We start from the raw sequence: 72,089 nt of genomic DNA on the forward strand, positions 1-72,089 counted from the left end.
CTCAGTACCGGTACCTTCTGTATATAGCCTCCACATTGACTCAGTACCGGTACCCCCTGTATATAGCCTCCACATTGACTCAGTACCGGTACCTTCTGTATATAGCCTCCACATTGACTCAGTACCGGTACCCCCTGTATATAGTCTCCACATTGACTCAGTACCGGTACCTTCTGTATATAGCCTCCACATTGACTCAGTACCGGAACCCCCTGTATATAGCCTCCACATTGACTCAGTACCGGTACCTTCTGTATATAGCCTCCACATTGACTCTGTACCGGTACCCCCTGTATATAGCCTCCACATTGACTCAGTACCGGTACCCCCTGTATATAGCCTCCACATTGACTCAGTACCGGTACCTTCTGTATATAGCCTCCACGTTGACTCAGTACCAGTACCCCCTGTATATAGCCTCCACATTGACTCAGTACCGGTACCCCCTGTATATAGCCTCCACATTGACTCTGTACCGTAACACTCTGTATATAGCCTCCACATTGACTCTGTACCGGTACCCCCTGTATATAACCTCCACATTGACTCAGTACCGGTACCCCCTGTATATAGCCTCCACATTGACTCAGTACCGGTACCTTCTGTATATAGCCTCCACATTGACTCAGTACCGGTACCCCCTGTATATAGCCTCCACATTGACTCAGTACCGGTACCTTCTGTATATAGCCTCCACATTAACTCAGTACCGGTACCCCCTGTATATAGTCTCCACATTGACTCAGTACCGGTACCCCCTGTATATAGCCTCCACATTGACTCTGTACCGGTACCCCCTGTATATAGCCTCCACATTGACTCAGTACCGGTACCCCCTGTATATAGCCTCCACATAGACTCAGTACCGGTACCTTCTGTATATAGCCTCCACATTGACTCAGTACCGGTACCCCCTGTATATAGCCTCCACATTGACTCAGTACCGGTACCTTCTGTATATAGCCTCCACATTGACTCAGTACCGGTACCCCCTGTATATAGTCTCCACATTGACTCAGTACCGGTACCTTCTGTATATAGCCTCCACATTGACTCAGTACCGGTACCCCCTGTATATAGCCTCCACATTGACTCAGTACCGGTACCTTCTGTATATAGCCTCCACATTGACTCTGTACCGGTACCCCCTGTATATAGCCTCCACATTGACTCAGTACCGGTACCCCCTGTATATAGCCTCCACATTGACTCAGTACCGGTACCTTCTGTATATAGCCTCCACATTGACTCAGTACCGGTACCCCCTGTATATAGCCTCCACATTGACTCTGTACCAGTACCCCCTGTATATAGCCTCCACATTGACTCAGTACCGGTACCTTCTGTATATAGGCTCCACATTGACTCTGTACCAGTACCCCCTGTATATAGCCTCCACATTGACTCAGTACCGGTACCCCCTGTATATAGCCTCCACATTGACTCAGTACCGGTACCTTCTGTATATAGCCTCCACATTGACTCAGTACCGGTACCCCCTGTATATAGCCTCGTTACTGTTATTTTATTGTGTTACTTTTTATTTTATTTTTTACTTTAGTTTATTTAGAAAATATTTCCTTTAACTCTATTTTTTGAACTGCATTGTGGGTAAGGTCCTGTTGTATTCCGCGCATGTGACAAATAAACCGTTTTTTGTTTTGATATTAGTCTTAAAAGAATTAACATGTTTTTGTTTTTTCTAACTAAGAGGTCTATCACTTGATTCAGATGCTGTTTGACATACGAATGACTAGAGATCGTGTCAGTCGGCATGAGGTGTGATGAGGGTTTCTATGGATGATTCTCTGGTGAAGGGAGGAAGAGTCACAACCACACGCTAGCGCGGCAAGTAGCATGGAGAGAGAAGGCCTTCTACGCCATCAAAAGGAACATATAGTTTGACATACCAATTAGCATCTGGTTAAAAATACTTGAATCAGTCATAGAACCCATTGCCCTGTATGGTTGTGAGGTCTGGGATCCGCTCACCAACCAAGAGTTCACAAAATGGGACAAACACCAAATTGAGACTCATACATGCAGAATTCTGCAAAAACATCCTCTGTGTACAACGTAGAACACCAAATAATGGATGCAGAGCAGAATTAGGCCGATACCCACTAATTATCAAAATCCGGAAAAGAGACAGAAAATTATACAACCACCTAAAAGGAAACGATTCCCAAACCTTCCATAACAAAGCCTTCACCTACAGAATGATGAACCTGGAGAAGAGTCCCCTAAGCAAGCTGGTCCTGGGGCTCTGTTCACAAACACAAGGACAGCAACACAATTAGACCCAACCAAATCATGAGAAAACAAAAAGATAATTACTTGACACATTGGAAAGAATTGACAAAAAAACAGAGCAAACTAGAATGCTATTTGGCCCTAAACAGAAAGTACACAGTGGCAGAATACCTGACCACTGTCACTGACACAAAATTAAGCAAAGCTTTGACTATGTACAGACTCAGTGAGCATAGCCTTGCTATTGAGAAAGGCCGCCGTAGGCAGACCTGGCTCTCAAGAGAAGACAGGCTATGTGCACACTGCCCACAAAATGAGGTGGAAACTGAGCTGCACTTCCTAACCTCCTGCCCAATGTATGACAATAATAGAGACACAGATTTCCCTCAGATTACACAGACCCACAAAGAATTTAAAAACAAATCAAATTTTGATAAACTCCCATATCTATTAAATGAAATAGCGCAGTGTGCCATCACAGCAGCAAGATGTGTGACCTGTTGTATCATCCCCTGCTCTTCACCGAGCAGGAAGAAGAGATCAGCGTACCTTCTGCCCAGACGTTTGTCCGTCGCTGTCGTCGTACCTGGAGGACAGCCCGGTCGGCCCTCTTCAAGACCACCTCCAGATATCGACGACAAGCGGATCGCCATCGGACCCCCGGCTGTCCACCATGGGATCTGCCCCTCTGGGTGGAATCCCGCAACCCCCCCCCCCTGTTTATCCAAAATGATTACCCCCTCTGCTGTTCAACTTCTGTTGTCCTTCACATACATCCCCTTTCATGTTGTTCAACTTCTGTTGCACTTCACATACATCCCCTTTCATGTTGTTCAACTTCTGTTGTCCTTCACATACATCCCCTTTCATGTTGTTCAACTTCTGTTGTCCTTCACAGACATCCCCTTTCATGTTGTTCAACTTCTGTTGTCCTTCACATACATCCCCTTTCATGTTGTTCAACTTCTGTTGTCCTTCACATACATCCCCTTTCATGTTGTTCAACTTCTGTTGTCCTTCACATACATCCCCTTTCATGTTGTTCAACTTCTGTTGTCCTTCACATACATCCCCTTTCATGTTGTTCAACTTCTGTTGTCCTTCACATACATCCCCTTTCATGTTGTTCAACTTCTGTTGTCCTTCACATACATCCCCTTTCATGTTGTTCAACTTCTGTTGTCCTTCACAGACATCCCCTTTCATGTTGTTCAACTTCTGTTGTCCTTCACATACATCCCCTTTCATGTTGTTCAACTTCTGTTGTCCTTCACATACATCCCCTTTCATGTTGTTCAACTTCTGTTGTCCTTCACATACATCCCCTTTCATGTTGTTCAACTTCTGTTGTCCTTCACATACATCCCCTTTCATGTTGTTCAACTTCTGTTGTCCTTCACATACATCCCCTTTCATGTTGTTCAACTTCTGTTGTCCTTCACATACATCCCCTTTCATGTTGTTCAACTTCTGTTGTCCTTCACAGACATCTCCTTTCATGTTGTTCAACTTCTGTTGTCCTTCACAGACATCCCCTTTCATGTTGTTCAACTTCTGTTGTTCTTCACAGACATCCCCTTTCATGTTGTTCAACTTCTGTTGTCCTTCACAGACATCCCCTTTCATGTTGTTCAACTTCTGTTGTCCTTCACATACATCCCCTTTCATGCTGTTCAACTTCTGTTGTCCTTCACATACATCCCCTTTCATGCTGTTCAACTTCTGTTGTCCTTCACATACATCCCCTTTCATGTTGTTCAACTTCTGTTGTCCTTCACATACATCCCCTTTCATGTTGTTCAACTTCTGTTGTCCTTCACATACATCCCCTTTCATGTTGTTCAACTTCTGTTGTCCTTCACAGACATCCCCTTTCATGTTGTTCAACTTCTGTTGTCCTTCACATACATCCCCTTTCATGTTGTTCAACTTCTGTTGTCCTTCACATACATCCCCTTTCATGTTGTTCAACTTCTGTTGTCCTTCACATACATCCCCTTTCATGTTGTTCAACTTCTGTTGCCCTTCACAGACATCCCCTTTCATGTTGTTCAACTTCTGTTGTCCTTCACATACATCCCCTTTCATGTTGTTCAACTTCTGTTGTCCTTCACAGACATCCCCTTTCATGTTGTTCAACTTCTGTTGTCCTTCACAGACATCCCCTTTCATGTTGTTCAACTTCTGTTGTCCTTCACATACATCCCCTTTCATGTTGTTCAACTTCTGTTGCACTTCACATACATCCCCTTTCATGTTGTTCAACTTCTGTTGTCCTTCACATACATCCCCTTTCATGTTGTTCAACTTCTGTTGTCCTTCACATACATCCCCTTTCATGTTGTTCAACTTCTGTTTTCCTTCACATACATCCCCTTTCATGTTGTTCAACTTCTGTTGTCCTTCACATACATCCCCTTTCATGTTGTTCAACTTCTGTTGTCCTTCACATACATCCCCTTTAATGTTGTTCAACTTCTGTTGTCCTTCACATACATCCCCTTTCATGTTGTTCAACTTCTGTTGTCCTTCACATACATCCCCTTTCATGTTGTTCAACTTCTGTTGCACTTCGCATACATCCCCTTTCATGTTGTTCAACTTCTGTTGTCCTTCACATACATCCCCTTTCATGTTGTTCAACTTCTGTTGTCCTTCACATACATCCCCTTTCATGTTGTTCAACTTCTGTTGTCCTTCACATACATCCCCTTTCATGTTGTTCAACTTCTGTTGCACTTCACAGACATCCCCTTTCATGCTGTTCAACTTCTGTTGTCCTTCACATACATCCCCTTTCATGTTGTTCAACTTCTGTTGTCCTTCACATACATCCCCTTTCATGTTGTTCAACTTCTGTTGTCCTTCACAGACATCCCCTTTCATGTTGTTGAACTTCTGTTGCACTTCACATACATCCCCTTTCATGTTGTTCAACTTCTGTTGTCCTTCACATACATCCCCTTTCATGTTGTTCAACTTCTGTTGTCCTTCACATACATCCCCTTTCATGTTGTTCAACTTCTGTTGCACTTCACATACATCCCCTTTCATGTTGTTCAACTTCTGTTGTCCTTCACATACATCCCCTTTCATGTTGTTCAACTTCTGTTGCACTTCACATACATCCCCTTTCATGTTGTTCAACTTCTGTTGCACTTCACATACATCCCCTTTCATGTTGTTCAACTTCTGTTGCACTTCGCATACATCCCCTTTCATGCCCTTTGTCTCCTGTTTCCAGACCTGTCTTTTGCCTTTCCCTGTTGGATTAGTAAACTGTTGTTAATTTGATGTTGTCTGCATCTGGGTCTTACCTCAAAACGTGATATTTATATTTATTTTGTTTATTTCACTTTTGTTTATTATCTCTTTCACTTGCTTAGGCAATGTAAACATGTTTCCCTTGCCAATAAAGCCCTTTGAATTGAATTTAGAGAAAAGGATTCAGAGAGAAGGGGAACGGGGAGAGGGAGAGAGATGGGCAGAGAAAGCAAGAGAGAGAGAGAGAGAGAGAGAGAGATGGGCTGAGAAAGCAAGAGAGAGAGAGAGAGAGAGAGGGGGGAAAAAGAGAGAGAGGGCAAGAGGGGAGAGGGAGAGAGAGTGTAAGATTGAGAGAGAGGGGAAGGGGAGAGAGAGAGAGAGAGAGAGAGAGAGAGAGAGAGAGCAAGAGGGGGAGAGATGGGCAGAGAGAGAGCAAGAGAGTGAGAGAGAAAGAGAGAGCGAGACAGAGAGAGAGAGAGCGAGAGAGGTGGAAAGAGAGAGGTGGAGAGAGAGAGGTGGAGAGAGGGGGGAAAGGGAGAGAGAAAAAATAGAGGTAAGGAGAGAGAGGGGGAGAGAGAGAGGTGGAGAGAATGGGAGATGGGGAGAAAGAGATATGTGGGTGAAAAAGAGAGAGAGAGATCTGTTTTCCTGCAGGCTGAAAAGATGGAGCAGTAGAGCGAGGTGTCAGTGCGTATGTAATTAGTAATTAAACGACAGACAGGACTGGTAGTCAGGGCACGTTCTGCATGCCTGTCTGAGGGAAGCGGGGGAAGAGGGAGGGGCTGGGGGAGAGAGGAGGAGAGGGTTTCATTCAATGTTTTTTGGCATTGGTTGACGAGGAGAGAGAGAAAGCAGAGGGGAGGGAGCGTCACTGGAGAGAAAGAAGAGGTAGATGGACTGACATTGTTGAGAGAGAGTGAAGGGAAGAGAGAGGGAAAGGGAGAGGTAGAAAGAGAAATAAAGAGAAACAGAGGGGAGAGAGGGGGGAAAGATGGGCAGAGAGAGAGAAAGAAAGAAAGAGAGAGAGAGAGAGAGAGATGGAGAAAGAGAGAACACAAAGGAATGGGAGATAGAGAAACAGAGGGAGAGAGAAGGCCAGGAGAAAATAAAAATGTTTTCTTAATGTCGAAGCAGAAAGCGTGAGAACAGCCACAGCAGTCTGGAGGAACATTGTATCTGTCTGTCAGAAGAAAAGCTTGGCAGCAGAAGGAGAGAATGAGAGTCTATAAAAGAACCCTGTCTGAATGAGAGGAGGAGGGGACAGAGAGAAAGGAGAGAAAGAACCATTTCCTACTAAATCACATTACCATGAGTGTTGATTAGATGGACAACCGTACACCAGGGAACTGCAGAAACTTCCTCAGGGGAAGAGGTATGTCTGACAGCATGAAAATAAATCAAAGAGGTACATAACGGTTATTCTGAAAAGTTAACATTTTATATGAATAGTGAAAAATAAAAATAAATCATATTCATTTTCAGACTGGATGTTTACTTAAAAGCCATTTATTGAAAATACTGGGCCAATTACAAACAGTTAGTATAGAGTTTCCTATACTAACTGTTTGTAATTGGCCCAGTATTTTCAATAAATGGCTTTTAAGTAAGTGTTCCATCAAGGGGAAAATAATTGAATGGCAGGAGGTACCTATTTCTATATCTCTGTCTCTCTCACACAGTGATTATTCCACACCATCAAGAAATAGGAAGCTACTCACAAATCCATCTGTAATTTAGACAAACCAAGAACTGTTGGAACACCGGCCATTGACAACTATCTATCTCTAATTGTAGGTTGATTCGTGAGGGTCTCCTACCCAATGTTCTGAGAATCACACACTGAGACACAAACCCCTAGATATGTGAGTGAGTTAAAACCTTTGCAGAGAGAAACCTGCCTCCTCAATATCATCTCAGCATCCACCTGCCCAACAGATATGTTCTGTGATAGCAGAGAAATCCACAGAACACAGTTCCAACCGGCAGGAAGTCCAGCCAACACTTCCTGCCTACACCCGTGGTAAACTCTTCAGGACATTCCTATTAAACCCCTCTCTAAGCCTCCTAGCTTCAGAAGCAGATGCTGCAACAGGATAAGACCAACAGAATGAACACACACACACACACAGAGCGATAGAGAAGAATAAGTCATCACAGTGGGAGAGGAGGAAGCTAAGCTTCAGCTGAATGTTGAATCAACAGAAAATAAGAAATTGCTGCTGCCTGTCGGTTTGGCAGCTATAGTTGTTAGATTGAAACTTGGCCTCCACTCATCTCGCATTGGACCCACTCTCCCCAAGTAGACCCCCACTAGTCACTATATTTTAATTTAATTTACAAGGTAATACAAACTAACCACAATACTTAAAAGGAATACTCCACTCAAAAACAATATTTTGGTATTTGTTTCGTTAGCCCATTGTTCATGTAGTCCCAAAATTATTTGCATTTCATGAATAGTTAACGTTGTGTTATGCTAATGAGCTTGCTGATAGATTTACACAATCCTGGATACAGGGGTTTTTTCATAGCTAAACGTGACGCAGAAAACGGAGCGATTTGTCCTAAACAAATAATCTTTCAGGAAAAACTGAACATTTGCTATCTGAGAGTCTCCTCATTGAAAACATCTGAAGTTCTTCAAAGGTAAATTATTTTATTTGAATGCTTTTCTGTTTTTTTGTGTAAATGTTGCCAGCTGAATGCTAATGCTAAATGCTACGTTAGCCATCAATACTGTTACACAAATGCTTGTTTTGCAATGGTTGAGAAGCATATTTTGAAAATCTGAGATGACAGTGTTGTTAACAAAAGGCTAAGCTTGAGAGCTAGCATATTTATTTCATTTCATTTGCGATTTTCATGAATAGTTAACGTTGCGTTATGGTAATGAGCTTGAGTCTGTATTCACGATCCCGGATCCGGGATGGGGAGATCAGAAAGGTTAACAATGGACGAATGAAACAAATACCAAAAGATAGTTTTCATGTGCTCTTCCATGTGAGTACTTGCCAAGAAACTAAAGATCTCGTATAACGCTGTGTACTACTCCCTTCACAGAACAGCGCAAACTGGCTCTAACCAGACTAGAAAGAGGAGTGGGAGGCCCCGGTGCACAACTGAGCAAGAGGACAAGTACGTTAGAGTGTCTAGTTTGAGAAACAGTACCCTCACAAATCCTCAACTGGCAGCTTCATTAAATAGTACCCACAAAACACCAGTCTCAACGTCAACAGTGAAGAGGCGACTCGGGGATGCTGGCCTTCTAGGCAGAGTTGCAGACTGGCCAATAAAAAGAAAAGATTAAGACAGGAAAAAGAACACAGACACTGGATAGAAGAACTAGACAGATATCAATAATGGACTAATTAAACAAATACCAAAAGATACGTTTTGGGTGGAGTTTTCCTTTAAGTGGCAGTCTTTCTCCAATGTATGCACAATGACATAATCCACAGACTGTTGGTTCATTAGGGGAGTAGTTGGAGCTTTAAAATCCCTAAAAAGGCATTGCGCCACAAAGTACAAAGCAGTACTTTACTTTATAATTTTTCTGTTAAATGTCTGCTCAGCCCACATGCTCTATGTAATAACTATTTCTGTCCCATTCCATGGAATGAAGGAAGATACCTAGCCATGTTTTACAACTGAATGCATTCAACTGTAATGAGTCTTCCACATTTAATCCAACCCTTCTGAACCAGAGAGGTGAGGGTGGCTTCCAGCCTTGCTCAGAAGAACAGATTCTTACCTTTTTGGCTCTGGGATTCAATCCAGCAACCTTTCAGTTACTGACCCAACACTTATACCTGTCAGGCTACTGCCTTCATATCAGTAGAGGCTCCTCAGAGGAAGGGTAGGAAGTGAATAAAAAAAAAAACATGAAATGGTAAAACATTTTTAAAAAGTTATAATTTTTAGATAAAACTATACTAGGTTTTATCATTTATAATCACGTCACCAAATAATTTATTAAAACACAATTTTGCAAGGTTAGTCTACAGTAGCTTCAACAGCCCTCTGTAGGGTGGCACCATGGTGTAACTGGAGGACAGCTAGCTTCCGTCCTCCTCTGGGTACATTGACGTTAATACAAAACCTAGGAGGCTCATGGTTCTCACCCGCTTCCATAGACTTACACAGTTATTATGACAACTTCCCGGAGGACATCCTTCAACCTATTAGAGTTCTTGTGGCATGAACTGACATATTGTTCACCCAATCAAAGGATCAGAGAATGAATCTAGTACTGAAAGCATAAGCTTCAGCTAGCTATCACGGCAGTGCATAAAATGTGGTAAGTAGTTGACTCCAAGAGAGAGAAAGAATAGTTGAACAGTTTTAAACAAATTAATTTCTTCCAAAATGAAGGAGAAGCAAGTGAGAGATAGAGATTTAGTATTATTTTAACTTTCAGTTTCACTTACTTAAATAGCAAATGCAGCTAGTTAGTGTAGCCTACTCAAACACCCTGCTCAAACAGAAGGATGCTATGCTAGCTAGCTGGCTATGACTATCCAACACAACACTGGAACTCGTCCAAGTCAAGGTAAGCTTTTGGTTTAACAAATTTATTGCCAGTGTAAGAGCTAAACTGTAAGGGCTAAACTACTTGCTGACTGTACACTATAACGTTGCTGCGTCATTGTGGCGGGTTTACTAATGTGTTAGCTCTATTAGCTATGTTGACTATGACGTTACTTTAGCTAATATGGTGACAACGATGTAGGCTGTGTGCAGTGGTTATGATGTGGTTTGGCTTGGAAAGTTTTTTTTTGCCTGGTCACATACAGCTGATGTGTTGTGCATTGAAGTCCACAAGCGAAGGGACAAGGTGAGAGGAGGAAAGAAGGAATACAACGTGGCTGCTATGAAAGTGAACTGTGTTTACGCGTGATCAGGGGTGTCTTCATTCCCCCGATTCTGTTTAAAAGTGTTTCTTAAACGGAAGCAAACGGAACAAAATGGGAAGAAATATACCTGAATTTTTCCGATAGAATCCCTCGTTTGCAACTGTTGGACAAATGATTTCACCCTATATCCGCTAGATGCAGGCAAGAGTGTGTAAGGCAGGTATTTAATGTGTCACGGTCTGTCACCTCAAATGTTTCTCTCAACCTGTGTGCACCTACGTTGTAAACTTTCATTCCTAGGCTAGGTTGTAGCAACCTCATGATGGGTAAAGGAACATTTTTAGTATCATGTAGTAGCCTAAACCTCTCGCTGTTACATTGAACTGGGTGAATGGAATATGAATGACTGTCATCGAATATGATGTAATAGAAATAAGGCCATGGTCATGAAAAAATAAATGTCCTCCCTCGTCTTAAACAGCACTGACCGCCACTGCTTCATATGACATGTCTTCTAAAATCAGTTTTATCTGGTTCTTCAAAGATAGACGGAGCAGACAAAGTTAACTTTGATTTTATACAAGACACACAAAATCCAAACTTATTACATGGAATGTGCATGGGCTCAACGATGGGGGGGGAAAAAAGCATATGGCTCTTGAACACTTAAAGAGATTGTCAGCAGATGTGGTTTTCCTGCAAGAGTTACACTTAAAAAGGAAATGTAATTGAATATTAAAAGAGCAGCTGGGTTGAAGAGGCCCGTGCTGCCAACAAATGTAGTAACAGCAGAGGTGTAGGTAGAGGTCTATACTGCCACCTACTGTAGTAACAGCAGAGGTGTAGGCATCCTGATAAATAAGAATACACCTTTTTCCCTTATATCCAAACACATGGACCAAGAAGGCCGTTTTGTAATATTGAATTGTACCTTACGTATTTTTCATACACATTGATTTGATTGTACATCCCACCAGGGGCAAATCCAGACAGGAACAATAATTTTAGCAGGTAACCTAAATCATACATTTGATAAGATTGAAAGATGTAGCAATAAAGAAGAGAAAATTAAATTAACCTCCAAAAAAGGCTGAAAAAATGCATCTCTACAAATAATTGACAGGACACCTGGAGTTCACTATTCCCAACAACAAAAAGACTACTCCGTTTATTTTCTCAAAGTAAGAAAAGTTATTCAAGAATTGACAACAAAAAAAAATTCTCTCCAAAAATGTTCTCAACAATTTACTGGGTTCAAAAATCTAGAACACAGTGATTGGATCATCCTCAGGTATCATGGTTAATTACACCAACAAAAAAATTAACTTAGCGACAGAATATGGAGAATGAACAGAGCGCATCTTAAAGACCCAAAATGTATTAAATACATAAATGAGCAAATAAAAACCTTCATCATTACAAATGTAGACATGGAGGACAGAGAAAAGCCGACCTCCAATATAATTTGGGATGCTTTTAAGGTGTAAATTAGGGGAATGGTAGTATCATACTCGGCAAAAAGTGAAATCTGAGTTAGAAATTTAAATGAAAGAAAAAAAATAAAGAAATCACCATTTTGGAAAAAGTCCATAAAATATCTTTACAAGATAAAGAAGAAAATATCATTTCTGAACTTAAGCCGGAATATGATATTTTACTTTTGAAGGGAGCCAACAACTACTGTACAGGTTCAATTCAAATAAAGCAAACTACTGGGAAATAAACCTGATAAATATCTCCTAGCCCTCACAAAACAAATACACAAACCAGTTATCATTTTAAAAGATAAAGATACAAACGTATCAATCAGAAACAACAAAGTGATTGACAACAATTTTAAAAGCTTCAGTGAAAATCAGAATTGAACAACTGTTGGATTGATCCCACAACCTTCTTAGACTCCACAATCCTGAAGTAATTATCAGCAGATAAAAAAAATAATCACTAAAAACAGAGATCAAGATATAAAATTTAAGTGGTGGGGGGGGGGGGGGGGACAAAAATGTCAATAGGAAAAAGCAAAAGAAAACTGAACAACTGCAGTAGGCCTTTATGTGGACTGGAAAACTACTTAATACGTGACAACAAACAACAAATACATAAAGATATCTTCATTCCGTTACTCAACGATATGAAATATGATCTAATTAAATGTAATAATCGTCCCGTGAATCTTACAGGCAGAATACACCTCTTCAGAACGGAACGGCTTCCAAAGTTTATGCATTTATTCTCCATAATAACAATTACACCACCGAAGACGTTCTTTAAAAAAAAAGTATATTCGGTCATAACAGACTTTCTATGGGCAAATAAACTCTGCAAAAAAAAGAAGCGCCCTCTCACAGTCAACCGAGTTTATTTTCAGCAAACTTAACATGTGTAAATATTTGTAATGACCATTTAACAAGATTCAACAACTGAGACACAAACTGAACAAGTTCCACAGACATGTGACTAATAGAAATGGAATAATGTGTCCCTGAACAAAGGGGGGGACAAATGGGGGGGACAAATCAAAAGTAACAGTCTGTATCTGGTGTGGCCACCAGCTGCATTAAGTACTGCATCTCCTCCTCATGGACTGCACCAGATTTGCCAGTTCTTGCTGTGAGATGTTACCCAACTCTTCTACCAAGGCACCTGCAAGTTCCTGGACATTTCTGGGGGGAATGGCCCTCACCCTCCAATACAACAGGTCCCATACGTGCCCAATGGGATTGAAATGTATGTGTATGTGGATGTTTCGTATTGTTAAACAAAACAAAACAACAACAAAAAATATCTTACCATTTATTTATTTTTTTACTTGGCAAAGAAAAACCCTCTATTCCTCTAATCATACTGCAGTGGTGTAACAGGAATAAGTCACGGGAGTTTCAAATAGAGACTACTTAATGTGAAGGGCCTACATTAGGACTTACATACTGTTTATGAATACCACATGTACCACACGGGTTATGAATGTATTATAAAGTCCTTTGGTACCGTTCAGACTAAGTGTTCCTGATCTTTCTAAGACTCTACATAGCAACTGTTTTCACTGCATCTTCCCCAGTCAAACAAACAGTAAGCATCCAACACTGGCCGACTGTTTTCAATGCATCTTCCCCAGTCAAACAAACAGTAAGCATCCAACACTGGCCGACTGTTTTCAATGCATCTTCCCCAGTCAAACAAACGGTAAGCGTCCAACACTGGCCGACTGTTTTCAATGCATCTTCCCCAGTCAAACAAACAGTAAGCATCCAACACTGGCCGACTGTTTTCAATGCATCTTCCCCAGTCAAACAAACAGTAAGCATCCAACACTGGCCGACTGTTTTCAATGCATCTTCCCCAGTCAAACAAACGGTAAGCGTCCAACACTGGCCGACTGTTTTCAATGCATCTTCCCCAGTCAAACAAACAGTAAGCGTCCAACACTGGCCGACTGTTTTCAATGCATCTTCCCCAGTCAAACAAACAGTAAGCGTCCAACACTGGCCGACTGTTTTCAATGCATCTTCCCCAGTCAAACAAACAGTAAGCATCCAACACTGGCCGACTGTTTTCAATGCATCTTCCCCAGTCAAACAAACGGTAAGCGTCCAACACTGGCCGACTGTTTTCAATGCATCTTCCCCAGTCAAACAAACGGTAAGCGTCCAACACTGGCCGACTGTTTTCACTACATCTTCCCCAGTCAAACAAAGAGTAAGCGTCCAACACTGGCCGACTGTTTTCACTGCATCTTCCCCAGTCAAACAAACGGTAAGCATCCAACCCTGGCCGACTGTTTTCAATGCATCTTCCCCAGTCAAACAAACGGTAAGCATCCAACCCTGGCCGACTGTTTTCACTGCATCTTCCCCAGTCAAACAAACGGTAAGCGTCCAACACTGGCCGACTGTTTTCAATGCATCTTCCCCAGTCAAACAAACAGTAAGCGTCCAACACTTGCCGACTGTTTTCACTGCATCTTCCCCAGTCAAACAAACAGTAAGCATCCAACACTGGCCGACTGTTTTCACTGCATCTTCCCCAGTCAAACAAACGGTAAGCATCCAACACTGGCCGACTGTTTTCACTGCATCTTCCCCAGTCAAACAAAGAGTAAGCATCCAACACTGGCCGACTGTTTTCACTGCATCTTCCCCAGTCAAACAAACGGTAAGCATCCAACCCTGGCCGACTGTTTTCACTGCATCTTCCCCAGTCAAACAAACGGTAAGCGTCCAACACTGGCCGACTGTTTTCACTGCATCTTCCCCAGTCAAACAAAGAGTAAGCATCCAACACTGGCCGACTGTTTTCACTGCATCTTCCCCAGTCAAACAAACAGTAAGCGTCCAACACTGGCCGACTGTTTTCACTGACCAACCTGCTCCACCTCGAGGTGAAGGAGAAAATATCAACAGAACACGATAACCCATGACCCTGTGGATGGTTTTGATTTATTCAAATCCTCCACTAGCCAATGGCGACAGCTCGTCTAGAAAAAGACAGCGCAGAACAAATGATTTTACAATTTCCATACATTTAAAAAATATGAACACATAGTGTTGCATATACAGTTACACACGCATGTGAGCATACATGTCAGTTACACATGTCAGTTACACATGTCAGTTACACATGTCAGTTACACATGTCAGTACACATGTCAGTTACACATGTCAGTACACATGTCAGTTACACATGTCAGTTACACATGTCAGTACACATGTCAGTTACACATGTCAGTTACACATGTCAGTTACACATGTCAGTTACACATGTCAGTTACACATGTCAGTACACATGTCAGTTACACATGTCAGTTACACATGTCAGTACACATGTCAGTTACACATGTCAGTTACACATGTCAGTTACACATGTCAGTTACACATGTCAGTTACACGTGTCAGTTACACATGTCAGTACACATGTCAGTACACATGTCAGTTACACATGTCAGTTACACATGTCAGTTACACATGTCAGTTACACATGTCAGTTACACATGTCAGTACACATGTCAGTACACATGTCAGTTACACATGTCAGTTACACATGTCAGTACACATGTCAGTTACACATGTCAGTACACATGTCAGTATACATGTCAGTTACACATGACAGTTACACATGTCAGTTACACATGTCAGTACACATGTCAGTTACACATGTCAGTACACATGTCAGTTACACATGTCAGTATACATGTCAGTTACACATGTCAGTTACACATGTCAGTATACATGTCAGTTACACATGTCAGTATACATGTCAGTTACACATGTCAGTACACATGTCAGTACACATGTCAGTTACACATGTCAGTATACATGTCAGTTACACATGTCAGTTACACATGTCAGTATACATGTCAGTTACACATGTCAGTACACATGTCAGTTACACATGTCAGTACACATGTCAGTTACACATGTCAGTATACATGTCAGTTACACATGTCAGTTACACATGTCAGTATACATGTCAGTTACACATGTCAGTACACATGTCAGTTACACATGTCAGTTACACATGTCAGTACACATGTCAGTTACACATGTCAGTTACACATGTCAGTACACATGTCAGTACACATGTCAGTTACACATGTCAGTTACACATGTCAGTTACACATGTCAGTATACATGTCAGTTACACATGTCAGTATACATGTCAGTTACACATGTCAGTACACATGTCAGTTACACATGTCAGTACACATGTCAGTACACATGTCAGTTACACATGTCAGTTACACATGTCAGTTACACATGTCAGTATACATGTCAGTTACACATGTCAGTATACATGTCAGTACATACACGCAACATGTAGTTCACATGGGGAGAGGCGTTGTGTCGTGGCGTTGTGTCGTGAGGGTTGTGTCGTGGCGTTGTGTCGTGAAAGTTGTGTCGTGGCGTTGTGTCGTGAGGGTTGTGTCGTGGCGTTGGGTCGTGGCGTTGTGTCGTGGCGTTGTGTCGTGAGGGTTGTCTCGTGGCGTTGTGTCGTGGCGTTGTGTCGTGAGGGTTGTGTCGTGGCGTTGTGTCGTGAGGGTTGTGTCGTGGCGTTGGGTCGTGGCGTTGTGTCGTGGCGTTGTGTCGTTAGGGTTGTGTCGTGGCGTTGTGTCGTGAGGGTTGTGTCGTGGCGTTGTGTCGTGAGGGTTGTGTCGTGAGGGTTGTGTCCTGAGGGTTGTGTTGTGGCGTTGTGTCGTGAGGGTTGTGTCGTGGCGTTGTGTCGTGGCGTTGGGTCGTGAGGGTTGTGTCGTGAGGGTTGTGTCCTGAGGGTTGTGTCGTGGCGTTGTGTCGTGAGGGTTGTGTTGTGGCGTTGTGGCGTGAGGGTCGTGTCGTGGCGTTGTGTCGTGGCGTTGTGTCGTGAGGGTTGTGTCGTGGCGTTGTGTCGTGAGGGTTGTGTCGTGAGGGTTGTGTCGTGGCGTTGTGTCGTGAGGGTTGTGTCGTGAGGGTTGTGTCGTGAGGGTTGTGTCGTGGCATTGTGTCGTGGCGTTGGGTCGTGGCGTTGGGTCTTGGCGTTGGGTCGTGGCGTTGTGTCGTGAGGGTCCCTTCGGTTGTTTTTTTTGTAACCAGGTATGCTGTCTTAGTCACCAGCCAGGTTTTGTGGATGTGAAAAGTGAACGTCAGACAATGTATCGATCGTATGACACGTGTAGATCAATCTGCTTTCACTTTAAGTGCTTTCTATTAATTATTCAGTAGTTTTTTGCTACATGTTTATTTTCTTTGTATTATCTTTTACCAAGTGTTTCCTTTCAAATGGTATCAACAATATGCATATCCTTGCTTCAGGTCCTGAGCTACAGGCAGTTAGATTTGGGTATGTCATTTTATGCTAATTTCATTTTTTTAAAGGGGCGGATCCTTAAGAGGGTTTACGTGACTAATGAGTTGTTTTGTTTGTGTTATACAGTACATACGGAATGTTACTGTGTATTCTATCGAACATATTTCTCCCTCATACAGAACCTTGCAAAGCATCTGTAAAAGCACTTTATAAATCAAATGTGTTATTTGCAGACAGCAATTTATGAGTGTTTGACTGTTGATGATAAAACTTGGTGTGTTTACTTTGGAATTTCTGTGATTTAAGCTTCTATCGTAGGCCAATTTGACATTTTCTTTGTCCCCTTCAATTACAGAAATGTCACAATAACTTTGTTACTGTAAGTGAATAGCTTAAAGTTTCTCGGTGTACACATCACTGACAATCTAAAATGGTCCACCCACACAGACAGTGTGGTGAAGAAGGGGCAACAGCACCTCTTCAACCTCAGGAGGATGAAGAAATTTGGCTTGTCACCGAAAAACCCTTTTACAGATGCACAATTGAGAGCATCCTGTCGGGCTGTATCACCACCTGGTTCGACAACTGCCTCACCTGCAACCGCAGGCCTATCCAGAGGGTGGTGCGGCCTGCCCAACGCATCACCGGGGGCAAACTACCTGCCCTCCAGGACACCTACAGCACCTGATGTCACTGGAAGGCCTGTTCACCCCGCTATTATCCAGAAGGCGAGGTCAGTACAGGTGCATCCAAACTGGGACCGGGAGACTGAAAAACAGCTTCTATCTCAAGGCCATCAGGCTGATAAAGAGCCATCACTAGCCGGCTTCCATCCGGTTACCCAACCCTGCACCTTAGAGGATGCTGCCCCATGTACATAGACATGGAACACTGGTCACTTTAATAATGGAACACTAGTCACTTTAATAATGGAACACTAGTCACTTTAATAATGGAACACTGGTCACTTTAATAATGGAACACTGGTCACTTTAATAATGGAACACTGGTCACTTTAATAATGGAACACTGGTCACTTTAATAATGGAACACTGGTCACTTTAATAATGGAACACTGGTCACTTTAATAATGGAACACTGGTCACTTTAATAATGGAACACTGGTCACTTTAATAATGGAACACTAGTCACTTTAATAATGGAACACTGGTCACTTTAATAATGGAACACTGGTCACTTTAATAATGGAACACTGGTCACTTTAATAATGGAACACTGGTCACTTTAATAATGGAACACTGGTCACTTTAATAATGGAACACTGGTCACTTTAATAATGGAACACTGGTCACTTTAATAATGGAACACTGGTCACTTTAATAATGGAACACTGGTCACTTTAATAATGGAACACTGGTCACTTTAATAATGGAACACTGGTCACTTTAATAATGGAACACTAGTCACTTTAATAATGGAACACTGGTCACTTTAATAATGGAACACTGGTCACTTTAATAATGGAACACTGGTCACTTTAATAATGGAACACTGGTCACTTTAATAATGGAACACTGGTCACTTTAATAATGGAACACTGGTCACTTTAATAATGGAACACTGGTCACTTTAATAATGGAACACTGGTCACTTTAATAATGGAACACTGGTCACTTTAATAATGGAACACTGGTCACTTTAATAATGGAACACTGGTCACTTTAATAATGGAACACTGGTCACTTTAATAATGGAACACTGGCCACTTTAATAATGGAACACTGGTCACTTTAATCATGGAACACTGGTCACTTTAATAATGGAACACTGGTCACTTTAATAATGGAACACTGGTCACTTTAATAATGGAACACTGGTCACTTTAATAATGGAACACTGGTCACTTTAATAATGGAACACTGGTCACTTTAATAATGGAACACTGGCCACTTTAATAATGGAACACTGGTCACTTTAATCATGGAACACTGGTCACTTTAATAATGGAACACTGGTCACTTTAATCATGTTTTCTTTCATGTTTTACAAATTTCATATGCATATACTGTATTCTACTGCATACTAGTGCATTCCACTCCGACATTGCTCATCCTAATATATTTCTTAATTCCATTATTTTCATTTCGTTTTGTGTGTATTATTGTGAATTATTGTGAATTGTTAGATACTACAGCACGGAAACACAAGCATTTTGCTTCACCCAGAATAACATCTGGTAGATATGTGTATGTGACCAATAACATCTGGTAGATATGTGTATGTGACCAATAACATCTGGTAGATATGTGTATGTGACCAATAACATCTGGTAGATATGTGTATGTAACCAATAACATCTGGTAGATATGTGTATGTGACCAATAACATCTGGTAGATATGTGTATGTGACCAATAACATCTGGTAGATATGTGTATGTGACCAATAACATCTGGTAGATATGTGTATGTGACCAATAACATCTGGTAGATATGTGTATGTGACCAATAACATCTGGTAGATATGTGTATGTAACCAATAACATCTGGTAGATATGTGTATGTGACCAATAACATCTGGTAGATATGTGTATGTGACCAATAACATCTGGTAGATATGTGTATGTGACCAATAACATCTGGTAGATATGTGTATGTGACCAATAACATCTGGTAGATATGTGTATGTGACCAATAACATCTGGTAGATATGTGTATGTGACCAATAACATCTGGTAGATATGTGTATGTAACCAATAACATCTGGTAGATATGTGTATGTGACCAATAACATCTGGTAGATATGTGTATGTGACCAATAACATCTGGTAGATATGTGTATGTGACCAATAACATCTGGTAGATATGTGTATGTGACCAATAACATCTGGTAGATATGTGTATGTGACCAATAACATCTGGTAGATATGTGTATGTGACCAATAACATCTGGTAGATATGTGTATGTGACCAATAACATCTGGTAGATATGTGTATGTGACCAATAACATCTGGTAGATATGTGTATGTGACCAATAACATCTGGTAGATATGTGTATGTGACCAATAACATCTGGTAGATATGTGTATGTGACCAATAACATCTGGTAGATATGTGTATGTAACCAATAACATCTGGTAGATATGTGTATGTAACCAATAACATCTGGTAGATGTGTGTATGTGACCAATAACATGCGATTTGATTTGAACATCAGTAATTAAGACACTGATATACAATACAGTGTTGCTGAAGCCAAAGTCAGTAGATTTAGTTGCCAGGGAGAAAACAATTCAACCCGAGCTACTCTCTCCATCATCAGCATTCAGTATAAATACCTCTGTAATAATTCTATCCTGTATGGGATTGAATGGCAACAGTAGAGCACTACATTACATTTAATAAAGCCAGGGTAAAGAATGATGTTGGTTACGGCACGATGCTTGGTGCTGAAGGCACAGCAGCTAAGTCTCCTTAAAATATATTCAAATGCTTCTCCGCCTGTTCGCCTGCCTGCCCGCCTGTCTGTCTCCCCTCCCAGGAAATATCATTATGTGCAGTCATTGTGTTTTATGATTCTGAATAACAACTGGCTGGATAGAAACATATAACAGCGGACAGCACAGCCAATTACCATAGAGCCAGACAGCTAGTTTTGTTCACCTAATTTATAGCCCAGCCACTCAGTCGCCTCTATACGCTGTGAATGGAAAGCGAGAGAGAGAGGCGGAGAGAGAGAGAGACATGGAGAGAGAGAGAGAGAGAGAGAGAGAAGGAGAAAGAGAGTGAGAAACAGAGAGAGAAAGAGATAAAGAGAGAGAGAGAGAGAGAGAAACAGAGAGAGACAGAGACAGAGAGAGAAGGAGAAAGAGAGAGAGAGAGAAACAGAGAGAGAAAGAGAGACAGAGAGAGAGAGAGCGAAACAGAGAGAGAAAGAGACAGAGACAGAGAAAGAGAAGGAGAAAGAGAGAGAGAGAGAAATAGAGAGAAAGAGAGACAGAGAGAGAGAGAGAAAGAAACAGAGAGAGAAAGAGAGACAGAGAGAGAGAAAGAGAAAGAGAGAAAGAGAGAGAGAGAGAAACAGAGCGCGAGAGAGTGTGTGTTAAAGGGTATTGGTTGATTTATTTAAGCATCTTGCTAGTCAAATTACAAAGCTGGAGGCCATAGCAGGGATTTTGCATACATTTCTTTCCCATTCAGTATGAATGAAGACATACATGCAGGCCTAGCCGTGTGGACAGCAGAGATGGTGTGTAGATATATGGACTGTATGTTCTCCTAATGTGCCCGTGTGAAGGGGTAAGGTGGATAAGGATCTTAAGAAGAGAAACATTTACACGGATGATTCAATGTGTTACCCAGCTAGCACACAACGTTCTGACAACCGTATGTTTCAAAGAACTTGGTGAGAGCGCGGTGGTCCTATGGTTATTTTGTAAGCAACCTTCCCGCAACTTTCTGGGAATGGTGCAGGATGGTTGCTTGGCTTTCAAACTTTCTCAGCACATTTAAGGAACTTGACAGATATCGTTATTTTTCTTCGTATTTCATTACTTTAACAGAACATTTCCTAAAAGTTCAAACATGGTTACATTTAATTTAAATAATGGTAATCTTCTAGGAACGTTCTCCAACTGGTTTGACGTTAGGAATGCTCTCAAATAATTCAGAGAACGTTAAGAAGCAACATTCTTCTGTGGGAATTTCAGTGCTTAAGGATAACGTTTCCAATAGGTTTCTTTATGGTTCTATTTAAGAACATGTTCTCAAATTGTTCAGATAAAGAATGTTCCATAAAAGCACAAGAAGACATAAGTAACATTCAGAGAATGTTCCAAGAATGTTTAAAAAACATATATTTAAAAACATATATATTCCATGTGTTCAGGTGTTGGCCACACCTGATCTTAATGAGTGTCTGTTTCCCTTGAAATGGGGTCTGTTTGAATAGACTAAAATTAACAGCTTTGTGTATATATAAAAAAACGTGGCACACCAGCTCCATCCTGGTGGCGCAGTGGATGAATTCTATGGATAAAGAACAGAATCTCACTTATGCTGTGTCACAATAAAAAATAAACGTGTTGCGTGATTATTGTCTAAATTAAGTCATTTATATGTGCTTGGAGTTTAAGAAAAAAAGCTAACTAGCAGTCTTATTAAACATTTTATTGAAACATTCAGTGAAAGTTTTAACGAAGATATTTAAATAACGTATCATTTCCATTCTAAGAGAGTTAACCTCCCTGGAAACAGAGTAAAATATTCTCAGAACCTTCCTGGAACCAGAGTAAAACGTTCTCAGAACCTCCCTGGAACCAGAGTAAAACGTTCTCAGAACCTCCCTGGAAACAGAGTAAAGCGTTCTCAGAACCTCCCTGGAACCAGAGTAAAACGTTCTCTGAACCTCCCTGGAACCAGAGTAAAGCGTTCTCAGAACCTCCCTGGAACCAGAGTAAAACGTTCTCAGAACCTCCCTGGAAACAGAGTAAAGCGTTCTCAGAACCTCCCTGGAACCAGAGTAAAACGTTCTCAGAACCTCCCTGGAACCAGAGTAAAGCGTTCTCAGAACCTCCCTGGAACCAGAGTAAAACGTTCTCAGAACGTCCCTGGAACCAGAGTAAAACGTTCTCAGAACCTCCCTGGAACCAGAGTTAAGCGTTCTCAGAACCTCCCTGGAACCAGAGTAAAGCGTTCTCAGAACCTCCCTGGAACCAGAGTAAAGCGTTCTCAGACCCTCCCTGGAACCAGAGTAAAGCGTTCTCAGAACCTCCCTGGAACCAGAGTAAAACGTTCTCAGAACCTCCCTGGAACCAGAGTAAAACGTTCTCAGAACCTCCCTGGAACCAGAGTAAAACGTTCTCAGAACCTCCCTGGAACCAGAGTAAAACGTTCTCAGAACCTCCGTGGAACCAGAGTAAAGCGTTCTCAGAACCTCCCTGTTACCAGAGTAAAGCGTTCTCAGAACCTCCCTGGAACCAGAGTAAAACGTTCTCAGAACCTCCCTGGAAACAGAGTAAAATGTTCTCAGAACCTCCCTGGAACCAGAGTAAAACATTCTCAGAACCTCCCTGGAAACAGAGTAAAGCGTTCTCAGAACCTCCCTGGAACCAGAGTAAAAGGTTCTCAGAACCTCCCTGGAAACAGAGTAAAACGTTCTCAGAACCTCCCTGGAACAGAGTAAAACGTTCTCAGAACCTCCCTGCAACCTAAAAATAAACGTTCCCAGAACAGGTGAAATGTTCACTTCTGATCTCAGAATTTTTAAAAAGACATTCAGTTCATGAAACTTGTGGCTTCTATCCCAGAACCAATTGGAAACCAAATTGTTATTTTCCCACACCTTCCAAGGATCCAAATGTGCTAGCTGGAGAGATACTGAGATCATTTTACCTCTAACACGAGATAGGAGCTCAATTAGCTGCTGGCAGAAAGCAATTAACACTAAGAGCACAGTCTTTTACTCAGCTGACTAATGTTGTCTTCTGTCAGGCAGAGGGGCAGTTGCTTTGCCCAGAAGAAGTAATGGGGTTTGAACCCCGGGTGTTTCAACATCTATGGTTGAACATGATAGTCAGCCAACATGTAACCAACGTGTGTGCAACTATCACAACATAACAACATAATGAACCAAGCCGTGATAACCCTGTGATGATATCCCCCCCCCCCCCCCAAGGGAGAGTTCGCTACAGTAGTTTATCATAATTAAAAATCTACAACCTTCACAGAACCTCAACACACTCTTATAGTGACCTAAACTCCCTCTGTTACCACAAGTATAGTGAAACAGGTGCAGGCGGTTATAGACAGAGCTGGGGTTATAGACAGAGCTGGGGTTAGAGACAGAGCTGTGGTTATAGACAGAGCTGGGGTTATAGACAGAGCTGGGGTTATGGACAGAGCTGTGGTTATAGACAGAGCTGGGGTTATAGACAGAGCTGTGGTTATAGACAGATCTGTGGTTATAGACAGAGCTGGGGTTATAGACAGAGCTGGGGTTATGGACAGAGCTGTGGTTATGGACAGAGCTGGGGTTAAAGACAGAGCTGTGGTTATAGACAGAGCTGGGGTTATAGATAGAGCTGGGGTTATAGAGGGCGCTGTGGTTATAGACAGAGCTGTGGTTATAGACAGTGCTGGGGTTATAGACAGAGCTGTGGTTATAAACAGAGCTGGGGTTATAGACAGAACTGGGACTATAGACAGAGCTGTGGTTATAGACAGAGCTGGGGTTATAGACAGAGCTGTGGTTATGGACAGAGCTGGGGTTATACACAGAGCTGGGGTTATAGACTGAGCTTTGGTTATAGACAGAGCTGGGGTTATGGACAGAGCTGTGGTTATGGACAGAGCTGGGGTTAAAGACAGAGCTGTGGTTATAGACAGAGCTGGGGTTATAGATAGAGCTGGGGTTATAGAGGGCGCTGTGGTTATAGACAGAGCTGTGGTTATAGACAGTGCTGGGGTTATAGACAGAGCTGTGGTTATAAACAGAGCTGGGGTTATAGACAGAACTGGGACTATAGACAGAGCTGTGGTTATAGACAGAGCTGGGGTTATAGACAGAGCTGTGGTTATGGACAGAGCTGGGGTTATACACAGAGCTGGGGTTATAGACTGAGCTTTGGTTATAGACAGAGCTGGGGTTATGGACAGAGCTGGGGTTATAGACATAGCTGTGGTTATAGACAGAGCTGGGACTATAGACAGAGCTGTGGTTATGGACAGAGCTGGGGTTATGGACAGAGCTGGGGTTATGGACAGAGCTGGGGTTATAGACAGAGCTGGGGTTATAGACAGAGCTACGGTTATGGACAGAGCTGGGGTTATAGACAGAGCTACGGTTATGGACAGAGCTGGAGTTATAGACAGAGCTGGGGTTATAGACAGAGCTACGGTTATGGACAGAGCTGGGGTTATAGACAGAGCTGGGGTTATAGACAGAGCTGTGGTTATGGACAGAGCTGGGGTTATGGACAGAGCTGGGGTTATACACAGAGCTGGGGTTATAGACTGAGCTTTGGTTATAGACAGAGCTGGGGTTATGGACAGAGCTGGGTTTTAGACATAGCTGGGGTTAAAGACATGGCTGTGGTTATAGACAGAGCTGTGGTTATAGACAGAGCTGTGGTTACAGACAGAGCTGGGGTTATAGACAGAGCTGGGGTTATAGACAGAGCTGGGGTTTTGGACAGAGCTGTGGTTATAGACAGAGCTGGGGTTATAGACAGAGCTGGGGTTATAGACAGAGCTGTGGTTATGGACAGAGCTGGGGTTATACACAGAGCTGGGGTTATAGACTGAGCTTTGGTTATAGACAGAGCTGGGGTTATGGACAGAGCTGGGGTTATAGACAGAGCTGTGTTTATAGACAGAGCTGGGACTATAGACAGAGCTGGGGTTATAGACAGAGCTGTGGTTATGGACAGAGCTGGGGTTATACACAGAGCTGGGGTTATAGACAGAGCTGGGGTTATAGACAGAGCTGGGGTTATAGACTGAGCTTTGGTTATAGACAGAGCTGGGGTTATGGACAGAGCTTTGGTTATAGACAGAGCTGGGGTTATGGACAGAGCTGGGGTTATAGACAGAGCTGGGGTTATAGACAGAGCTACGGTTATGGACAGAGCTGGGGTTATAGACAGAACTGGGGTTATAGACAGAGCTGTGGTTATGGACAGAGCTGGGGTTATGGACAGAGCTGGGGTTATGGACAGAGCTGGGGTTATAGACAGAGCTGGGGTTATGGACAGAGCTGTGGTTATGGACAGAGCTGGGGTTATAGACAGAGCTACGGTTATAGACAGAGCTGGGGTTATGGACAGAGCTGGGTTTTAGACAGAGCTGGGGTTAAATACATGGCTGTGGTTATAGACAGAGCTGTGGTTATAGACAGAGCTGTGGTTACAGACAGAGCTGGGGTTATAGACAGAGCTGGGGTTATAGACAGAGCTGGGGTTTTGGACAGAGCTGTGGTTATAGACAGAGCTGGGGTTATAGACAGAGCTGGGGTTATGGACAGAGCTGGGGTTATAGACAGAGCTGGGGTTATAGACAGAGCTGGGGTTATAGACAGAGCTGGGGTTATGGACAGAGCTGGGGTTATAGACAGAGCTGGGGTTATAGACAGAGCTGGTGTTATGGACAGAGCTGTGGTTATAGACAGACCTGTGGTTATAGACAGAGCTGGGGTTATGGACAGAGCTGGGGTTATAGACAGAGCTGGGGTTATGGACAGAGCTGTGGTTATGGACAGAGCTGGGGTTATAGACAGAGCTACGGTTATAGACAGAGCTGGGGTTATGGACAGAGCTGGGTTTTAGACAGAGCTGGGGTTAAATACATGGCTGTGGTTATAGACAGAGCTGTGGTTATAGACAGAGCTGTGGTTACAGACAGAGCTGGGGTTATAGACAGAGCTGGGGTTATAGACAGAGCTGGGGTTTTGGACAGAGCTGTGGTTATAGACAGAGCTGGGGTTATAGACAGAGCTGGGGTTATGGACAGAGCTGGGGTTATAGACAGAGCTGGGGTTATAGACAGAGCTGGGGTTATAGACAGAGCTGGGGTTATGGACAGAGCTGGGGTTATAGACAGAGCTGGGGTTATAGACAGAGCTGGTGTTATGGACAGAGCTGTGGTTATAGACAGACCTGTGGTTATAGACAGAGCTGGGGTTATAGACAGAGCTGGGTTATAGATAGAGCTGGGGTTATAGAGGGAGCTGTGGTTATAGACAGAGCTGTGGTTATAGACAGTGCTGGGGTTATAGACAGAGCTGTGATTATAAACAGAGCTGGGGTTATAGATAGAGCTGGGGTTATAGACAGAGCTGTGGTTATAGACAGAGCTGGGGTTATAGACAGAGCTGGGGTTATGGACAGAGCTGGGGTTATAGACAGAGCTGGGGCTATAGACAGAGCTGGGGTTATAGACAGAGCTGGGGTTATGGAGAGAGCTGGGGTTATAGACAGAGCTGGGGTTATAGACAGAGCTGGGGTTATAGACAGAGCTGGGGTTATGGACAGAGCTGGGGTTATACACAGAACTGGCGTTATGGACATATCTGGGGTTATAGACAGAACTGGCGTTATGGACAGAGCTGGGGTTATAGACAGAGCTGGGGTTATAGACAGAGCTGGGGTTATAGACAGAGCTGGGGTTATAGACAGAGCTGTGGTTATAGACAGAGCTGAGGTTATAGACTGAGCTTTGGTTATAGACAGAGCTGTGGTTGTAGACAGAGCTGGGGTTATAGACAGAGCTGGGGTTATAGACAGAGCTGGGGTTATGGACAGAGTTGGGGTTATAGACAGAGCTGGGGCTATAGACAGAGCTGGGGTTATAGACAGAGCTGGGGTTATGGAGAGAGCTGGGGTTATACACAGAACTGGCGTTATGGACAGAGCTGGGGTTATAGACAGAACTGGCGTTATGGACAGAGCTGGGGTTATAGACAGAGCTGGGGTTATAGACAGAGCTGGGGTTATAGACAGAGCTGGGGTTAAAGACAGAGCTGGGGTTATAGACAGAGCTGGGGTTATAGACAGAGCTGGGGTTATAGACAGAGCTGGGGTTAAAGACAGAGCTGCGGTTATAGACAGAACTGGCGTTATGGACAGAGCTGGGGTTATAGACAGAGCTGGGGTTAAAGACAGAGCTGGGGTTATGGACAGAGCTGCATATATGGGGCCTAACTGCAGATGGTCTGATACCCAATAACTATTTAAATATTCTCTGGAATGTAGTGTCTTTTTTCGGACGACCTCTTCATACACAGATCACACAGCAGGCAATACACACACACACACACACACACACACACACACACACACATACACACACACACACACACAAACCCACACAGAGACTCACACACACAGACGCACACACACTTGCTGTTCCCAGTGGAATGTGACCTCTGACCCAGCTACTTCTAGACAGTGTTGCACTCTCTGTCTCTGTGTGTGTATGTGTGTGTCTGTGTGTGTGTGTGTGCTTGCGTGCGTGCGCGTGCTTGCGTGTGTGTGTGTGTGCTTGCGTGAGCTCCCATAGGCAACACAATCAAGCATGTGTGTGTGTGTGTGTGTGGGTGTGTGTGTGTGCGTGTGTGCGTGTGTGCGTGTGTGTGTGTGTGTGTGTGTGTGTGTGTGTGTGTGTGTGTGTGTGTTTGTGTGTGTGTGTGAATATTGGTTGAGGAGGGATCATTGTGACCAATGGGATGTCCAAATGGGAGCTCAGTAATCCGTGGGCTGCGAGACACATGGCCCCCGTCTCCAATGGGAATGTCACTGCTTGCCAAGTTCCCAGGATTGAGTCCCAAATGGCACCCTATTCCCTTTATAGTGCACTACTTTTAACCATGGCCCAGGGCCCTACTCCCTTTATAGTGCACTACTTTTGGCCAGGTCCCAGGGCCCTACTCCCTTTATAGTGCACTACTTTTGGCCAGGGCCTATAGGGATCTACTCCCTTTATAGTGCACTACTTTTAACCAGGGCCCAGGGATCTACTCCCTTTATAGTGCACTACTTTTAACCAGGGCCCAGGGCCCTACTCCCTTTATAGTGTACTACTTTTAACCAGGGCCCAGGGCCCTACTCCCTTTATAGTGTACTACTTTTAACCAGGGCCCCTACTCCCTTTATAGTGCACTACTTTTAACCATGGCCCAGGGCCCTACTCCCTTTATAGTGCACTACTTTTGGCCAGGTCCCAGGGCCCTACTCCCTTTATAGTGTACTACTTTTAACCAGGGCCCAGGGCCCTACTCCCTTTATAGTGCCCTACTTTTAACCAGGGCCCAGGGACCTATTCCCTTTATAGTGCACTACTTTTAACCAGGGCCCCTACTCCCTTTATAGTGCACTACTTTTAACCAGGGCCCAATAGAGCACTACATATGGAAAAGGGTGCCGTTTGGGACACAGACCCAGATTCAGACTTCCATAGCTCTGGTCATTCATAACAGAGAACATTCCATACGCCATAGAGGTCAGAGGTCATTCACTTAGGCCTCTCCCCGTCTGGAACGCACCACATTCCTAGTGGATTAATTTAATTGTGTTTCAACACTCTGACCCTGCCAGTCTTTGTCTGCTCTGGCTGGTTTTCAAGAATAATATATGTGACAGTAAGCTTAGTAGCTAGTACTGCATGACAATTAAGCAATAATAAAATTGTATCATGGCTGTGACGTGGCGTAGAACATCACAACCATGATAAAAATGTCTCATTTCTGATTGGCTTGAAAGGCATTCTAGAGCGTGTATCAGCACGGTAGAATTCAATGGCTATAGTTCATCCTTACATGTTCTATTGACAGCTGATTGGTTATAGACAGAGCTGATTTTCGACCAACATCGGACACCCCCCGACATCGGACACCCCCCGACATCGAACACCCCCGACATCAGACCTCCTAACTTCGGACGCTCTCTAGCGGTCGGAGGACTAATTCACCACAAGTTAAAAATGTAAATGGACTGGAAAATAATGGTATAATAATAATGACTAAATCCATCCATTTAGCTAGCTGACCACAAATCTTCATTACAGTAAGTTATGAGATTTTTCAAAAAAGCAATATACACACATTTTGTGGGACACGCTGTATATTGAAAAAATTGACAGTGCGACAGACCACACATAATTGAATATCCATGTTTAATCCTCTGAAATATAGCCGACGGATTTTCCCTCGTTGCTAGCTTAGTTGCTAAATGTTTAAATAACTGCTTAGTAACCAAAAAGAAAAGGGTGTCAAGTGTCAGATAATACATATTACAAAAACAGCTGAACGTTGTGAAACTTTACCATTTATAAAATTTAGAATCGTCTATCACGGGGGGGGGTTTTTGCTAAATAACTTTGAACCGGGAACTTTTTTGACACCAATCACTGTTGTCTTTGTTTCATCTTACAACAGCTACATTAGAGGCTGTATTTAGTCAAACGTTACAATGTCTGCATCAATATTAAACTCATTGGGACACACATTTTTATTTCAGATAACATCAGACAAAAAAACGTCCAAGTTTTTTTGTGAAAACTTTCATCGTCACCTTTCAATGCCTTAGTTTTGAATTCAGATATTATTCAGATTGAGTTATCGTTCTAAAATGTGTACAGTCAAGCCAAGTTATTTAGCTACATCACCGCAACATGGAGGAAGTCAAGAGGAAGCAGTGGAGCGAGGTGGACATGTTCCAGGCCATAGAGAACTGCGGGTTCAGGGATGGATAGTCATCTTTTGTTTTTAGGAGATTATCATGTGTATGTGAATTTATCTGCTCATAACAGTTTTCTTTTCTTATCTACCAAGGTTCGGCAGACCCTGGCAGACAGGTTGACCCACGGTTGACCCACGGTTGACCCACTGTTGACCCATGGTTGACCCACGGTTGAGGGTGGTCCCACAGTGGACCACCCACATTGCCTGCACCAGTGGATGAAAATTCAGTACTGTATCTACTGCGCTAGCCATGGGTTCCTCTTCACCAGACTGATGCTGATGAAATACAGAGACAAAATACATAGGTACAGTGCCTTGCGAAAGTATTCGGCCCCCTTGAACTTTGCGACCTTTTGCCACATTTCAGGCTTCAAACATAAAGATATAAAACTGTATTTTTTTGTGAAGAATCAACAACAAGTGGGACACAATCATGAAGTGGAACGACATTTATTGGATATTTCAAACTTTTTTAACAAATCAAAAACTGAAAAATTGGGCGTGCAAAATTATTCAGCCCCTTTACTTTCAGTGCAGCAAACTCTCTCCAGAAGTTCAGTGAGGATCTCTGAATGTTGACCTAAATGACTAATGATGATAAATACAATCCACCTGTGTGTAATCAAGTCTCCGTATGAATGCACCTGCACTGTGATAGTCTCAGAGGTCCGTTAAAAGCGCAGAGAGCATCATGAAGAACAAGGAACACACCAGGCAGGTCCGAGATACTGTTGTGAAGAAGTTTAAAGCCGGATTTGGATACAAAAAGATTTCCCAAGCTTTAAACATCCCAAGGAGCACTGTGCAAAAGATAATATTGAAATGGAAGGAGTATCAGACCACTGCAAATCTACCAAGACCTGGCCTTCCCTCTAAACTTTCAGCTCATACAAGGAGAAGACTGATCAGAGATGCAGCCAAGAGGCCCATGATCACTCTGGATGAACTGCAGAGATCTACAGCTGAGGTGGGAGACTCTGTCCATAGGACAACAATCAGTCGTATATTGCACAAATCTGGCCTTTATGGAAGAGTGGCAAGAAGAAAGCCATTTCTTAAAGATATCCATAAAAAGTGTTGTTTAAAGTTTGCCACAAGCCACCTGGGAGACACACCAAACATGTGGAAGAAGGTGCTCTGGTCAGATGAAACCAAAATGGAACTTTTTGGCAACAATGCAAAACGTTATGTTTGGCGTAAAAGCAACACAGCTCATCACCCTGAACACACCATCCCCACTGTCAAACATGGTGGTGGCAGCATCATGGTTTGGGCCTGCTTTTCTTCAGCAGGGACAGGGAAGATGGTTAAAATTGATGGGAAAATGGATGGAGACAAATACAGGACAATTCTGGAAGAAAGCCTGATGGAGTCTGCAAAAGACCTGAGACTGGGACGGAGATTTGTCTTCCAACAAGACAATGATCCAAAACATAAAGCAAAATCTACAATGGAATGGTTCAAAAATAAACATATCCAGGTGTTAGAATGGCCAAGTCAAAGTCCAGACCTGAATCCAATCGAGAATCTGTGGAAAGAACTGAAAACTGCTGTTCACAAATGTTCTCCATCCAACCTCACTGAGCTCGAGCTGTTTTGCAAGGGGGAATGGGAAAAAAATTCAGTCTCTCGATGTGCAAAACTGATAGAGACATACCCCAAGCGACTTACAGCTGTAATCGCAGCAAAAGGTGGCGCTACAAAGTAAACTTAAGGGGGCTGAATAATTTTGCACGCCCAATTTTTCAGTTTTTGATTTGTTAAAAAAGTTTGAAATATCCAATAAATGTCGTTCCACTTCATGATTGTGTCCCACTTGTTGTTGATTCTTCACAAAAAAATACAATTTTATATCTTTATGTTTGAAGCCTGAAATGTGGCAAAAGGTCGCAAAGTTCAAGGGGGCCGAATACTTTCGCAAGGCACTGTATTTTGTGTCCTGTGTGTATATGTATATAGAATGCTGGACTGACTGTTTTCAATGCGTGCGATGTGAATGTGAATGTGTATGGGGATGCCAAAATAAACACATTTATATTCTATTCTATTCTATTCTAGGTTTCGGCACCCAGGGGAGACAATCCCACCACTGAGGAAGAGGTGATGGGAAACGTTCAGGAGGAGGCACAAGAGCCTGAGCATGAGGAGGCCTGGAGACCCTAGACTCGGGAGATCTGAGTGTGCCACCAGTCCGACGATGGACACCTTCTTCACTTCTTATGAGAAGCGCTTGGAGGAGAGTGGGTTGAGGGAGAATCACAGACAAATCTATTACTGGGTTTTGTAGCGACCAGAGCAGGCACACTGTGCTGGCTCCCTGGGGTGCAGAACACCGGCTCCGGTGGCTCCGGGGACCAAGGAGCACATCACAGTGCTGACCTGTGTCAACGCAGCTGGGGAGGACGTCCCCCTGTTTATCATCTACCGCAAGTGTTTCCCCGTGAGTATAACAGAACTGATATAGCAGGCAAAAACCCGAGGAGAATCCATCCAGAATTTTTTTTTTGGAGGTGACACCATTAAAAATGCCTGTCTATGGGGAAATCAATGGAAATCCTCCCAGATTGCAGTTCTTAGGGCTTCCAGTAGATGTCAACAGTCTTTAGAAAGAGTTTCAGGCTTGTTTTTGGAAAAATGAGTTTGAATTTGTAGTTTTTCTAAATGGCTCCCATTTTGGCTGTAGTGTATGTAGCGCGTTCCGGTGAGGGTGCGCACTTCGTTATTTATCTCTGATAATGAACATACTATTATTGAATGAAGCGCGCCAACTAAACAGACTTTTTGGGATATAATGGACTTTATCGAACAAAACAACCATTTGTGATGTAGCTGGGACCCTTTGGATTGCAAACAGAGGAAGATCTGCCTCTGCTTGGTTGGAAAATGTTTGTGGTGCGCACTTGGTTATATGTGGTGCGCACTTGGTTATTTATCTCCGGTAATGAACATACTATTCTCGGTCTTAAATTGTATAGTTAATTTACATATTAGGGTACCTGAGGATTGTTTAGAAACATTGTTTGACTTGTTTGGACGAAGTTCATTGGTAGCATTTGGGATTAATTTGGAATGCATTTTGAATAAAGCGCGCCAACTAAACAGACTTTTTGGGCTATAAAGAAGGACTTTATCGAACAAAACGACCATTTGTGATGTAACTGGGACCCTTTGGATTGCAAACAGAGGAAGATCTTCAAAGGTAATTTATTTATTTTATCGCTATTTCTGACTTTCGTGATGCCTCTGCTTGGTTGGAAAATGTTTTTAATGCTTTTGTTGGCGGGGCGCTGTCCTCAGATAATCGCATGGTATGCTTTCACCGTAAAGCCTGTTTGAAATCTGACAAAGGATTAACAAGAAGTTAAGCTTTTAACCAATGTGTAACACTTGTATTTTCATGAATGTTTAATATTACGAACTGTGCCGTCCATAAGCACCTCCTCCCCAGCGACCACAGGATGACCCTCAGCTCCATTCCCTTCCTCTGCTCCAGTCTCAGTCCTGGCCTTACAAGAGCACACCTTAATAGAGGGGAACCTGAGCACAACCTTACCTTCCTGAAATATCGGCCAGACCGATACAGAAGACTCCATGTAGTCACCACATGCCTCACCAGGGAGGTATACACGCGCCAGTGGCAGGAGAGGGGTGAGAAGGAGAGGGTTGAGGCAGAGGAGAAAGAGTGTCGGGGCAGCCCTCAGGACACAGAGGGAACAGGAGAGGGTCGAGGCAGAGGAGAAAGTGCGTCGGGGCAGCCCTCAGGACACAGAGGGAACAGTAGAGGGTCGATGCAGAGGAGAAAGAGCGTTGGGCAGCCCTCAGGACACAGAGGGAACAGGAGAGGGCTGCCATGGACGAGACCATCGACGCCATCGCCTCTGCTGGACCACCCGATGGAACCGCTCCTGACAGCGGCATCACCACCGCCACTGCCTACCAGTATGCAACACCAACACAGGTGCAGAAAAAGTGCCTGCTTTCCTGAGCCACACCATCGTCGGCCCTTCAACCCAAACACTACCAACACCAGCTCCCCCATGCCATCGTTGGTGGTTTTGTCCATCATCACCACGATGCACACCACACCCCTTGTCTGTCATCACCGAAGCTGCCTCCTCTTGACCAACTGCCTCCTCTTGACCAACTGACCAACTGACCAACTGACCAACTGCCTCCTCTTGACCAACTGACCAACTGACCAACTGACCAACTGACCAACTGACCAACTGCCTCCTCTTGACCAACTGACCAACTGACCAACTGACCAACTGACTCCGTCTCCGCTGGTCACATCACCACAGCAGCCTCGTCTGGTCTCCCTGCCCAATACAATTGCAGTACAGCCTTCTCCACAGGTAAACACATGTTAAATTATGAAAATAAAAAACTCTTTGTGTGTTTTATAAAACTACTGTGTTTAAACATTTGTTTCGCTCTTTACATATCTACAGTACATAGCACCAGCCCACAAGGCATTAAAAAAATGGTTTTCATGAAACATGCTCTGTTTAACACTACCTTGTCTCTCAACTGCAGCACAGAAAAGGAAGAGAAAAGCTCCACCGGCCCACCTCTGTCACGCCTCCCATGACATAATCTGTTTGTTTTTCTTTCTCAGTTGTAGCAATTAATATTGTTGCAGTAGTACTTGTACAATTTACCATGTTAATCCATTTTTTATATATTTTTTTAATTGTTTGTTGTTTTTTTATTTATAAATGAAGACACCGCCTGCTGTGCTCACTGTGGGGAGCGTGACTACCTGCAAGCTCCCAGCAGGAGAGTGACTACCTGCAAGCTCCCAGCAGGAGGGTGACTACCTGCAAGCTCCCAGCAGGAGGGTGAGTCCAAGGTGCCAGGTGTGTGCTGTGCTCACTGTGGGGACAAGACTACCTGCAAGCTCCCAGCAGGAGGGTGAGTCCAAGGTGCCATGGGTGTGCTGTGCTCACTGTGGGGAGCGTGACTACCTGCAAGCTTCCAGCAGGAGGGTGAGTCCAAGGTGCCAGGTGTGTGCTGTGACTTCTGAAAGCACTGGTTCCACTGCAGGTGGGTGCTGTGACTTCTGCCAGGACTGGTTCCACTGCAGGTGGATGCTGTGACTTCTGCCAGCACTGGTTCCACTGCAGGTGTGTGCTGTGACTTCTGCCAGCACTGGTTCCACTGCAGGTGGATGCTGTGACTTCTGCCAGGACTGGTTCCACTGCAGGTGGATGCTGTGACTTCTGCCAGCACTGGTTCCACTGCAGGTGGGTGCTGTGACTTCTGCCAGCACTGGTTCCACTGCAGGTGGGTGCTGTGACTTCTGCCAGGACTGGTTCCACTGCAGGTGGGTGCTGTGACTTCTGCCAGGACTGGTTCCACTGCAGGTGGGTGCTGTGACTTCTGCCAGCACTGGTTCCACTGCAGGTGGGTGCTGTGACTTCTGCCAGAACTGGTTCCACTGCAGGTGTGTGCTGTGACTTCTGCCAGGACTGGTTCCACTGCAGGTGGGTGCTGTGACTTCTGCCAGCACTGGTTCCACTGCAGGTGGGTGCTGTGACTTCTGCCAGCACTGGTTCCACTGCAGGTGGATGCTGTGACTTCTGCCAGGACTGGTTCCACTGCAGGTGTGTGCTGTGACTTCTGCCAGGACTGGTTCCACTGCAGGTGTGTGCTGTGACTTCTGCCAGGACTGGTTCCACTGCAGGTGTGTGCTGTGACTTCTGCCAGGACTGGTTCCACTGCAGGTGTGTGCTGTGACTTCTGCCAGGACTGGTTCCACTGCAGGTGGGTGCTGTGACTTCTGCCAGGACTGGTTCCACTGCAGGTGGGTGCTGTGACTTCTGCCAGCACTGGTTCCACTGCAGGTGGGTGCTGTGACTTCTGCCAGGACTGGTTCCACTGCAGGTGGGTGCTGTGACTTCTGCCAGCACTGGTTCCACTGCAGGTGGGTGCTGTGACTTCTGCCAGCACTGGTTCCACTGCAGGTGGATGCTGTGACTTCTGCCAGGACTGGTTCCACTGCCGGTGTGTGCTGTGACTTCTGCCAGCACTGGTTCCACTGCAGGTGTGTGCTGTGACTTCTGCCAGCACTGGTTCCACTGCAGGTGGGTGCTGTGACTTCTGCCAGCACTGGTTCCACTGCAGGTGGGTGCTGTGACTTCTGCCAGCACTGGTTCCACTGCAGGTGGGTGCTGTGACTTCTGCCAGCACTGGTTCCACTGCAGGTGGGTGCTGTGACTTCTGCCAGCACTGGTTCCACTGCAGGTGGGTGCTGTGACTTCTGCCAGCACTGGTTCCACTGCAGGTGGGTGCTGTGACTTCTGCCAGCACTGGTTCCACTGCAGGTGGGTGCTGTGACTTCTGCCAGCACTGGTTCCACTGCAGGTGGGTGCTGTGACTTCTGCCAGCACTGGTTCCACTGCAGGTGGGTGCTGTGACTTCTGCTAGGACTGGTTCCACTGCAGGTGGGTGCTGTGACTTCTGCCAGGACTGGTTCCACTGCAGGTGGGTGCTGTGACTTCTGCCAGGACTGGTTCCACTGCAGGTGGGTGCTGTGACTTCTGCCAGAACTGGTTCCACTGCAGGTGGATGCTGTGACTTCTGCCAGGACTGGTTCCACTGCAGGTGGGTGCTGTGACTTCTGCCAGGACTGGTTCCACTGCAGGTGGGTGCTGTGACTTCTGCCAGCACTGGTTCCACTGCAGGTGGATGCTGTGACTTCTGCCAGGACTGGTTCCACTGCAGGTGGATGCTGTGACTTCTGCCAGCACTGGTTCCACTGCAGGTGGGTGCTGTGACTTCTGCCAGCACTGGTTCCACTGCAGGTGGGTGCTGTGACTTCTGCCAGGACTGGTTCCACTGCAGGTGGGTGCTGTGACTTCTGCCAGGACTGGTTCCACTGCAGGTGGGTGCTGTGACTTCTGCCAGGACTGGTTCCACTGCAGGTGGGTGCTGTGACTTCTGCCAGAACTGGTTCCACTGCAGGTGTGTGCTGTGACTTCTGCCAGGACTGGTTCCACTGCAGGTGGGTGCTGTGACTTCTGCCAGCACTGGTTCCACTGCAGGTGGGTGCTGTGACTTCTGCCAGCACTGGTTCCACTGCAGGTGGATGCTGTGACTTCTGCCAGGACTGGTTCCACTGCAGGTGTGTGCTGTGACTTCTGCCAGGACTGGTTCCACTGCAGGTGTGTGCTGTGACTTCTGCCAGGACTGGTTCCACTGCAGGTGTGTGCTGTGACTTCTGCCAGGACTGGTTCCACTGCAGGTGTGTGCTGTGACTTCTGCCAGGACTGGTTCCACTGCAGGTGGGTGCTGTGACTTCTGCCAGGACTGGTTCCACTGCAGGTGGGTGCTGTGACTTCTGCCAGCACTGGTTCCACTGCAGGTGGGTGCTGTGACTTCTGCCAGGACTGGTTCCACTGCAGGTGGGTGCTGTGACTTCTGCCAGCACTGGTTCCACTGCAGGTGGGTGCTGTGACTTCTGCCAGGACTGGTTCCACTGCAGGTGTGTGCTGTGACTTCTGCCAGCACTGGTTCCACTGCAGGTGTGTGCTGTGACTTCTGCCAGCACTGGTTCCACTGCAGGTGGGTGCTGTGGCTTCTGCCAGCACTGGTTCCACTGCAGGTGGGTGCTGTGACTTCTGCCAGCACTGGTTCCACTGCAGGTGGGTGCTGTGACTTCTGCCAGCACTGGTTCCACTGCAGGTGGGTGCTGTGACTTCTGCCAGCACTGGTTCCACTGCAGGTGTGTGCTGTGACTTCTGCCAGCACTGGTTCCACTGCAGGTGGGTGCTGTGACTTCTGCCAGCACTGGTTCCACTGCAGGTGGGTGCTGTGACTTCTGCCAGCACTGGTTCCACTGCAGGTGGGTGCTGTGACTTCTGCCAGCACTGGTTCCACTGCAGGTGGGTGCTGTGACTTCTGCCAGCACTGGTTCCACTGCGGGTGGGTGCTGTGACTTCTGCCAGCACTGGTTCCACTGCAGGTGGGTGCTGTGACTTCTGCCAGCACTGGTTCCACTGCAGGTGGGTGCTGTGACTTCTGCCAGCACTGGTTCCACTGCAGGTGTGTGCTGTGACTTCTGCCAGCACTGGTTCCACTGCAGGTGGGTGCTGTGACTTCTGCCAGCACTGGTTCCACTGCAGGTGGGTGCTGTGACTTCTGCCAGCACTGGTTCCACTGCAGGTGGGTGCTGTGACTTCTGCCAGCACTGGTTCCACTGCAGGTGGGTGCTGTGACTTCTGCCAGGACTGGTTCCACTGCAGGTGTGTGCTGTGACTTCTGCCAGGACTGGTTCCACTGCAGGTGGATGCTGTGACTTCTGCCAGGACTGGTTCCACTGCAGGTGTGTGCTGTGACTTCTGCCAGGACTGGTTCCACTGCAGGTGTGTGCTGTGACTTCTGCCAGGACTGGTTCCACTGCAGGTGTGTGCTGTGATTTCTGCCAGGACTGGTTCCACTGCAGGTGTGTGCTGTGACTTCTGCCAGGACTGGTTCCACTGCAGGTGGGTGCTGTGACTTCTGCCAGGACTGGTTCCACTGCAGGTGGGTGCTGTGACTTCTGCCAGCACTGGTTCCACTGCAGGTGGGTGCTGTGACTTCTGCCAGGACTGGTTCCACTGCAGGTGGGTGCTGTGACTTCTGCCAGCACTGGTTCCACTGCAGGTGGGTGCTGTGACTTCTGCCAGCACTGGTTCCACTGCAGGTGGATGCTGTGACTTCTGCCAGGACTGGTTCCACTGCAGGTGTGTGCTGTGACTTCTGCCAGCACTGGTTCCACTGCAGGTGTGTGCTGTGACTTCTGCCAGCACTGGTTCCACTGCAGGTGGGTGCTGTGACTTCTGCCAGCACTGGTTCCACTGCAGGTGGGTGCTGTGACTTCTGCCAGCACTGGTTCCACTGCAGGTGTGTGCTGTGACTTCTGCCAGGACTGGTTCCACTGCAGGTGGGTGCTGTGACTTCTGCCAGGACTGGTTCCACTGCAGGTGGGTTTTGTGACTTCTGCCAGCACTGGTTCCACTGCAGGTGGGTGCTGTGACTTCTGCCAGGACTGGTTCCACTGCAGGTGGGTGCTGTGACTTCTGCCAGCACTGGTTCCACTGCAGGTGGGTGCTGTGACTTCTGCCAGCACTGGTTCCACTGCAGGTGGATGCTGTGACTTCTGCCAGGACTGGTTCCACTGCAGGTGTGTGCTGTGACTTCTGCCAGCACTGGTTCCACTGCAGGTGTGTGCTGTGACTTCTGCCAGCACTGGTTCCACTGCAGGTGGGTGCTGTGACTTCTGCCAGCACTGGTTCCACTGCAGGTGGGTGCTGTGACTTCTGCCAGCACTGGTTCCACTGCAGGTGGGTGCTGTGACTTCTGCCAGCACTGGTTCCACTGCAGGTGGGTGCTGTGACTTCTGCCAGCACTGGTTCCACTGCAGGTGTGTGCTGTGACTTCTGCCAGCACTGGTTCCACTGCAGGTGGGTGCTGTGACTTCTGCCAGCACTGGTTCCACTGCAGGTGGGTGCTGTGACTTCTGCCAGCACTGGTTCCACTGCAGGTGGGTGCTGTGACTTCTGCCAGCACTGGTTCCACTGCAGGTGGGTGCTGTGACTTCTGCCAGCACTGGTTCCACTGCAGGTGGGTGCTGTGACTTCTGCCAGCACTGGTTCCACTGCAGGTGGGTGCTGTGACTTCTGCCAGCACTGGTTCCACTGCAGGTGGGTGCTGTGACTTCTGCCAGCACTGGTTCCACTGCAGGTGTGTGCTGTGACTTCTGCCAGCACTGGTTCCACTGCAGGTGGGTGCTGTGACTTCTGCCAGCACTGGTTCCACTGCAGGTGGGTGCTGTGACTTCTGCCAGCACTGGTTCCACTGCAGGTGGATGCTGTGACTTCTGCCAGGACTGGTTCCACTGCAGGTGTGTGCTGTGACTTCTGCCAGCACTGGTTCCACTGCAGGTGTGTGCTGTGACTTCTGCCAGCACTGGTTCCACTGCAGGTGGGTGCTGTGACTTCTGCCAGCACTGGTTCCACTGCAGGTGGGTGCTGTGACTTCTGCCAGCACTGGTTCCACTGCAGGTGGGTGCTGTGACTTCTGCCAGCACTGGTTCCACTGCAGGTGGGTGCTGTGACTTCTGCCAGGACTGGTTCCACTGCAGGTGGGTGCTGTGACTTCTGCCAGCACTGGTTCCACTGCAGGTGGGTGCTGTGACTTCTGCCAGCACTGGTTCCACTGCAGGTGTGTGCTGTGACTTCTGCCAGCACTGGTTCCACTGCAGGTGGGTGCTGTGACTTCTGCCAGCACTGGTTCCACTGCAGGTGGGTGCTGTGACTTCTGCCAGCACTGGTTCCACTGCAGGTGGGTGCTGTGACTTCTGCCAGCACTGGTTCCACTGCAGGTGGGTGCTGTGACTTCTGCCAGCACTGGTTCCACTGCAGGTGGGTGCTGTGACTTCTGCCAGCACTGGTTCCACTGCAGGTGTGTGCTGTGACTTCTGCCAGCACTGGTTCCACTGCAGGTGGGTGCTGTGACTTCTGCCAGCACTGGTTCCACTGCAGGTGGGTGCTGTGACTTCTGCCAGCACTGGTTCCACTGCAGGTGTGTGCTGTGACTTCTGCCAGCACTGGTTCCACTGCAGGTGGGTGCTGTGACTTCTGCCAGCACTGGTTCCACTGCAGGTGGGTGCTGTGACTTCTGCCAGCACTGGTTCCACTGCAGGTGTGTGCTGTGACTTCTGCCAGCACTGGTTCCACTGCAGGTGGGTGCTGTGACTTCTGCCAGCACTGGTTCCACTGCAGGTGGGTGCTGTGACTTCTGCCAGCACTGGTTCCACTGCAGGTGGGTGCTGTGACTTCTGCCAGGACTGGTTCCACTGCAGGTGGGTGCTGTGACTTCTGCCAGGACTGGTTCCACTGCAGGTGGGTGCTGTGACTTCTGCCAGAACTGGTTCCACTGCAGGTGTGTGCTGTGACTTCTGCCAGGACTGGTTCCACTGCAGGTGGGTGCTGTGACTTCTGCCAGCACTGGTTCCACTGCAGGTGGGTGCTGTGACTTCTGCCAGCACTGGTTCCACTGCAGGTGGATGCTGTGACTTCTGCCAGGACTGGTTCCACTGCAGGTGGGTGCTGTGACTTCTGCCAGAACTGGTTCCACTGCAGGTGGGTGCTGTGACTTCTGCCAGGACTGGTTCCACTGCAGGTGGGTGCTGTGACTTCTGCCAGCACTGGTTCCACTGCAGGTGTGTGCTGTGACTTCTGCCAGGACTGGTTCCACTGCAGGTGGGTGCTGTGACTTCTGCCAGGACTGGTTCCACTGCAGGTGGGTGCTGTGACTTCTGCCAGGACTGGTTCCACTGCAGGTGGGTGCTGTGACTTCTGCCAGGTCTGGTTCCACTGCAGGTGGGTGCTGTGACTTCTGCCAGCACTGGTTCCACTGCAGGTGGGTGCTGTGACTTCTGCCAGGACTGGTTCCACTGCAGGTGGGTGCTGTGACTTCTGCCAGGACTGGTTCCACTGCAGGTGGGTGCTGTGACTTCTGCCAGGACTGGTTCCACTGCAGGTGGGTGCTGTGACTTCTGCCAGGACTGGTTCCACTGCAGGTGGGTGCTGTGGGATCCAGAGGTGGCTGTGGAGGTGGATTTGTGTTGTGATTTGTGTGACAATCAAGATTGAGTTGTCTGTTTGTATTGGTTGTATATGCAATTATTTATTTGCCCCCCAAAATATAACATGTCTAAAATATATTATATGTATTTATTCAACCCATATTGTGTATGACTTACATTACTTTCGACAACACAAACTCCAACAGTGTTTTCATTGTTTGTCAATGCACATCACTGAAATGTACATTTTGTTTTATGTAAATTATTCATACTCATTTATATTTCAGTATTAAACTGTTATCTACTTTCTCAAAACATAAGATGAATCTGTAAAATAATTTATGAGACATTATTTGGTACCGGGCTACGCAATGAAAAGTTGACGGAGAAGTCCGGAAGGCTTTCTATCTAGTAAACACTTCGGAGACGAGTTTGGTGTCTCTTTTTTGAACTAAATTAAACAGATACAGTGCCTTGCGAAAGTATTCGCCCCCCTTGAACTTTGCGACCTTTTGCCACATTTCAGGCTTCAAACATAAAGATATAAAACTGTATTTTTTTGTGAAGAATCAACAACAAGTGGGACACAATCATGAAGTGGAACGACATTTATTGGATATTTCAAACTTTTTTAACAAATCAAAAACTGAAAAATTGGGCGTGCAAAATTATTCAGCCCCTTTACTTTCAGTGCAGCAAACTCTCTCCAGGCCAACTACACAGTTAACACAATCACTTCAGACTGAAGCTGGAAAGACAGCTTCAGTCAGATTGACATTTCTTTGTATACAGTGCATTCGAGAAGTATTCAGACCCCTTCCCTTTTTCCACATTTTGTTAAGTTACAGCCTCATTCTAAAATCTATTAAAAAAATTTTTTTTTTTTTTTTTACCTTTATTTAACCAGGCAAGTCAGTTAAGAACAAATTCTTATTTTCAATGACGGCCTGGGAACAGTGGGTTAACTGCCTGTTCAGGGGCAGAACGACAGATTTGTACCTTGTCAGCTCGGGGGTTTGAACTCGCAACCTTCCGGTTACTAGTCCAACACTCTAACCACTAGGCTACCCTGCCGCTTGGCCTACCCTACACAGTGAATACACAGTGTCTTTGGAGTCAAATTGCACTTCCTACGGCTTCCACTAGATGTGAACCGTCTTTAGAAACTTGAATTAGGATTCTACTATAAAGGAAGGGCTCATGAGACCTGTTTGAGTCAGTGGTCTGGCAGAGTGTCTCAGGCTCGTGACGCGCTCTCCCGACAGAGTTAGCTCTCATTCCAGTGCTTTTCTTCAGAGATTTAATTCTCCGGTTGGAACATTATTGATGTTTTATGTTAAAAACATCCTAAAGATTGATTCCATACATCATTTGACTTGATTCTACGACCTGTAACGGAACGTTTTGAGTTTTGTCTGGACGAAGTGCTCGCGCCTCATGAAGATGGAATACTGGGCTGAACACGCTAACAACAAGTGGCTATTTGGACATAAATGATGAACTTCATGGAACTTTATGGAACAAATCAGTCATTTCTTGTCGAACTGGGATTCCTGGGAGTGCCTTCTGATGAAGATCATCAAAGGTAAGTGAATATTTATAGTGTTATTTCTAACTTCTGTTGGCTCCAAAATGACGCACATTTCTCTGGCTTGATTGGGCTCTGAGTGCCGTTCTCAGATTATGCTTTTTCCATCAAGTTTTTTTAAATCGGACACAGCGGTTGCATAGAGGATAAGTCTATCTTTAATTCTGTGAATAACACTTGTATATTTTATCAATGTTTATTATGAGTAATTCTGCAAAATCACCGGATGTTTTGGAATCAAAACATTACTGCACGTAAGGCGTCAATGTAAACTGAGATTTTTGGATATAAATATGCACATTATGTGTAACATGATGTCCTATGAGTGTCATCTGATGAAGATCATCAAAGGTTAGTGATTAATTTTATCTATATATCTGCTTTTTGTGACTCCTATCTTTGGCTGGAAAAATGGCTGTGTTTTTTGAGTTGGCAGTGATCTAACATTATCATATGTTGTGCTTTCGATGTAAAGCATTTTTGAAATCGGACACAATGGGTAGATTAACAATAAGTGTATCTTTAATTCGCTGTATTGGACTTGTTAATGTGTGAAAGTTACATATTTCAAAAAAATATTTTAGAATTTCGCGCACTGCCTTTTCAGCGGAATGTTGTCGAGGGGTTCCGCTAGCGGAATGTTGTCGAGGGGTTCCGCTAACAGAACTCATATGGCAGGCAAAAACCAGAGAAGAAATTCAAACAGGAAGTGGGAAATCTGAGGTTGGTCGATTTTCAACCCAGCCCCTTTTGAATACACAGTGGGATATTGGTTATATTGCACTTCCTAAGGCTTCCACTAGATGTGAACCGTCTTTAGAAACTTGAATGAGGCTTCTACTGTGATGTGGGGCCGGATGAGAGCTCTTGGAGTCAGAGGTCTGGCAGAGAGCCAGGTCCTGGTCATGCGCATTTCACATGATAGCGACCTGCGTTCCATGGTTTTTCTATGGACAATAGAATTCTCCGTTTGTAACGTTATTGAAGATTTATGATAAAAACATCCCAAAGAATGATTCTATACTTAGTTTGAAATGTTTCTACGACCTGTAATATAACTTTTTGAAGTTTTCGTCCGACGGTCGGCTGGATTTGCACAAGCATTTGGATTTGTGTACTAAACACCCTAACAAAAGTAGCTACTTGGACATAAATAATGGACATTATCGAAAAAATCAAACATTTATTGTGGAACTAGGATTCCTGGGAGTGCATTCTGATGAAGGTAAGCGAATATTTATAATGTTATTTTTGATTTCTGTTGACTCCAAAATGGCGGATAATTAAAAAATAAAATCTGAGCGCCGTTCTCTATTGCATGGTTTGCTTTTTCCGTAAAGTTTTTTAAAAATCTGACACAGTGGTTGCATTAAGGAGAGGAATATCTATATTTCCATGTCTAACAATTGTATTTTCATCGACATTTATAATGAGTATTTCTGTAAATTGATGTGGCTCTCTGCAATATCACCGGATGTTTTTAGAACTAGTGAACGTAACACGCCAATGTATACTGAGATTGTTTTTATTTAAATATGAACATTATCAAACAAAACATACATGTATTGTGTAACATGAAGTTCTATGACTGTCATCTGATGAAGATCATCAAAGGTTAGTGATTCATTTTATCTCTATTTGTGCTTTTTGTGACTCCTCTCTTTGGCTGGAAAAATGGCTGTGTTTTTCTGTGAGTTGGTGGTGACCTAACATAATAGTTTGTGGTGCTTTCGCTGTAAAGCCTATTTGAAATTGTACACTGTGTTGGGATTAAGAACAAGATTACCTTTAAAACGGTATAAGATACATGTATGTTTGAGGAATTTTAATTATGAGATTTCTGTTGTTTTGAATTTGGCGCCTTGCACTTTCACTGGCTGTTCTCATATCGATCCCGTTAACGGGATTGTAGCCCTAAGAAGTTTTAATGACAAAGCTATAAAAAAAAAATCACTTGGAGTTTGCAAAAAGAAACCTAAAGACTCTCAGACCATTAAAAAACAAGATTCTCTGGTCCGATGAAAACCAAGATTGAACTCTTTGGCCTGAATGCCAAGCGTCACGTCTGGAATAAACCTGGCACAATAGCCTATGCGGAAGCATGGTGGTGGCAGCATCATGCTTTGGGGATGTTTTTCAGCGACAGGGACTCGGAGACTAGTCAGGATCAAGGAAAGATGAATGTAGCAATCCTTGATGAAAACTTGCTCCAGAGAACTTACAGAGGACCTCAGACTGGGGTGAAGGTTGACCTTACAACAGAACAACAACACTAATCGCTTAGCCAAGACAACACAGGAGTGGCTTGGGGACAAGTCTCTGACTGTCCTTGAGTGGCCCAGCCAGAGCCCGGACTTGAACCTGATCGTATTTCTCTGGAGAGACCTGAAAACGTTATGCAAGAGCAGACTCAGACGAGGAGATAAGTTGCACTTCCTACGGCTTCCACTAGATGTCACCCGAATTTAGAAACTTTAATGAGGATTCTACTATAAAGTAGGGGCTCCAAGGTATCCAAGGTATTCATTGAAATATGCGATACCAGATGAAGCGTGGGCGGGTTGCAGGAAGCCAGGTTCTGAGGCTGAGGCGAGGGGAGTTGGTGCTGGGTAAGCAGGTTCGGAGCGGAATTGAAGGAAGCAGTAGAGTGGGGGTTCTTGGCAGGGTGTCAGGACTGACGAGACGTGGGACAGGAGACAGGGACCAGAGTCAGAGCGGACGGAACTGTAGCAGAACTGTTAGCGGGGAGAAAACAGCGTCAGGCAAGGAAAAAAGGGCAAAACATGAAAACAGTATCTATGCATGAGCCAAGGGCTAAAACTCAGACTGACTGAGCGGAGGCTACGATCTGGCTGCATGGAAGAGGCAGGGCTGAGCATCTGTAGAGGTCTTGATTATGGAACAGGTTGCAGCTGGTGGGGATCTGCTCTGACTCCAGCACACCTGTCTCTGCCCACTCAATCTCACACAAACACAGAGAGACAGAGAGAGTGAGAGAGAAGTGGTGGAGTGGCAGCAGGTCAATGAGATATAGGATGAGCAGTGGAGGGCGTGGCAGGAGCAGATGTAACAGAAAATATCTGTGCAGCGACGCTCCCCGTCTAACTTGACAGAGTTTGAGAGGATCTGCAGAGAAGAATGGGAGAAACTCCCCAAATACAGGTGTGCCAAGCTTGTAGCATCATAACCAAGAAGACTTGAGACTGGGCCTCCCGGGTGGCGCAGTGGTTAAGGGCGCTGTACTGCAGCGCCAGCTGTACCATCAGAGTCCCTGGCTCTGTCGTAACCGGCTGCGACCAGGAGGTCCGTGGGGCGACGCACAATTGGCCTAGCGTCGTCCGGGTTAGGGATCTCCTTGTCTCATCGCGCACCAGCGACTCCTGTGGCGGGCCGGGCGCAGTGCGCGCTAGCCAAGGTTGCCAGGTGCACGGTGTAGCCTCCAACACATTGGTGCGGCTGGCTTCCGGGTTGGATGCGCGCTGTGTTAAGAAGCAGTACGGCTGGTTGGGTTGTGTATCGGAGGACGCCTTCGTCTCTCCCGAGCCCGTACGGGAGTTGTAGCAATGAGCTCAAACACATTAAGAAGGAAAGAAATTCCACAAGTTAACTTTTAACAAGGCACACCTGTTAGTTGAAATGTATTCCATTGCCTTGGTTGAGATTGTGTGGGCGGAGAGTGTGCTGGTGTGGAAGTGTGCTGGAGTCAGAGCAGATCCTGCAACCAGCTGCAACCTGTTCCATAATCAAGACCTCTACAAGTATTCAGCCCTACCACTTCCACGTGAATGCCAAGAGCCTGCAAAGCTGTCATCAAGGCAAAGGATGGCTACTTTTTTGGTTACTACCTGATTCCATATGTGTTATTTCATGGTTTTGATGTCTTCACTATTATTCTACAATGTAGAATATAGTAAAAATAAAGAAAAACCCTTGAATGAGTAGGTATGTCCAAACTTTTGACTGGTACTGTATGTAAATGTCATATTTCTAAAAACCTGTTTTTGCATTATGGGGTATTGTATTTATGGGGTACTGTTTTTGCTTTGCTTGTAATTTCAGAACTAAGCTGTAATGCAACAAAATGTGGAAAAAGTCAAGGGGTCTGAATACTTTCCAAATGCATTTTATATCCCATAAACATTATGTTGATTCAGGACTTTTTCTCAACTAACAATTTAGACATGTGGTTGAACATCAGTTTTTCTCTTGTTACTTCAGTCACTGACAGTCACTCAATTAGCCCACGTCATCTAACAATTTTAGATTGGCAAGTTAGTCTAAACGTGTAGTAATCATGATCAAATTACTGGCAAAGGAGGGCCCCTTTGATTTTGTAAGTCACTCTACATTTCTCTCCACCCCATGGCAAAATGTGCAGAAATGCAGGAAATTAGCTTTAAAACGGAAACATTTTTCTCTTCACCCCCATGGCAAAATGAGTACAATTGCACGAAATTAGTTTATAGACTCTATCAATAGGAATTTCAAGCCACCCGTTGTATAATAATGAACGGTACAGCATGTTAGTACTGCATGAAAAGGAGGCAGTGTTTCTCTCACAAAGTAAATGGCCAAAGTCCAACATTGGCAACAAACAAAAAAGAATAGTTTGTAGTTTTTTTGTCAAAACACAGCTGGCTGTTTAGTCATTGCTCTGACATCCGGTTCTTTGGCAGACAAGGGTCTACAATTCAATCTGTATTAAGGAAATTCCACATTACAGTGTGATTGGAAATGTAGAGACAACGCTCCTGCTTTAACAGAGACCGCCGCGTTCACGGTAAACGTTGCACATGTCGGTTTCAATCTGAAATGACCTTTACATTTCTTACAGTGGAATCTGTAACGCTTCAGCTTCAAAGACTGACTCGAGGCCCAAGGTGTCATGGATAGACAGGACCGGTTTAATGTATAGGGTTGTTTTCTACAGCGTCTTTCTGAAGAAAACAACCGGGCAGTGACGTAGGTTGTGTTTCAGAATGAGCCGTGTTGGCTCTAAAGCAGACAGTGGCTTAGTAACGACTGAGTCATATCGCAGATTTGAAGGATTAACTAGAGAACAATGGAAACTGTTCATGGATTGAGCCAGGAGTACTGTGAAAACAGACAGCCACTCATCTCGCCAAAAAAAAACACATATTTGGACAAAGAGATAAGAAAATAAATATGGAAATAAGACATTGGCACTGTCACTTCGCTTGCCTAAAGATATTCCTTGGAGAACAGAGTAGAGATCTAACGTCTTCAACCGCTACACAACCAGACGCTAACACGATTAAAAGCAGGCCGAACTCTACTGGATTACAGCGTATTTCTGCATATTTTAATTAAATGACGTCATTTTATTTCTCCACTAGGGGGAAGCCTATGGTTAACCATGTTGCCTAAATTTAACAAAAAAATCTCTGAATTAATTCTTAAACTTAAACAGGGGGTTAAGTTTCGGTTTCACGTTTGCACAGTTTGACTGACAACTTGCGTTCATCAAAATATGACGAAATTAAAGCACGGTCACACAGTCCATAATCTACAGATAGCACAAGAGACGGCCCCAACAAACCATAATTAAAACCAAACGACTGTAGCGTATCTCTGTTACTGCGGTTACGGCGAGAGATTACCTTTGGAACGTGTGTTGATTAAAAGTCAGCTTCAAAGGCATCACTGCCAAACATGGTGGTCATGCCAAAACACTTCTCTGTGTTTTGTTATTTGTGAATTATGCAAAAACGTCTACAGTATCAATCAATACATGTTTGATGGACTTAATCCAAAACAACCCTATTGGACTTGTAACCAATCAATTTCCCCCCTTAATATCACACACTAATACCTAATATCCTCCTCTCTGATGTGAATCATTGTCCTAGTGCAAGGTAAGTGACCTTGGGAGCCAGTGTGTCTGCTTCATTAAACCATTCATGCTACGAATTAAAATAATGTCCTCTGTCTCTCTCTAGGCTCTACCTGGGAAATGTACATCAGTCAAGTGTGAGCTAAGTTGGAGGCTGTGGAGGCTTCTCTCTCTCTCTCTCTCTCGCGCTCTCTTTCTCTCTCTCTCTCTCTCCCACTCTATTTCTTTCTCTCTCTCTCTCTTTCCCTCAATCTATCCATCCATCTCTCTCTCTCGCTCCCTTTCTCTCTCTCTCTCTCTCTCTCTCTCTCTCTCTCTCTCTCTCTCTCTCTCTCTCTCTCTCTCTCTCTCTCTCTCTCTCTCACACACACACAAATTAACAAAGCATGAGCCCCCAGGCGTGTTTTGACTGATTCATCGTACCACCTTTATTTGCAATGTATAAAATGGCAATTAGAGGGTGGTGGGGTTTGTAAAGAAGCAACTACACCTGAGAGATAGAGAGAGAAAGTAGGAGAGAGAGAGAGAGAGAGAGAGAGAGAGAGACACAGAGAGAGACACGGAGAGAGAAAGAGAGGGAGAAAGAGAGACAGAGAGAGGGAGACAGAGAGAGGGAGACAGAGAGAGACAGAGAGAGGGAGACAGAGAGAGGGAGACAGAGAGAGACAGAGAGAGGGAGACAGAGAGAGACAGACAGAGAGAGAGAGACAGAGAGAGAGAGAGAAACTGCTGCTTGTTGTTATGGATGAGGAAGGCTGACTGAGGCTCAGGGGTAAGTCACAGAGATGGAACTCATAACTTTCCCATCCGGGAGATATATTCACAGGAGACATTGGCCCTGCGGACGAACGAGATAGCAAAATGTTTTTCACTAACGGAGGATGCTATTCAGAAGGTAGAGAGTGACAGCAAACGCTGATCTGAGGGCGTGTTTTATTATTTAATCTCCACTTGGACTCCATTCTCCACTTTATTCTCCTACTCATCATCATCATCACCACCATCATCATCATCACCACCATCATCATCACCACCACCATCATCATCATCACCACCACCATCATCATCACCACCACCATCATCATCATCATCACCACCACCACCATCATCATCACCACCACCATCATAATCACCACCACCATTATCATCATCATCATCACCATCACCACCACCATCATCATCACCACCACCATCATCATCACCATCACCATCATCATCACCACCACCATCATCATCATCATCATCATCACCACCACCATCATCATCATCATCATCATCACCACCACCATCAGCAAAATCACCACCACCATCATCATCACCATCACCATCATCATCACCACCACATCATCATCACCACCACCATCATGATCATTATCATCATCATCACCATCATCATCATCATCATCACCACCACCATCACCTTCATCACCATCATCATCACCATCATCACCATCATCATCACCACCACCACCATCATCATCACCACCCCCATCAAAATCACCACCACCACCATCATCATCACCACCATCATCATCATCACCACCACCATCATCATTATCATCATCATCAGTACAATCATCACTTCATCCTTAGACATGGCTTAAAGAATAGTCCATGTATGTTGTCAGTTAGACACTGAAACACATAGTTAAACATCGACAAACTACCTTCAACTAAACATTTATCAATGCTAGCATCGCTAGTACCAATACCATATCACTCCTCTACGCTACTCTAGTACCAATACCATATCACTACCCTAGCACCAATACCATATCACTCCTCTACGATACTCTAGTACCAATACCATATCACTACCCTAGTACCAATACCATATCACTACTCTAGTACCAATACCATATCACTACTCTAGTACCAATACCATATCACTACTCTAGTACCAATACCATATCACTACCCTAGCACCAATACCATATCACTCCTCTACGATACTCTAGCACCAATACCATATCACTACTCTAGTACCAATACCATATCACTACTCTAGTACCAATACCATATCACTACTCTAGTACCAATACCATATCACTCCTCTACGCTACTCTAGTACCAATACCATATCACTACTCTAGTACCAATACCATATCACTACTCTAGTACCAATACCATATCACTACTCTAGTACCAATACCATATCACTACTCTAGTACCAATACCATATCACTACTCTAGTACCAATACCATATCACTACCCTAGCACCAATACCATATCACTCCTCTACGCTACTCTAGTACCAATACCATATCACTACCCTAGCACCAATACCATATCACTCCTCTACACTACCCTAGTACCATATCACTACTCTAGTACCAAGACCATATCACTCCTCTACGCTACTCTAGTACCAATACCATATCACTACCCTAGCACCAATACCATATCACTCCTCTACACTACCCTAGTACCATATCACTACTCTAGTACCAAGACCATATCACTCCTCTACACTACCCTAGTACCATATCACTACTCTAGTACCAGGACCATATCACTCCTCTACGCTACTCTAGTACCAATACCATATCACTACCCTAGTACCAATACCATATCACTCCTCTACACTACCCTAGTACCAATACCATATGACTCCTCTACACTACCCTAGTATCAATACCATATCACTAATCGACACTACCCTAGTACCAATACCATATCACTCCTCTACACTACCCTAATTCCATATCACTTCTCTACGCTACTCTAGTACCAATATCATATCACTACTCTAGTACCAATACCATATCACTACCCTAGTACCATTAACATAATACTACCCTAGTACCAATACCATATCACTCCATCCACTACCCTAGTACCAATACCATATCACTCCATCTACTACCCTAGCACCAATACCATATCACTACTCTACACTACTCTAGTACCAATACCATATCACTACCCTAGTACCAATACCATGTCCCTCCTCTACACTACCCTAGTCCCAATACCATGTCACTCCTCTACACTACCCTAGTACCAATACCTTATCACTACCCTAGTAACATTACCATCACACTACCCTAGTAACACTACTATATCACTACCATCACACTACCCTAGTAACACTACCATCACACTACCCTAGTAACACTACTATATTACTACCATCACACTACCCTAGTAACACTACCATATTACTACCATCACACTACCGTAGTGACACTACCATAATACTACCATCACACTACCCTAGTAACACTACCATATCACTACAATCACACTACCCTAGTAACACTAACATATTACTACCATCTTACTACCCTAGTAGCGCTACTATATCACTATAATCACACTACCCTAGAAACACTACCATCACACTACCCTAGTAACACTACCATATCACTACCATCACACTACCCTAGTAACACTACCATATCACTACCATCACACTACCCTAGTAACACTACCATATCACTACCATCACACTACCCTAGTAACACTACCATATCACTACCATCACACTGCCCTAGTAACACTACCATATCACTACCATCACACTACCCTAGTAACACTACCATCACACTATCCTAGTAACACTACCATATCACTACCATCATAATACCCTAGTAACACTACCATATCACTACCATCAGAATACCCTAGTAACACTACCATATCACTACCATCACACTACCCTAGTAACACTACCATCACACTACCCTAGCAACACTACTATATCACTACCATCACACTACCCTAGTAACACTACCATATTACTACCATCACAATACCCTAGTAACACTACTATATCACTACCATCACACTACCCTAGTAACACTACTATATTACTCCCATCACACTACCCTAGTAACACTACCATATTACTACCATCTTACTACCCTAGTAACACTACCATATTACTACCATCACAATACCCTAGTAACACTACTATATTACTCCCATCACACTACTGTAGTAACACTACCATATTACTACCATCACACTACCCTAGTAACACTACCATATTACTACCATCACAATACCCTAGTAACACTACCATATTACTACCATCACACTACCCTAGAAACACTACCATCACACTACCCTAGTAACACTACTATATCACTACCATCACACTACCCTAGTAACACTACCATATTACTACCATCACACTACCCTAGTAACACTACCATATTACTACCATCACACTACCCTAGAAACACTACCATCACACTACCCTAGTAACACTACTATATTACTCCCATCACACTACCCTAGTAACACTACCATATTACTACCATCACACTACCCTAGTAACACTACGATATCACTACCATCACAATACCCTAGTAACACTACCATATCACTACCATCACACTACCCTAGTAACACTACCATCACACTACCCTAGTAACACTACTATATCACTACCATCACAATACCCTAGTAACACTACTATATTACTCCCATCACACTACCCTAGTAACACTACTATATTACTACCATCACAATACCCTAGTAACACTACCATATTACTACCATCACAATACCCTAGTAACACTACTATATTACTACCATCACAATACCCTAGTAACACTACCATATTACTACCATCACAATACCCTAGTAACACTACCATATTACTACCATCACACTACCCTAGTAACACTACTATATTACTACCATCACAATACCCTAGTAACACTACCATATTACTACCATCACACTACCCTAGTAACACTACCATCACACTACCCTAGCAACACTACTATATCACTACCATCACACTACCCTAGTAACACTACCATATTACTACCATCACAATACCCTAGTAACACTACTATATTACTCCCATCACACTACCCTAGTAACACTACCATATTACTACCATCACACTACCCTAGTAACACTACCATATTACTACCATCACAATACCCTAGTAACACTACGATATCACTACCATCACAATACCCTAGTAACACTACCATATCACTACCATCACACTACCCTAGTAACACTACCATCACACTACCCTAGTAACACTACTATATCACTACCATCACAATACCCTAGTAACACTACTATATTACTCCCATCACACTACCCTAGTAACACTACTATATTACTACCATCACAATACCCTAGTAACACTACCATATTACTACCATCACAATACCCTAGTAACACTACCATATTACTACCATCACACTACCCTAGTAACACTACTATATTACTACCATCACAATACCCTAGTAACACTACCATATTACTACCATCTTATTACCCTAGTAACACTACTATATTACTCCCATCACACTACTGTAGTAACACTACCATATTACTACCATCTTATTACCCTAGTAACACTACTATATTACTCCCATCACACTACTGTAGTAACACTACCATATTACTACCATCACACTACCCTAGTAACACTACCATATTACTCCCATCACAATACCCTAGTAACACTACCATATTACTACCATCTTACTACCCTAGTAACACTACGGTATCACTACCATCTTACTACCCTAGTAACAATACCATATTACTACCATCACACTACCCTAGAAACACTACCATCACACTACCCTAGTAACACTACCATATCACTACCATCACACTACCCTAGTAACACTACTATATTACTACCATCTTACTAGCCTAGTAACACTACGATATTACTACCATCTTATTACCCTAGCAACACTACTATATTACTACCATCACAATACCCTAGTAACACTACCATATTACTACCATCACACTACCCTAGTAACACTACCATATTACTACCATCTTATTACCCTAGTAACACTACTATATTACTCCCATCACACTACTGTAGTAACACTACCATATTACTCCCATCACAATACCCTAGTAACACTACCATATTACTACCATCTTACTACCCTAGTAACACTACGGTATCACTACCATCTTACTACCCTAGTAACAATACCATATTACTACCATCACACTACCCTAGAAACACTACCATCACACTACCCTAGTAACACTACCATATCACTACCATCACACTACCCTAGTAACACTACTATATTACTACCATCTTACTAGCCTAGTAACACTACGATATTACTACCATCTTATTACCCTAGCAACACTACTATATTACTACCATCTTATTACCCTAGCAACACTACGATATTACTACCATCTTACTAGCCTAGTAACACTACTATATTACTACCATCTTATTACCCTATCACTCCCACACCTGCTATCAAAGAGGTATTTGACTTTTAACGCTCCGAGCCGATCGTCATTAAATGAAAGTGGAGCTGTTTGGAGCCTCATTAACTGCATACTTTTACACACCACTTCTCTCTCCTATGAGCAAAGGGAAGGAAGGTGAACAAAGGCTTTGTTTTATACCATATATCAATGTCAGATTACGGTGGAAGGAGAGCAGTCACACTTCACCTTGTGACCTCTGCTCTGATTTGTCGGCGAGGAAGACATGGAGTATATTGGTGTACTCTATACCCTTTATAGTGTTGAGTTCCATACGGGACCCAATACCCTTTATAGTGTTGAGTTCCATACGGGACCCAATACCCTTTATAGTGTTGAGTTCCATACGGGACCCAATACCCTTTATAGTGTTGAGTTCCATACGGGACCCAATACCCTTTATAGTGTTGAGTTCCATACGGGACACAATACCCTTTATAGTGTTGAGTTCCATACGGGACCCAATATCCTTTATAGTGTTGAGTTCCATACGGGACCCAATACCCTTTATAGTGTTGAGTTCCATACGGGACCCAATACCCTTTATAGTGTTGAGTTCCATACGGGACCCAATACCCTTTATAGTGTTGAGTTCCATACTGGACCCAATACCCTTTATAGTGTTGAGTTCCATACTGGACCCAATACCCTTTATAGTGTTGAGTTCCATACTGGACCCAATACCCTTTATAGTGTTGAGTTCCATACGGGACCTAAAACCCTTTATAGTGCTGAGTTCCATATGGGACCCAATACCCTTTATAGTGTTGAGTTCCATACGGGACCCAATACCCGTTATAGTGTTGAGTTCCATACGGGACCCAATACCCTTTTTAGTGTTGAGTTCCATACAGGACCCAATACCCTTTATAGTGTTGAGTTCCGTACGGGACCCAATACCCTTTATAGTGTTGAGTTCCATACGGGACCCAATACCCTTTATAGTGTTGAGTTCCATACGGGACACAATACCCTTTATAGTGTTGAGTTCCATACGGGACCCAATACCCTTTATAGTGTTGAGTTCCATACGGGACCCAATACCCTTTATAGTGTTGAGTTCCATACTGGACCCAATACCCTTTATAGTGTTGAGTTCCATACTGGACCCAATACCCTTTATAGTGTTGAGTTCCATACTGGACCCAATACCCTTTATAGTGTTGAGTTCCATACGGGACCCAAAACCCTTTATAGTGCTGAGTTCCATATGGGACCCAATACCCTTTATAGTGTTGAGTTCCATACGGGACCCAATACCCGTTATAGTGTTGAGTTCCATACGGGACCCAATACCCTTTATAGTGTTGAGTTCCATACGGGACCCAATACCCTTTATAGTGCTGAGTTCCATACGGGACCCAATACCCTTTATAGTGTTGAGTTCCATACGGGACCCAATACCCTTTATAGTGTTGAGTTCCATACGGGACCCAATACCCTTTATAGTGCTGAGTTCCATACGGGACCCAATACCCTTTATAGTGCTGAGTTCCATACGGGACCCAATACCCTTTATAGTGTTGAGTTCCATACGGGACCCAATACCCGTTACAGTGTTGAGTTCCATAGGATGCCATTTGGAACACAAACCAATAGTCTTGCATTCCTTTCGGAGTCTGTAGGTCAGTGGCGGCTCACCCCCTTCCATAGACATGCATGGTAATTATGACCACTTCCAGAGGACGTCCTCCAACCAATCAAAGCTTTTGCAGTATGAACTGACATGTTGTCCATCCAATCATAGAATTAGGATCAGATAATGAACCTAGTGAGTTGTATTGGGGTTTTGCCACAGAGCATTATGGGGATTCTATGTGTTGAGAGGCTTGATGACATTGTTGAATATAGATTATGAAGAGTGAAGAGTGATAGGAGTATTCTTTGTGATATTATTCAATTCAAATTAGTTTTTTCAAATTACAGGAGACGGAGGTATATTATAAATTGTTTTCTTGGTTTAGAACTTTATTTTTGTGTTCAGTTAGTGCAATTTATTTAAATGTGCTTTGCTAACTTCAGTAGCTAGCTAGCTACCAGCGCAAGTGTGTCGTTTTCGCCGCCAGAATGGTAGAATGGTCAACGCTGTCGAAAATGTTGTGGACTTTTTGTTGAAGAACCCCTTTCATTCTCTGGGGAAAAGGTGCGAATTAAAAGCGAGGGTCGACCTCTGCCTGAGATCAGTTTCATGAAGAAGGATGAAAAGGTGAGGACGTTCATTTCTAACTTGAATCAAAAGTATAGCTGGTTAACAGGGAGCCTTTCGTCAAATCGCCCGTATTGCTGGCGCATTGCCTGTTTTTTGGAAAGTCTGAGCCTTGGTGGAAAAGTGGGGGCAGTGACCTGAAGAACATCGATTGTTCAGATAAACAGAAAAAACAAAAACAGGGCATGTAAGAATTTGCTTTTGGGAGGAGAGAGGGAAAGTTGCGTTGACAAGGGCGACTACAAGGAGCTTGCAGAAGTAATTACACGTTATGATGCTTTACTTACTGAACATATTGAACTTTCGACTGTCTTTTCTGGGATGTCGAAAACAATTCTGAATGATTTGATTAGCTTCCATCGCTAATCATCCGTTAAAAGTTATATTAAAGACAGAGGTTGAAGCAGTGCAGTTTTTCGCGTGCGCTCGGGTAGGCTTTCCACTTTCCTCCAGTGTTTATTTAGCAAAGGTGATAACACATAATCACTCTGGATAGACAGAAGCAAAAACGAATGACATAAATGTTGCAGCAACCTAGGCTACACCTAAACATTAGAAATCTGACATGCTGTATCGGATGAAAACGAGACCATTTTTCAATCTGATCGACTGTTAAAAATTACCACTGCTCTGGGACCTATGGTGCCACCAGTCTGACTGCTCTGGGACCTATGGTGCCACCAGTCTGACTGCTCTGGGACCTATGGTGCCACCAGTCTGACCGCTCTGGGACCTGCCACCAGTCTGACCGCTCTGGGACCTATCGTGCCACCAGTCTGACCGCTCTGGGACCTGCCACCAGTCTGACCGCTCTGGGACCTGCCACCAGTCTGACTGCTCTGGGACCTATCGTGCCACCAGTCTGACCGCTCTGGGACCTATGGTGCCACCAGTCTGACCGCTCTGGGACCTATCGTGCCACCAGTCTGACCACTCTGGGACATATCGTGCCACCAGTCTGACCACTCTGGGACCTATCGTGCCACCAGTCTGACTGCTCTGGGACCTATCGTGCCACCAGTCTGACCGCTCTGGGACCTACGGTGCCACCAGTCTGACCGCTCTGGGACCTATGGTGCCACCAGTCTGACCGCTCTGGGACCTATGGTGCCACCAGTCTGACTGCTCTGGGACCTATCGTGCCACCAGTCTGACCGCTCTGGGACCTATGGTGCCACCAGTCTGACCGCTCTGGGACCTATGGTGCCACCAGACTGACCGCTCTGGGACCTACGGTGCCACCAGTCTGCTTGCAGTTGTCAGTTATCGTCAGGTATGTGGAGGATCAGGGCTTTATTCAGGAACGTTTCTTGGGCTACTTTGACGTGTCAAGTGGCCGAAATGCACAGTCGGTGTTTGACTTCATAGAGAAACTCGTTGTCCAAACCTACAGTACGATGGCACGGCTGTAATGGAATGTATCCGCTATTTGTCCCCTCCTGTTCCCTGATTAAGAGGTGATGACCACTCCACTACCATTGTCAACTCTCTCATGACATGAACTGCCCGCTCATCCACTGGCACATTGAATGTTTCCTCTCCGAGCATTGTGAGTCCCCCTATCAATTTTATCTCATTACTGTATGTAGAGTCAATCACATACACAATCACATTATTACACATCAGTGATTTTACTCCTTGCTTGGACAAACTCATTCTTAGCTCTGTTGTCTAACTGTGTTGTGTTATTGTTTGTTTTTTTGCCACATACCCTTATTCAATCAATGCTGTGATCCCTTTCCAACACTGTGTAAGTAGCCTTCTCATTCCCATTCCCCATAATATTGTACTATAAATGTCTTTATTAGATGCTTTAGGTTAAAATAATTAGTCATTGACGATTTTTGAAGTACACTTTGTCGTCTCTGTGCATTCCACGCATACACCGCGGGTCTCCCGTCCTCCTCAATTTTGTCGAGTCGCCAGCCTCCACTGCCATAGGTGTACTCTGACATCCCAGTCATTGTGGCAAGCATTGATGACATCACTGGTGTACTCTGACATCCCAGTCATTGTGGCAAGCATTGATGACATCACTGGTGTACTCTGACATCCCAGTCATTGTGGCAAGCATTGATGACATCACTGGTGTACTCTGACATCCCAGTCATTGTGGCAAGCATTGATGACATCACTGGTGTACTTTCTTATGTTATCTTGCTTTGACTGTAAGGCTTTAAGGGCAGTGGAACATATGTATTTAACCTTTGCTCATGCAGGGAAGTCCTATCAAGACCAATGTCTCTAGGAGAAAGCTAATAAATAATTAAACTAATTAATAGCTAGTTATTTAGGGCACATATATTTTACATTGTACAAGAGAAAGACAGCTGTCATTAATCAATTCACAGGTCTTTACAAAGTTAATGGTTTGTGTAGCCCTGTGGATACGACATTGTAATTAATTTGTTCGAATTAATTTCACCTCATACTATTACCAAACTGTTGTTAAGGAGTTGGTGTGTAACAGACTGCTTTCCCTATGTAGTGCAATACCTTAGTGAATACAGAAGTAGTGCAGGGAATAGGGAATCGGGTTTCATTTGGGACACAGGCAAGCTAACAGCTGTATTTCATGTTTGGTTTTGGAATGGGACAGGCTACAGCCTAACAAGTATTGTGAGTACCTAAGATGTTAAGTTCCATACGGGACCCAATACCCTTTATAGTGTTGAGTTCCATACGGGACCCAATACCCTATATAGTGTTGAGTTCCATACGGGACACAATACCCTTTATAGTGTTGAGTTCCATATGGGACCCAATACCCTTTATAGTGTTGAGTTCCATACAGGACCCAATACCCTTTATAGTGTTGAGTTCCATACGGGACCCAATATCCTTTATAGTGTTGAGTTCCATACGGGACCCAATACCCTTTATAGTGTTGAGTTCCATACAGGACCCAATACCCTTTATAGTGTTGAGTTCCATATGGGACCCAATACCCTTTATAGTGTTGAGTTCCATACGGGACCCAATACCCTTTATAGTGTTGAGTTCCATACTGGACCCAATACCCTTTATAGTGTTGAGTTCCATATGGGACCCAATACCCTTTATAGTGTTGAGTTCCATACGGGACCCAATACCCTTTATAGTGTTGAGTTCCATACAGGACCCAATACCCTTTATAGTGTTGAGTTCCATATGGGACCCAATACCCTTTATAGTGTTGAGTTCCATACGGGACCCAATACCCTTTATAGTGTTGAGTTCCATACGGGACCCAATACCCTTTATAGTGTTGAGTTCCATACGGGACCCAATACCCTTTATAGTGTTGAGTTCCATACGGGACCCAATACCCTTTATAGTGTTGAGTTCCATACAGGACCCAATACCATTTATAGTGTTGAGTTGCTTATGGGACCCAATACCCTTTATAGTGTTGAGTTCCATATGGGACCCAAAACCCTTTATAGTGCTGAGTTCCATACAGGACCAATACCCTTTATACCGAATTCCCATTCGGTTCTCTTTTTCCTACACCTCTTCGCCCCTTCCCTCTCTCTCTCCCTTCCTCTCCCCTCTTTCTCTCTCTCCCCCTTTCTCTCCCCTCCATCCTTCTCTCTCTCCCTTCCTCTCCCCTCTTTCTCTCTCCCCCTTCCTCTCCTCTCCTCTCCCTCTCTCCATCCCTCTCTCTCTCTATCTCTCTCTCTACCTCTCTCTCCCCTCTTTCTCTCTCTCCCCCTTTCTCTCCCCTCCCTCCATCCTTCTCTCTCTACCTCTCTCTCCCCTCTCTCTCTCCCCTCTCTCTCTCTCTTTCCATTCTTCTCCCCTCCCTCCCTCCCTCCCTCCCTCCCTCCCTCCCTCCCTCCCTCCCTCCCTCCCCCCGCCTCTCCCCTCCTCTGTCTCTCTCTCTCCAGATTTGTATCCTGTCCTGTATAAAGTGAGATGTATGTCCCTAGCCCGCCATCCCTGCTAGAGCGTTGACGTGTAGCATGTGTGTGTGTCTGCGTGTTTGTATGTGTGCACTCTTGCCTGTGCATACGTGCCTGCGTTTGTGTGTGTGTGCGTGCGTGCATGTGTGTGTGTGTGTGCGTGCTTGTGTGGGGTCTCAGGTGTCAGTGGCCATTTCCCGTCCAGAGGGCCCCAGCAGAAGGAGATTACCCCCATCTATCTATCTGCCTCCAGATTGCTCTAAACCGATTTCCACTGTCATTTCCTCCCTCTGGGTATCGTTAGTGTCATTATATCTGTGTGTCTGCTTTTTGTTGTGTGTGTGTGTGTGTGTGTGTGTGTGTGTGTGTGTGTGTGTGTGTGTGTGTGTGTGTGTGTGTGTGTGTGTGTGTGTGTGTGTGTGTGTGTGTGTGTGTGTGTGTGTGTGTGTGTGTGTGTGTGTGTGTGCGTGCTTTGTTGTGTGTGTGTGTGTGTGTGTGTGTGTGTGTGTGTGTGTGTGTGTGTGTGTGTCGTTGACTGACTGGGAGGATGTGACCTCAAGTGGCAGCGTGTTACAGTTTAAGACCTCCCTGACACAATGATTCTCTCTTCTGATTCATAACCGCTGTCGTTTGCCTCTTCTAGAAAGATATTCCCTGTCCATGTTTTTAACAGGGAATATTTTCGGGTTTCAATCCAGGAACAGGGTTGGAGTTTAAACCTACTGGAGGGTAACTCTCCAGGAACAGGGTTGGAGTTTAAACCTACTGGAGGGTAACTCTCCAGGAACAGGGTTGGAGTTAACCTGTTGGATCTCTAGGGGCGCTATTTCATTTTTGGATAAAAAACGTTCCCGTTTTAAGCGCGATATTTTGTCACGAAAAGATGCTCAACTATGCATATTCTTGACAGTTTTTGAAAGAAAACACTCTGAAGTTTCAGAATCTGCAAAGATATTGTCTGTAAGTGCCCCAGAACTCATTCTACAGGCGAAACCAAGATGATGCGTCAAGCAGGAAATGAGCAGAATCTCTGAAGCTCTGTTTTCCATTGTCTCCTTATATGGCTGTGATTGCGCAAGGAATGAGCCTACACTTTCTGTCGTTCCCCCAAGGTGTTAGCAGCATTGTGACGTATTTGTAGGCATATCATTGGAAGATTGACCATAAGAGACTACATTTTCCAAGTGTCCGCCTGGTGTCCTGCGTGGAATTCGGTGCGCAAACGCCAGCTGCTTGTACTTTTCCATTTGATTGAGGGGAGAAACCATGCTTCCACGAACGATATATCATTGAAGAGATATGTGAAAAACACCTTGAGGATTGATTCTAAACAACGTTTGCCATATTTTCAGTCGATATTATGGAGTTAATTTGGAAAAAAGTTCGCGTTTTGAGGACTGAATTTTCGTTTTTTTTTTGGTAGCCAAATGTGATGTAGAAAACGGAGCTATTTCGAATTCACAAATAATCTTTTTTGGAAAAACTGAGCATCTGCTATCTAACTGAGAGTCTCCTCATTGAAAACATCCGAAGTTCTTCAAAGGTAAATGATTTTATTTGAAGGCTTTTATGTTTTTGTTGAAATCTTGCGTGCTGGATGCTAACGCTAATGCTAACGCTAAATGCTACGCTAGCTAGCCACTTTTACACAAATGATTGTTTTCCTATGGTTGAGAAGCATATTTTGAAAATCTGAGATGACAGTGTTGTTTACAAAAGGCTAAGCTTGAGAGATGGCATATTTATTTCATTTCATTTGCGATTTTCATGAATAGTTAACGTTGCGTTATGGTAATGAGCTTAGGTCTGTAAATAGAATCCCGGATCCGGGTTTGGTAGACGCAACAGGTTAAAAACCTACTGCAGGGTATCTCTACAGGAACAGGGTTGGAGTTAAAAACCTACTGGAGGGTATCTCTCCAGGAACAGGGTTGGAGTTTAAACCTACTGGAGGTAACTCTCCAGGAACAGGGTTGGAGTTAAAACCTACAGGAAGGTATCTCTCCAGGAACAGGGTTGGAGTTAAAACCTACTGCAGGGTAGCTCTCCAGGAACAGGGTTGGAGTTAAAACCTATAGGAGGGTGGTTCTCCAGGAACAGGGTTGGAGTTAAAACCTACAGCAGGGTGGTTCTCCAGGAACAGGGTTGGAGTTAAAACCTACAGGAGGGTGGTTCTCCAGGAACAGGGTTGGAGTTAAAACCTACAGGAGGGTGGTTCTCCAGTAACAGGGTTGGAGTTAAAACCTACAGGAGGGTATCTCTCCATGAACAGGGTTGCAGTTAAAAACCTACTGGAGGGTAACTCTCCAGGAACAGGGTTGGAGTTAAAAACCTACTGGAGGGTATCTCTCCAGGAACGGGGTTGGAGTTAAAACCTACAGGAGGGTAGATCTCCAGGAACAGGGTTGGAGTTAAAAACCTACTGGAGGGTATCTCTCCAGGAACAGGGTTGGAGTTAAAAACCTACTGGAGGGTATCTCTCCAGGAACGGGGTTGGAGTTAAAACCTACAGGAGGGTAGATCTCCAGGAACAGGGTTGGAGAGCCCTGCTATAGATTGTTGTTCACGATAATACACGTATTTGAGAATATGCCCCATAACACAACGTGTTGATACCCCCCCCAAAAAAACATTCAATAGACATGAAGAACTACCATGCATGTACGCCACTAGATAAAAGATCATTCGTAAATTGGCAAACAGAACCTTTCAGACATTTTGGTTGTCACAGGCAATGAAGCTACTGAGCTCCACTTATTTCAGTGCTTGTTAAAGGATAACGGTGACTGAGGCTTTTACAAATCACACCGGATGTTGCACCCCCGCGTCCCCGCCCCCACCCCCCTTCCCCATCCACCCGTCCTCTGTAAAGTGATTTTGGACTACTTCTGTTTATTTTACTCTATGCTGTCAACCTCTGTTAGCTCAAACCTTAATAGCTGGTTTCATGCTAATGGTGTGTGTGTGTGTGTGTGTGTGTGTGTGCGCGTGTGTGTGTGTGTGTGTGTGTGTGTGTGTGTGTGTGTGTGTGTGTGTGTGTGTGTGTGTGTGTGTGTGTGTGTGTGTGTGTCTGCTTTGTTGTGTGTGTGTGTGTGTGTGTGTGTGTGTGTGTGTGTGTGTGTGTGTGTGTGTGTGTGTGTGTGTGTGTGTGTGTGTGTCTGCTTTGTTGTGTGTGTGTGTGTGTGTGTGTGTGACGCTAGTCGGTGGCGACAACAATGGTTGAGAAGGATTGTTTGTGGCTTGTTTCTCTCACACGTTGTCACTGTGTTGACGGCTGACATTTTGATTAAGCTGATAACTCGTCTGCATCCCAAACGGAACCAGATTCCCCGACATAGTCCACTACTGCTGTCTATTTGGTACTCATCCCTTCTCTTCCCTCAGGAACGATTGCTACCTTGCCACCTCTGGAGAAGGAGATGATAGAATTATCTGTTCATTTACCTGATGGATTACGGCTCTCTGGAAGCCGGCCAACACGTAACACCTAGCATTCATTCATCCGCACAGTGTTGTGAATAGATTGACAATCGGCTGGCTTGAAAACAGCCGACAGACAAAATCGCAGCTAACCAGGCCTCTACCTCTACCTCTGTCTTTGCATCTGACTCTGTCTCTGTCTCTGTATCTGTCTCCGTCTCTGTATCTGTATCTGTATATGTACCTGTATCTGTCTCTGTATCTGTATATGTACCTGTATCTGTCTCTGTCTCTGTCTCTGTCTCTGTCTCTGTCTCTGTCTCTGATACATTCCATGATATAAACAACATGACATGAAGATTCAAATTATGTGGTCAGGAAAAAATTATTCCAGTAAGAATGAGGACTAAACTGGGTCATTGTGATGTGAGATGGGTCTAGAACTGGCCATAGAATCTATAATACAGATGGGAGATGGGATCTAGGGCTGGCCATAGGATCTATAATACAGATGGGAGATGGGGTCTAGGGCTGGCCATAGGATCTATAATACAGATGGGAGATGGGGTCTAGGGCTGGTCATAGGATCTATAATACAGATGGGAGATGGGATCTAGGGCTGGCCATAGGATCTATAATACAGATGGGGGATGGGGTCTAGGACTGGCCATATAATCTATAATACAGATGGGAGATGGGATCTAGGGCTGGCCATAGGATCTACAATACAGATGGGAGATGGGGTCTAGGGCTGGCCATAGGATCTATAATACAGATGGGAGATGGGGTCTAGGGCTGTTGGGTTTACTGTACAATAGCAGAAATATCACCAGTGACCTCCTTCCTGACCCCATATGTCCCTTTCCATTTAAACTTCCTGTCCATATTGCTGTTTCCGCTCCCTAGACCTGTTCCCTTGTAATGATCTCCCCCTTTTTCCCATTCTCCCCCTCTGCCCTCCCCCTCTTCTCCTCTCTCCCTCTCCCACTATCCTCCTCCACACCTCTCTCCCGTTCCTCTGCTCCCCATCTCTATTTTCCTTTAGGGGAGGCAGGTAATCTGCCGGGTTGGAGCATTGGGCCAGTAACCGAAAGGTTGCTGGATCGAATCCCTGAGCTGACAAGGTAAAAATAAATCTGTTGTCCTGCCCATGAACAAGGCAGTTAACCCACTATTCCCCCGGGCCCCCTGCACCTCTCTGATTCAGAGGCATTGGGTTTAAATGCAGAAGACACATTTCAGTTGAATGCATTCAGTTGTACAACTGACTAGGTATCCCCCTCTCTGCCTCTCGTCCTGTTCCCATGTAATGAGGACGTTCCTCTTCAGTGAGGGTTAATGGTGGGCCTGGTAGACCGACCTCCCCCTTCCCACCCACCCTGCATTCATTCTGAAACCTCCCTGTCTACGCCAGGCCATTTCAACACAGAGAATGAATCCCAAATGACATCCTATTCAGTGCACTACTTTTGATTAGGACCCATATGCCTCTGGTGAAAAGTAGTGCGCTTATGTAGGGAATAGGGTTTTCATTAGGGACGTAGTAGGAATCTCTTTTCTCTCTCTCTGTAGAGCCAGAGTCCATTCAGCCCCTTAATGAGGCAGGTAAATCTAATTCCAACAGGCAATGGGTTTGGAAATAGCCACTGAGGTTCTGTACCAGACTGGACTGGTCAGACGGAGACCAGTCTCTCCCACTGGGGAAAAAGTTCAGCTCTCCTGAAGCGAGACACAATAGAGGACACAGCTGTTATCTCTGCTGTTGGTCCTGATTTTATAATTGATTTCCCCCTCAGGCACAATAGAGAGGAAGTAATGAAAATCCTGTCAATCCTGTTCCTTTGTGTCGCACCTTGATGAGGTCATCGGCTCAAGGTGGCCATTGATGACCTCAGCACTCAACCGCAAGGGGCAGAGCAAACTGAGGACCACACAAATCACAACAGGAAAAACTGTTCAAGCAATACTACAAGAATGCACTGCTTCAGAAAAACAGAAGTAAACTTTTAGGGGATAAAACAGAATACACTGAGGCTGAGGACCACACACTAATACTGTACAGGAAACAGCATAAGAATGCACTGCTCTAGCAAAACACAACAGATGTCAAATAAACATGACTTTATTTGGCTCTACACTAAAAGAGGATTTCAGTTCAGTTGATGTACTGCACAGCCCTTCTGTCATAAATGAAACAATACCCAACACTCATTCCTCAGACAAATCACACAACAATGTTCTCTGACCATATTTTAGCAAGTCCATCAAATGAATATGCACCCAATGTACTTTACATTCACTTAGTGTGAGATCGAGAGTGTCTGTTGAACACGTTCATATCCTAGGGCTGGGTCCCAAACTAAGCTCTATTTCCTACATAGTCCACTACTTTTGACCAGGGCCCATAGGGCTCTCGTCAAATTTAGTGTAGTACGTAGGGAATGGGGAGCCATTTTGGAATTCAGCCTACATGTACCGGAGGCAGTAAAAAACATGTCGATTTATTTCTAGTTGTCACGCCCTGACTTTGGAGATCCTTTTTATGTCTCTATTTTGGTTTGGTCAGGGCGTGAGTTGGGGTGGGCATTTCTATGTGTTGTGTTTCTATGATTTTCTATCTCTATGTTTTGGCCGAGTATGGTTCTCAATCAGGGACAGCTGTCTATCGTTGTCTCTGATTGGGAACCATACTTAGGTGGCTTTTTCCCCACCTGTCTTGGTGGGAAGTTGACTTTGTTTATGGCACTTTGTCTTTGAGCTTCACGGTTTGTTTTTTGTATTGTTTATTGTTTTGTCTGCGTCGTTTTGATCATTAAAAGATCATGTACGGTCACCACGCCGCGCCTTGGTCCTCTCCTTCAAACAGCTGTGACACTAGTGGGGCGCTGATCAGCTGTTTGTTCACCTGCCAGCAATTTCTGATAATCCATCTGCAACCGCCCGGCTATGGAATAAGGTGAAAATCTGAGACCCACACCGACCCTAACCCGTTAATACATAAAATGCGCTGAAAGCAGTCTAAGGCATCGCAGTGCTAGTAGTGCCACTAGAGATCCTGGTTCGAGATCCCGGCGCCGACAGAGATGGCCGCCTCGCTTCGTGTTCCTAGGAAACTATGCAGTATTTAGTTTTTTACGTGTTATTTCTTACATTGGTACCCCAGGTAATCTTAGGTTTTATTACATACAGTCGGGAGGAACTACTGGATATAAGAGCAACGTCAACTCACCATCATTACGACCATGAATACGACTTTCCAGAAGCGGATCCTCTGTTTTGCCCACCACCCAGGACAATGGATCAGATCCCAGCCGGTGAACCAAAACAACGACAGCGTAAAACGGGCAGACGAAGCGGTCTTCCTGTCAGGCTCCTGTCAAGCACTCACAAGCTTTTACAGATGCACATCCTGTCGGGCTGTATCACCGCCTGGTACGGCAACTGCTCCGCCCACAACCGCAAGGCTCTCAAGAGGGTAGTGAGGTCTGCACAACGCATCACCGAGGGCAAACTACCTGCCCTCCAGGACACCTACACCACCCGATGTCACAGGAAGGCCATAAAGATCATCAAGGACAACATCCACCCGAGCCACTGCCTGTTCACTCCGCTATCATCCAGAAGGCGAGGTCAGTACAGATGCATCAAAGCTGGGACTGAGAGACTGAAAAACAGCTTATATCTCAAGGCCATCAGACTGTTAAACTGTTAAACAGCCACCACTAACATTGAGTGGCTGCTGCCAACATACTGACTCAACTCAACCACTTTAATAATGGAAAAATTGCTGTAAGAAATGTATCACTAGCCACTTTAAACAATGCCACATTTATATGTTTACATACCCTACATTACTCATCTCATATGTACAGTATATACTGTACTCGATACCATCTACTGCATCTTGCCTATGCCGTTCTGTACCATCACTCATTCATATATCTTTATGTACATATCCTTCATCCCTTTACACTTGTGTGTATAAGGTAGTTGTGGAATTGTTAGGTTAGATTACTCGTTGGTTATTACTGCATTGTCGGAACTAGAAGCACAAGCATTTCGCTACACTCGCATTAACATCTGCTAACCATGTGTATCAAATTTGATTTGATTTTAATCCTCTTGGACTGCCTCATGAGTGGTGCAGTGGTCTAAGAGATTCTGGGTTCGAGTCCAGGCTCTGTTGCAGACGGCGCCGACCTGGAGACACATGGGGCAGCGCACAATTGGCCCAGCATTGTCCGGGTTAGGGGAGGGTTTAGCCGGGAAAGGATATTCTTGTCCCATCGCGCACTAGTTACTCCTGTGGCAGAACAGGCGCAGAGCACGCTGACATCGTCGCCAGGTGTACGGTGTTTCCTCCGACACGTTGCTGGCTTCCGGGTTAAGCGGAGGACGCCCGGACCTCTACCTTCCCCTCTCCCGAGTCCGTACGCAGTGATGGGTCAAGACTCTAACTACCAAATGGAACCACGAACTTGTGGAGTAAAAGGGGTAAAAAAAAATACAATAAAAAAATATATAAATATATATTTTTTAAACAATTATAATAAAGCATTTTATTTTTATTTTTACAAATGACAAAAAAAAAACATTTTTTTAAATAAAAAAATAAAGACTTCTTAAAGCATTGTTGGTTAATGGCTTGTAAGTGAGCATTTCCCTGTAAGGTGGACGGACACCTTTTGTGTTCGGCGCATGTGTCAAATAACATTTGATTTGATTTGCCCCCAACACCACCTCTACACTGTTCTCTCTACACCTCCCACTAACCCTCTACCTCCTCCTAACCCTCTTCTACCTCCTCCTAACCCTCTACCTCCCTCTAACCCTCTACCTCCTCCTAACCCTCTACACCTCCCCCTAACCCTCTACCTCCTCCTAGCCCTCTACACCTCCTCCTAACCCTCTACACCTCCTCCTAACCCTCTACCTCCCCCTAACCCTCTTCCTCCCCCTAACCCTCTACCTCCCCCTAACCCTCTACCTCCCTCTAACCCTCTACCTCCCTCTAACCCTCTACCTCCCTCTAACCCTCTACCTCCCTCTAACTCTCTACCTCCTCCTAACCCTCTACCTCCTCCTAACCCTCTACACCTCCCCCTAACCCTCTACCTCCCCCTCTAACTCTCTACCTCCCTCTAACCCTCCTCCTAACCCTCTACCTCCTCCTAACCCTCTACCTAACCCTCTACCTCCCCCTAACCCTCCTCCTAACCCTCTACCTCATCCTAACCCTCTACCTAACACTCTACCTCCCCCAAACCCTCTACCTCCCTCTAACCCTCTACCTCCCTCTAACCCTCTACCTCACCCAAACCCTCTACCTAACCCTAACCCTCTACCTCCCTCTAACCCTCTACCTCCCTCTAACCCTCTATGACCCAACACCGCCTCTACACTGGAGAGATGAAGGGAGAGACAGAAAGTCTGTCTAGGCGCTACATTAAATCTGTTCTGAGGCTTTTCTTCATACCAATCGCTGTCACTCCACCTCCTCAAGCCTTCAAAATAGCCCTGATGAATTCTTCCACTCTACACAGGAAATAGACAGAGACAGAGAGAAGAAGCAAGATAAAGAACTAGAAAGAGAGACAGCGGAGAGGGGGGTGAAAGAGAGGGGGGAGATAGAGAGGGGGAATAGAGAATGAGACAGATAGAGAGAGGGGGGGATAGAGAATGAGACAGAGAGAGAGAGGGGAGATAGAGAATGAGACACAGAGAGAGAGAGAGAGAGAGAGAGAGAGTGAGACAGAGGAGAGGGGGGAGAGAGAGAGAGAGAGAGGGGGGGATAGAGAATGAGACAGAGAGAGAGGGGGGAATAGAGAATGAGACAGAGAGAGAGGGGGGATAGAAAATGAGACAGAGAGAGAGAGGGGGAGATAGAGAATGAGATAGTGAGAGAGAAGAGGGGGGAAAGAGAGAGCGAGAGATAGAGAGAGAGAGGGGGAAGAGAGAGAGAGAGAGAGAGAGACAAAAACACACCCCACAGAGCCCCAGGACAGCAGCACAATTAGACCCAAGCAAATCATGAGAAAACAAAAAGATAATTACTTGACACATTGGAAAGGATTAACAAAAAAACAGAGCAAACTAGAATGCTATTTGGCCCTACACAGAGAGTACACAGTGGCAGAATACCTGACCACCGTGACTGACCCAAACGTAAGGAAAGCTTTGACTATGTACAGACTCAGTGAGCATAGCCTTGCTATTGAGAAAGGCCGCCGTAGGCAGACATGGCTCTCAAGAGAAGACAGGCTACGTCCACACTGCCCACAAAATTAGGTGGAAACTGAGCTGCACTTCCTAACCTCCTGCCCAATGTATGACCATGTTAGAGACACATATGTATTTCCCTCAGATTACACAGACCCACAAAGAATTCGAAAACAAATCCAATTTTGATAAACTACCATATCTACTGGGTGAAATTCCACAGTGTGCCATCACAGCAGCAAGATTTGTGACAGCAGCAAGATTTGCCACAAGAAAAGGGCAACCAGTGAAGAACAAACACCATTGTAAATACAACCCATATTTATGCTTATTTATTTTCCCTTGTGTACTTTAACCATTTGTACATTGTTACAACACTGTAAATATACATAATATGAAATTTGTAATGTCTTTGTTGTTTTGAAACTTCTGTATGTGTAATGTTTACTGTTAATTTTTATTGTTTATTTCACTTTTGTATATTATCTACCTCACTTGCTTTGGCAATGTTAACACATGTTTCCCATGCCAATAAAGCCCTTTGAATTGATTTTAATTGAGAGAGAGAGAGAGAGAGAGAGAGAGAGTGCAGTCTATCAGTCTATCTAGTCCATTTTCAAAGTATTGATAAATGACTCTACGAGGACCATGCATTACCCCCTGGAGAGATGAGGAGAAAGAAGAACAAGACATTTCCTTTAAACCATCCTCTCATCCTCTCATCCTCTCACCCTCTCATCCTCTCACCCTCTCATCCTCTCACCCTCTCAT

Source organism: Oncorhynchus mykiss, chromosome 8, assembly GCF_013265735.2.
Source record: "Oncorhynchus mykiss isolate Arlee chromosome 8, USDA_OmykA_1.1, whole genome shotgun sequence".
NCBI classification, from domain to species: domain Eukaryota; kingdom Metazoa; phylum Chordata; class Actinopteri; order Salmoniformes; family Salmonidae; genus Oncorhynchus; species Oncorhynchus mykiss.